The sequence below is a fragment of the Aphelocoma coerulescens genome, chromosome 4 (genome assembly GCF_041296385.1).
Source record: "Aphelocoma coerulescens isolate FSJ_1873_10779 chromosome 4, UR_Acoe_1.0, whole genome shotgun sequence".
In the NCBI taxonomy this organism is placed as follows: Eukaryota; Metazoa; Chordata; class Aves; order Passeriformes; family Corvidae; genus Aphelocoma; species Aphelocoma coerulescens.
The window spans coordinates 373,328-443,156 of record NC_091017.1 but is presented as its reverse complement, the minus strand read 5'-3'; the positions used below and the strand labels follow the sequence as shown (position 1 = coordinate 443,156).

General features: G+C 49.1%; 1 protein-coding gene and 1 long non-coding RNA gene across 7 annotated transcripts; both read left to right on the top strand.

Annotated features, from left to right (window-relative positions):
• The first annotated feature begins 42,457 nt into the window (after positions 1 to 42,457).
• Positions 42,458 to 58,859, top strand: BMP3 (bone morphogenetic protein 3). Its single transcript, XM_069012312.1, has 3 exons — positions 42,458 to 42,906; positions 52,545 to 53,455; positions 57,056 to 58,859. The coding sequence occupies exons 1-3, from the start codon at positions 42,579 to 42,581 to the stop codon at positions 57,245 to 57,247; spliced, it is 1,431 nt and encodes a 476-aa protein (XP_068868413.1). The 5' UTR covers positions 42,458 to 42,578; the 3' UTR covers positions 57,248 to 58,859.
• Positions 58,860 to 59,562: 703 nt separating this feature from the next.
• On the top strand, positions 59,563 to 65,642 carry LOC138109233 (uncharacterized). 6 transcript variants are annotated; one of them, XR_011150364.1, is made up of 8 exons: positions 59,563 to 59,736; positions 60,214 to 60,291; positions 60,660 to 60,877; positions 62,440 to 62,545; positions 62,944 to 63,128; positions 63,699 to 63,809; positions 64,101 to 64,319; positions 64,424 to 65,642. It is a non-coding gene; the product is annotated as an uncharacterized lncRNA (long non-coding RNA). The 6 variants fall into 6 exon arrangements; XR_011150360.1 differs by having other exon boundaries at positions 59,563 to 59,647; positions 64,101 to 65,642; XR_011150359.1 differs by having other exon boundaries at positions 64,101 to 65,642.
• Positions 65,643 to 69,829: the final 4,187 nt, after the last annotated feature.

The following is a 69,829-nucleotide window of genomic DNA, read 5'->3' as shown; positions in this document are numbered from 1 at the left end:
TGTGATTATCAAGAATTTAGAAGAGTTTGACATCCCCAAAGATTTCATACTCTTTCAAAATTCCGTATTTGCAAGTACACAAAAGACCTTTCCAGTTGTTTGCTGTTCTCTTTACATTTAATTTTGAAGAAGTATTTTTACCTACCACAAATAATTGGCATACATGAATTATACGCCTAAAATCCTTTGCCCGAGGCCGAAGTGCAGGTTTATTGCATCGTGCCCCCTGTGTCACTGTGTATGTGGCAGTGCAGCAGGGGTAGATACATTGGCAGAGTTTTGAGGAGAGGGCTCCCTCCATGTTAACCCACAGGTGAACTGCAGGGGGGAATTTCAGCAAGTGAACATCACTCAAACTGCAGTTCGTATTCTGGAGATGGACAAGTACTCTGCATCTGGAATTAATTTTCCATGTGTAAAATTGCACCTGCAGAAGGGGAATCCAGCTCTCCTGACAGCTCTGCTGTGAGCTTGAAGAGTTTCACAGAATGAATGTCAAGTCTTTGAAAAAAAGTTGGGGCCGTGCTAGAAATTTCACTCATCCAGAGCTCTGAGGCTTTTTACCAGCCCTCTCCAGTGAGAGCTCTGGTGGGATAAGCTTTGTTTTGGGCTGTGATGCATTTTTGGGGGGGGGGTTTCCTCTGCCCTCATTCTGGCTGACAAGTTAACGTGCTTTCCTGTTGTGTAATTTATGGCTGAGGAAGCATGGCCTGTTTGTTTGCTGATTTCTACAGCTCAAAATGTCAGGTTTGCTTTGCCCCTTCCCCTCCCACCCCAGAAGGTTTCTGTGAATCACTGTTCACCTGGAAAAATGGAATGGTCAAGGAGTTTTTTCACTTAACACTTCGATGCAGGCTCAAATAACTTGAAAACAAGCAGTTTAAAATTATTTCCAGAAATGCACCTGGAATTCTCTGCTGCATTTTATTCAGTGCCTGGTGTTTAGGGATGCCCTGTTTGAGGTGGTTCCTGCAGAGCTTGGCTCTGCACCGCCCGTCTCCCCAGCTCGCCCTGGCTAGGAGCAGCGAGCGTTTTCTTGATGCTCCAGTGTTAGTTGAGCCAGGTAACAAACAGCTCCAAAAGGAGGGTGCTGCCAAAAGGAGGTTCTTGTTCCTCCAGAAGTTCCTCCTTCTCTGAAAGAGCTGCTGGGCTTTGGTATTTTGGGTTTGTTACCCCAGGAGAACATTACTGGAGGGCTACAGTAAAGTTTGTGAAAGAAATTCTGAACTTCCCAAGAAAAGCAGGATTTGGAGACAGCATCTCTGTCTCTCTTCAATCCTGCTTGTCACTGGTTTCTTTCTTTTTGGTTATTCATGAATACTCCCGTCTCCTCCCACGGTGAGAGCACTCGGGACCGGTGCAGCCACTGGTTCTGTAACTCAGCACTACAGCTGGACACAGGTCAAACATCCCTGAAAGGGAAAGCAGCCTGCCTCGTCCCAAGCCCCTAATTATGAGGGAAGAATAAGTGTCAGATTCTAAAGAATTACAGTGGCCGGCTAGCTCTTGGTGTATCATGTATGCACTGTTGGCTGAACCTGGCTGGAGACTTTATCTTGGGCTACTGCCATTGTGGCAGGGTGTGTTTGTCACTTCCCCATGGGAATCGAGGTCGAAGGTTTTTTCTGCAGAACAGTTGTTCTGCACTAACCATTGGTGACAGGCAGTACATGTTAGACTTCTCTATATAATTAACCAGTTGCCATTTTCTGATTTCTTAAATCTAGAGACTCAGAACACAGAAGTGTTAGAAATTCCTGCCTGGCTTGACGGCCAGTCTCAGGACAGCATCTGACGTTCTGTGCAAGGAGGGCTGTGCTGCTGTCTCTGTTTCCAGTTCTAGGGAAAGCATCGTAGGTAAAACTGTGGGGTTCCTTCCCACTGGAGTCCAGAGGCCAAGTCAGATCTGATGTGTCAGTTCCTGAAGCACTCAAGGGGAAACTGACTTTTATAGCTCAGAGGGAGAAACTTGGGGGTTCCATCCTTCGTAAGTTTCCATGGCGAACTTACTGAAGTAAATTGTAAATAGTGTTTCTTTTTAATCCTCCAAAGGCATTCTGTGAAAAAATGGTTAGAAAAATGTTCCCCATCTTGGATCAGTAGCTGAACTGTGAGCAGAATTCCACTTCTCCTCTTTATCCCAGTCATCCCTTCAGAATGGTTGACATTGCGCAGAGCCTAATTTGTTGCTTTATTTTTGTCACTGATGATCAGTGAAATAGGCCCAGTTTGATTTTCAGATTGCACAAGACACACACAGGTTTGGCAGTGAGGCAAAGTGTTTCATGAGTGCCCATTACAAAATAGTTACTGAGGGGCTCGGTGTGACGACAGCCCTGATAGCACACGGGGGGCATGGCTAACAGGGTGCTTGGCATCCTGCTGGCCCTTCATGTCCTCAGCAAGGACGAGGGCTCAGAGATCACGCGGCAGTTTCTGAATTGTGTAAGGGCATCGAGCTGTGTAATCCCAGGCTGACGGATGCTCTGACAGAGCACGGCAGCATTTGGGTGGCATGGATGGGGCAGGGCCAATGGCAGCCCTGAGCACCGCAGCGGGGCGCAGGTCGGGTTCTCTCCACCCTACCGCGACCTCCAGTGTGCTCTGCTGCGAGCCCGAGTAGATCCGTGTCCTCTGGAGCAGCACGGAGCCATGGTGCTGGCAGCACACGGAGCACCGTGTTCCTGCACGGCCTCTGTGCTGGCCGGGAGGGCTCCTGCCCCCGCGGCAGGCAGTGAGCCCGCGGGGGGAAGCACATTCCTGCACACAGCACACTGGGGAGCGAGCTCGGAGCAGTCGAAGCACGTGCTCCCAGGCGCCAGATGTGGAGATGGAGCACCTACTGTGCTTCAGCAGTCAATTACTCAAACCCGTAATACTTTTGCTTCTGAAATTAACCACTTTATGAATTATACAAAAGGAAATGATCAGTGTTGACAGCTGATTCTTTTAAATGGAGTGTAACCAAAAACATCATTAAAGTATGTCTGGACTTCACCATTCCACAGTGCTGACTCTCATCAAGTTTTGAACTGCTGTTAGCAGTGGCATGTCTTGCCTAAGATTCTTAATTTTCCAGGTATTGCCCTGTCTTAATAAATCTGCATTTCTCCTCCTCAGAAGTAATTATGATTCCTAGGCACTGCACCAAAACTTGCAGATGTTTTGAAGATGTCCTGATCAGCCGAGATTAGGATATGGGTTTTAAACTTTATTCTACAGGCAGGGCATCCTTGAAACCTGACTCCATGAACTGGTTCAACAGCCCAGAACAAGGAAGCGTGAATGGTTGCCTGCTCATAAACAACTGGGTTTCAGCGCTGACTGTTAGAACAACCCCACACAAATGAGTGTTAATCTCTTAAGAGAAATCTCTGCATTTCTGCTGACAACTGACCGCATCGGAGGTATTGCTCACCTCTGGTTTTTGTCATGTCTGGTTTTGGCGTTGTGGTGATGAGACCTTATTCCCTGTGGACGTGAAAAGAACTTTTTTTGTGCTGCAGTCAAGGTGGCCCAGCTCTGTTGGGTAACCTCTCTCTTTGTGTTTCCTTGGAAGCTCCTTGAGAGTACTGCAGGGGCCGAGGTACCTGCTTTTGAGCCTGTGGTTAAGGCAATCCCTTGCCATGTTTTTCGTTTGTAAGATGTGCTGCACATGCTCCCCTTAGCTGTGGCTTTTTAGAGCATTCTCCCACCTTTCATTTTCCTTCAAGATTCTGTGGGTGTTGTTGAAGTAAGTGTCGGCTTCATGTTCAGGAGTCTTTGGAAATGAACTTTTCATGATCTTTCTGAGGGTTCCTTCCCCTCTCCCCATCTCTAGATGTTTACTCTCAGCATTTAAGTTGGTGGTTTTTTTTGTTTTTGTGGTGTTTTTTCTTTTTTTGCTTTTCCATAAAGCCAGCTAATGATACAGAGCCAGCTTTGATCGAGAATACAGAAAAAGCAGTCCTGCTTTCAAAACCCGGTGGGCATAGCAAAGGCATATCAACCACAGCTGCAAGGTGGGAAGTGCCTGGAAACCTGGAAGCTTCACCCACCTCCACATTAGTGGCAGGAGTGATCCAAGTGGCAGAGAGCAACTCCCTGGATATGGGCCAGAATGGTTTTCTGGACTCAGCCGGGTATGGCTCCCAGTCCCGTGATGGCAGCGATGTGATCAGTGATGCTGTGCGTGAGGAATGCCTTCCCTTGCCTGGAGCATCCTGCACCAGCTTTGCCCGGAAAGGTTCACTGCAGCCTGCACAACGGTTTTGCAGCTTCATCATTTCTTTCTCTCTTTATCTTAGTTTGCTCTGATTTTGACTTTACCATCTGCCAGCCTTTCCCCAGGACTGTTTGGTCTTTGAGGAGATGCACCTGTTTTTATATGTGTGGAAAAATACTTGAATTGCTTTCCTAACGGGAATCAGTGTTTTGTTTTCACCCCACATTTAATAAGTAAGCTCCAGTTACTGTTCAGTGCTCTTAAATAATATTTACTAGTTCTGGTTGTTAAAACCTGTGTCACACAGTGAGATGCAGTTCAGGCAGCTGATTAAATGAAGATGACTAATACAAATTTTTAAAAATGTAAACAAGAGAAAAGGAAACGTAAACTGAATGTTCACTGGCACTTGGATACGTCCCAGCGCATAGAGACATGCGTATCCGACTTACACGACAGTGGCTTATGAGAAATGGCTTTTCAGATTCCAGTGATGCCAGCTGAGTAGCCTGTGTCCCGTTGTAAGGTCAAAGGCCTTTAGGCTCAAGGGTTTTTTTGGCTAGTTGTTTTGGTTTGACTGGAAACATTCAGTACTGGCTTTTCCAGTTGCCAGCTCCTTTCCTGTGTTTGCATCATCCTTCTGTTCTTTCTGCGGAGCTGGGGTAAAACCAACTCTTCTGGATCCATAGTAAGGAAACAGCGGCAGGTTGTTATGCTGGAATTTTAGGTTTGTGTGCCTGGTGATTCAAAAGACCCAACTAAGAATAAGCTTTTGCATTTTCCATGTAGCATTTCTGTTTAGAGTTTTCTTTTTTTCCTTTTTTTTTTTAGTGCTGTCAACCATATTTTTGTATGTGAGGCAGGATCCTTCTGGGTTCTGTGTGTGCTGGTGCAATCGATAGCATCTGTTTGATCTACCTTCATTACTACGCTTTAAATCTTCCATTCAGAAGCATATTCCCATATTTATCGTGAAGAGTGTCCACACTGAGTTTACTTCTTGCCCACTCCTCATTCAAACCACCTTGATTCTTCAGGTCTGCCTGGCATTGCCCGTCAGAGTTCCATGCATGGTGCACAGACACATGGGGCAGGAAGTTGGGAAGGAGGCTCCTCTGGTTGGAAAAGGGCCAGAAAAAGGCAGAAGACTTGAAGGAAAGGGTTGGATTTCAGTGTTTTTCCTTATGAATCTTTGTGCTGCTTTGGAAAACTGCCATAGGCACTCGGAGGGCTTGTTCTTCGATGGAGACACCCTGGCTGCACCATTCCATCCACCCTTAAGAGGTGCAGGGCGGCTCCTGCCATTTATCCCAAATGGTCCTTCCCCCCAAATTCAGAGGGATGACGACTGCCAGGCATTCTGCTGGCAGTTCAGTGGTGTTGAGGCTGAGTTCACTCCAGCATTCAGAGCTGAGCTGCTTGCACCTGGTCCCTGGGATGTTCTGTGGACATTCTAAAAGGATTTACTATTGCAGTTGGGAGTGACTTTATCTGTGTAGCTCTGCTGTAATCCTTCATAAGAAAAGTCTTAATTTCTTTCATGCCATTTTTTTGCTGACTTGTCTTTACACTTTTTAAAGTTCAGATCCTCGTGGGGAAATACACTGAGTGTAAAGGTATCAGAAGGGAAGGTGGGAAGGAGAGGTGGCAGGACAGGAAAAGCAAATTGCCTGTTTCTCCAGACCTCCAGCACTGCTTAGGTAAGGTCTACCGTGTCTGAGTATCCCCGTGTTTCCTGGGAAATATCACCAGCCTCACACCCCTGGCTCACTAACATCATGGACAAGGAGGATTGTGACACACTCAGATGATAAAAAGCGGAGATAAAATCTGTGGGTCTGTCTTAGGTGAATAATTGGGACACATTTGAAAGAGACTTTGAGACTCTTGAATTCTCCGTAGTTGATCAGAAGGGCAAAGAGATTATAATAATGATTGTTATTCAGTGTGTGTGCGACGGTATTTGGCATTTGCCTCTTTTTTCTTCTTTTTCCCCATTTATCCCCTTGTGGCTGATGCAGGCATCCTCAGCGCTGGCACTTGTCAGGGCACAGCAAGGGCCGGTGGCTGGGCTGTAACAGGGAGATGCTGCGAAGCCTGCCTGGCTCTGGGGGGCTCCTCTCCCTGTCCTTGCCCAGACAACATCTGTGCCGAGCTGCTGCTGCAGCTGGAGTGCTGGGATGGTCCCCACACAGCCAGTGCCAGCCTCCTGGTACCCGGAGCCTGGGCCTTGGCACCCTCAGTGTGCTCTGGATCAGTCCTATGCTGTGCGTCACTGGGGACACAGGCTTGCCAGGGGGAAATAGGGCACAAGCATTCCTGCTGGAAAGGTGGCAAAGCAGACACTTTTTAATCAAGTTTTTATTGTCTGTATAAGTTTGATATGATCAATTAGTGTATTAAATCCTGCAACAGTAAACAAGAAGGTGCTTGGAGGAAAGGGTTTACCGCCTTCTGTGTTGTATTGTAGCAACTGATTTGCTGCTATAATGATAACTAAGAAGGACTCTGTCTCCCACAAAGTTTATGGCTTGATATGAATGTTTGTTTTAGATATTGCATCTCAAAATTATTGAAAAGTGCTTCTGGGAGAGTTTCTTTTCCAGAGCTTTTTTTTTTTTTTTGAGTGGAGGTTGCCAAGGCTTTTTAGGGAATTTGCTTTAATGGGAAGTTTTATCCTCATGAAATTCTAATGATAGAAACAATTCCCAAAATGAGCATCCCGCTCCACGTGGCGAAGGTGGCAAGGGATGTAAGGAAGAGAGTTTGCTTCTCCACCAACCCTGGGGTCTCATGCAGGGCTCAGCACAAAGCTTGGCTTCCTTGGCTCTCATGGATACATAACTAAATTCAAAGCAGAGAACAGCTCAGGAGACAGCAATGCCTGGTAAGGCTGTGGAAGAGAAGTGTCAGACCGTGTGCTATGAGAACCTCAGGCATTTCTTGCCAGTGGATAAGGTGCAAGGATAGGGAATGGCCCGCAGCATCTGTTTTATGGCTGGCTGATCACTAGGTAGATGGCTTTTGATGATATAACAAAGACTATTTTGTATCAATCAAAGAGCTGCTCGGTGAGGTGGTGAAATATTTACTTAGCTGCAAGCTGTGGACTTCCGTGTGAATTGTCGGGTCCTTCCTACCTGAGCGTGGGACTTGGCTGGAACGGTGCAGCAGGTGATACTGTGCGATTCCGTAACAGGACAGTAAGCAGGTGGTTGTTTTGTCACACAAAGGAAAGCCCTAACCTTGCCATTAATCTTCCCATAAGCCCCATTATTTTGAGTGAGGGTATTATTTTTGCTGCCTAGGTGACTAAAGGAGCACGGCTTGTCTCGGAGGCTGAGCTCTGTCTGTGCCTGGCGTGGCAGGTTTGCACAGGGATATGCTTTGAGAATGCAGGCAGACCTCGGCTATATTAAACACCTTTTCAAATATACATGCACAGGATTGCCCTAGTTGGGATCAACTTCTGCAAGACAAGGCTTTGAGGCCATGGTTTCTTTGAGAAAATAATCACTAGCACTCTGTTCCTACAAAGGACACACACCATTAACCAGCGACATTTCATGGCATCCCAGAAAAACAGCTGATGTGCACTTGACCTAGTTTCATTACATTCTGTATCTGCTATTCCAGGTGTTCTGTGATATACTATGATTACCATTCTCATTGTTGGTGCCTTGGTGACTGTATGGGTTTTAGAGGTCTGAGGTAGAAAGTTTGTGCTGTAAAATATTCAGAACATACTTGTTTTCTTAATGAAGGCTTTGGGACCAGGTGCTTCGCTTCCTGGCATAACCCCTTTAATGCCACTTTATCCCTTACTTATTCTTGCATTTCCTTACCCTACTATACAGGGAGGGTAAAAAAATAAAGACTTTGTGTTATTCTTATACCTCCTTTATATTCAAAAGAAAATCTGTACTAACTTGTTATTTACCTCAGTCATGGTTTGCCCAGTGTCTGTTTAACCAGCTCTGAAAAGTTGTCTGGACTGCAGGAATATCCATCAGTGATCTCTCCAGTACAGCTGTGCCGTCTCAGATGCTGACAATGTACTAAACTGTGGTGTGAAGCCAGGGAGTTCCAAAGTCATCACACAGTTCTTACAAGAAGTAAAAGGAAAGATCAAAGCATTTGCTGACGATTCATTTCCAGCTGTATAAAGAGCACCCCTGCAGTGGCAGAATAACTTCTCTCCATGAAGGTGGCTTCTTGGACAGGGCGCCTGGAATGGCGTCTCAAGAGCAGCTTTTCATGCTGCTCTTGAAATGGACTTCAACTTATGCTAGATATTGGTTTCATGGGGCACATTCCCTCTGATTTCACATTAAATGAAGTTTAAAATATTTTCTTTGCTTTATCTTTGTGGGTGGAAGGGGAACCCTAGGGAAATGTCTCAAAAGTGTTTTATTTTGCGTCATATTAATTGATCCTTTTGCGCAAGAAGTTGAACATAGTGAAAACATAGGAAAGCAGGAAAGAAAGGAGCTGGAAGCAGGGGGGGGAGAGGAGGAGGCTCTAAAACTTCTGCGAAAGGCTTAGTATTGAAGTTACTTCAGCCTTTCACTCTGCATGGCGATAAGTGAATTACTTCAAATGCCAATTGATCTGGGTGGGAAGTGGAAAGCCACTCTAATCCGATTAATCCCAGAGCATGGGATGCCTCACTGGCAGTGTCAAAGCAGCCCCAGCACATGCTCAGCTGTTGCTCTTTCACAATGCGTGGTGCAGTTGTCACTCTCAGACTCCTGCCAGCAAAAACATCCGCTGGGTTCATTTTACCACCAAATATTTTTACACTTCTGCGCCAATAAATATAAGCTACCCTGGCTGCAACGGCCGTGCCCCATCCTACCATTCCTTGCGTTGCACAAGAGATGCGAGTTGAGCTACGCTGCCGTCCCGTTCATCCTCCCAGCAGCGCGATCCCTCCTGTCACGGAGGAGCTACCCTCTGGTGCTGATTCTAGCCCCTGAATGTAGGAATGAGCAGAAGGGAAAAACTTCAAATGAGCCCTTACGGCTGTACCCTGTTGACAGTCTGTCCTGCCTGCTCCTAGGGGGAGCCTGGAAGGATTTTCCTCTAGCTGGCTGCCGTTACAGACATGCCCACGCGTGTGCGGAGCTTGGGAGGTGGCAGAGGTGCAGGCACTGATTGCGTTACAGCGCTTTTTCCCTGGCTTAAAATTCTGCCGTGTTCTGTGGCTGGGGAATGATGGCATGGCCAGAGCAGGGTACCTCGGCCTGATGCTCTGGTGCCGCAGCGTAGGGAGGAACGTGGTTCCGCATGAAGGTGGGGACCAGCAGCAAGTTCTCCTTAGGAAGAACCTGTCTTTAAGGCTCCAGCTGAACTCTCTTTAAGAATATGCCAAGCATTTAAGTACTGAAAATATACTTGTTTTCCCCACTGCAGCGGCTTACATAGCTGAACTCTCCAATATTTATGTTTGACGTCAATGGGAACATTGCCTGAACGTAGGATTAGAAGCACTGAGCTGTTCCCTGCTCCGTGTGTCAGGCAGCAGCGTAAGCACACCAGCCGGCCCCGTGCCACGGCTGCGGCGCTGCTGTCACAGCAGTGTTTGGTGAACCTTGCCAAACAATGAGCTCCCTGTGCACCCCGGGACAGTGCCCATGTCTAGGTACAGGCTGTGGCTGCTGCTGCGGGACGGGCACGTGACTGTCAGTGTAGGGTTCTGTGTAGGGTCAGTCTTACTGGTGTCTTACTCCTCTTAGGTGTTTCTGCGGCACCCCGTGGAGGGCCTGGGTTCTGGAGAACTATGTGATGTGAAAACACGGCTTTGCATGGCTGAGGGGAAGAGACAGTGCTCAAACCCAGCAGAGCCTTAGCACACTTGGCTGGATTGACTGCTCGGTAGGCTTAGGGTAGAAATGTCTGAGTGGCTAATGAGTGGAGAGGAGGTGAGTGGAAGGGGAAGGATGCTGAGGCCAAGGTGAGTGTCCACAGGTAATTATAGATAAACATCTGAACAGCGACTGACTTTTAGTTCTAGTCATCTGGTGTTCAGGAGATTGCTGACCCACTTCAGCAGTGGTGACTCCATCGCCATAACTCTGGGGGGTACTGACAAGAGGATGTAGGCTTTAACCAAATAACATGTGACTGGAACTTGTGTGTTCCTTGTGGATGCACCAGTCCAGCCGTTTGCTCGTTCTCTCTGCATTTCCAGCTCGGAAAAGCACTGAGCTCCCTCTCCAGTGGTCCGGGTCAGATAATGACAGGCTGGGTAAAAGGATTAGGATATTAATCCGGGCTGTATTCTCTGCTAGTAATCTGTAAAGTGAGACATTAATAACCTATCTCTGCCTTAGCTGAGTTTTTACCAGGGTGATTTTGACAATAAAGATGCTAATGATTAAAATATTCTCGGCTTCTCTGAGTGGGGGGTAAACTAAGGTACCTCACTTATTTCCAGAGAGGTGCAGAGAGTTCAAGGAGGATGGAATTCAGATGCAGGATTTTTCCTGTTGTTCTTTGACTAAATGACAGATAAAAGCACAGGTGTCTTCTTATTTTATGCAATTAGGAAGTGTACTGGACCAAACTGGAAATAAAAATGTGGTCTCGGTGTCCAGTTCCCTCCTCTTGCCACAGCATAGCTGGGTTCCCCTGTTAGTATCTAAGGGCAGATTCCGGGTTTGTGTTGCTGTCACAGCCAGGTGATGAAGGTGACTTTCTCAGGTGGAAATGTGCATGCGCTGCACCTAGGCCAGTGGATTTCTGTACGTTTCTAGCAATTTCAGTTTAGCAGATGTTGGTGCGGACCTGTTTTTCTCCCTGGATGGGCTGAGAAGTGTTTGTCAGTTGCATCCATGAGACTCCCAAACCAGTTGTGTGCGAGTCTGCTCAGCACAGCCCTGTGCCGCAAACATCAGGGAGCAACTGTTCCCTCTCAGAGCAGAGGAAGTTGCTCTCCTTAGTGGAGGGGTGGCAGTGTACTTGGGGGTCAGAATAATAAGGTCAGACTGAGCTACTCTGCAGCATTGGTTCGTATAGAAGCAGAACCTTTTGCTTTTGTAGTTCATCACAGAGCACCTTCTGCTTTGGGTGGAAAAAAAATCTCCTTTCTGTTTAAATCTTACTGCTGTAATTGTAGCCAATCCACTGCTCTGACTAGGATGAATGTATTTCTCCAACAGAGACATTCTAGACATTTGCATTCTGTTGACATCAATATTTAATTTTATGTTTTTAAAGCTCAGTGTAATTTTGCTAAAGAATTACATAAATAAGAACACGTGTATAACTGAGTTGCATCCCTCCCCACAACCTCTTGGAATCCAGTCCTTCACTTCTGGGTGGTCACTGTACTCACAGGGTGTTTTTATAGCGGGTATATAGTGGGAGCTGTGTGGTATAAATGAGAATACAACGGAATCCTGTTTACAATTAGGACGGTTGAACCAGCTTGCCTCAGTTGTCCATCTCTTCCTGTGGTCAGTGCAAGGAAATTGGTTTGTTGTTACAGGGACAGCTCAGGATGCATTTCAAAACAGCAAGAAAAGCTTTACTTTGAGGAAGGGAAAACATTCATCCTGTGAGGGCTGAGGATGCTTTCTTTGAGCACGGATGGCCAATATGATGCATTAAATCCTTTAATACTGAAAGGAAACCCCTAAAAAGCTGCATTATGCCTTTTACTTCTTACCAGTCCCTGCCTGTCATAGCCGATTTCTGCCAAGATAGGCAGAATTGAAGTTTGTTTCAGGGTGAAACAGCAGGGCTGTTCCTCATTCTGTCAGCATTACTGTCCTAAAAGGTGCTGCTGCCACATTCCTCTGTACTTGCTCCGCCTCTGGCATCCCAGTGGATGGAGAGATGCTGCTGTACAGAATTCAATGTGAGGAAAACTGATGCGTTCAAAAATGAGAGAGGTTACTGGACAGCTCGTTCTTGTAAAAATCATGACCGTTTTATGAGAGAATCTGCAAGGACAGTGGCCCCAAACTCAGACACTGCTTTGGGTCAGTGCCATGTGAATGGCTCTGATAAAAACCCAACCTGCCCGAATATTGGTGCTCGAAGTTTGCCAAGCCACGTTACAAAATGGCATTTGCTGTTTGGGTTTGAAGTGGTGGAAGTGTTCATGAGTCCTTCCAGGTCCACTCTTGCTGGGCCCCCTGAGCGCTGTGGCATGAATCCCTCCTTGTCCCCAGTTTGCTTTAGGGGTTCTGAATCTCAGAGCTGGACCTGGTGAGATCAAATTCATTTCTGGAGAGGCTTTGAGAGGCAGTTGATCCTGGCAGTGTGCTGGGATAGAGGAATGGCATACATCTCAGTTTAAGAGATGGAGAAGGATTTGGTCTCATACCTAGTTTGTAGCATGCGATGTACCTAATGGCTTGGGGCCATCTTGTTTCAGGGCATAATTTTAGTCCATTCTTTTAATGTCTTCAAAGGTTAAAACTTTAACTAACTGCAGATATTAACAGCTCTATTTTGTACTGCATGGTTGTAATCTCTACTGCTGCTGTAGACTTGAATGATACAATGTCTGTGGGCAAAGACTGGGCTGTGGCTGACACAGCACTCCATCCTGAACGAGTCAGGCTGGGGAAGCTGAGCAAGGAATGGGTTAGGATTAAACCTCTGCCCTAGACAGACAATGTGCGTTACCGCTTTTGATGTGCATTCACAATCTGAGCTCTCGCTTGGCACCAAGAGGGTTATGAAAGGGCTCTGCCAAAGCACTTCTGTCCATCTGCTCTTAGACAGAAGACTCATTTCTTTTGTGATCCTTAGCAGTTACTCATTCACTCCTCCAGAGGAGGTGACTTTAATGTCCTGTGCACATGCAGTAAGTGCAGGCATTGTCAGTATTTAACTGCATGCCATGCAGTTAGGCATTTAGAAACAGAAATTACCACCGAGTGGAGCTGCTCAGATGTGTAACACCCAGCCTCTCTGAGAGCATGTCCCAGTTCCCCGTGGCAGATGCTCCCACCGAGCAGCTGTGCTCTGAGCTGTACACAGGGCATCTCTGAGGTTGGCATGGGCACTAACCTGAACCTTTAGGCTCGTGTAACCACTTCTGCCTTTCCTGCACTCACTTCCTGGGACGCTGCTGTAGTGCTTGGAAGAGCCCAAGTGTGAAGATGCGATTTCATGCTCAGTAATTGTGAATTCTCGAGTCATTTAAATCCTACACATCTTTGAAAACAACAGCTGATCCTGCTGTGAGAGGGCTCTCCTAACCCCCAGGAGACTTGTGCCAGCTCCTCCAAATGCCTGTGCTGTTGGCTGCAACCACATTGGCCCTGTTCTGAGTCACCCCCAAGTCGTGGAACCAAAGGACTGGCTGCAATGGCTGCGTCCTGTGAGGTGGGGACACCAGTCTGAGCTTCAGGAAAGCCAGGCTTGGTCCAGGGAAAGGCGTGGCCTAGGTTGTGTTTTCTCTCCGCCTGGAAACGAGGCCATAGTCAGTGCTCTGTTGCTCTGATCCAGGCGTCCTGGCTGTGCAGGGGGTGCGCGGTTTGCCCGGGGGATACGGCCCCAATGCTGTCGGGGAAATGCCTGTAGCTGCAGGTGTACGTGGTCATCCGTATGCCTCAAGGCAGCTTGTGATGTCACAGCCCTGAGCTTCTACAAACTGAGAAAGCACACCAGAGATGTGCAAGGCTTCTGTAGGGATGCTGATATCACTGCCTCACGTGAACATTCTGTATCTTTCTACTAAAATATTTTATAACCCTACGTTTGTATGTTCATGTACCGGAGCAAGGCATAGAGGTTCCTGCATATCCTTGCTGTTGAGGACTTCTGCATTACTTTGGAAGCCACCTGACTGAAAACTGTATCAGAGTCCGAAATAGAAGTATTGAGGATATGGAATCTGACAGATTGCAGTGACTAAGGATGTGATAAATCCAAGTAAAGATCAAGGGCACATCTACCTCACAGCATAGCCGTGGTAAATAGAACTGCATTTCCAGTGGGTGGTATTGGGCAATAAGGGAAGAGGGGTACTGGAGCTCTTGGCTTAGGAGGGGTTCACACTCACTCCCAGGAAGAAGGCACTGGACCAGAACATGCTCTTGCTCAATGTGTTGCTGATTTTCTGTTTGGCTTAGTGAAAGGGTAGGGATAGTTCAGAGGAGCTGAAGCATGAAAAGAAAGGATTTTTTTTTTTTTTAATGCCAAACAAAAAATAAGCTGAAGAAATGGGGGGAAAATTATCTTGTGGAATATGAAGGAAACATAATTAGAGGGCAAGTTGTCAGCATAAAAATAAAACCCTAGAACCCTGGTGCTGATGTTTTAGGTAGGAGCAGGCTGAGGTTCAAAGTGGCTTCAAAGACTGCTTCAAGATGTTTGTGCACCAGTTTGGGAAAGACTCCTGTGTATATTTCCAGGGTTGCTCATTGTTTCAGACAACTTGTTGAAATAAATTAGGCAGGGAAGAAAGTAAGCAGTGCTGGTCACTTAGTGCTGGCCTTTCTGAGTCGTAGGTAGGGTTCACTGACTACTGCTTTTTCTTTCTGTGTTTAGATTCTTGCCCAGTTAAGACAGCCAGGAGATGATATTCAGGAATCAAATTCTTTGCTATTGGCCATCACTGGTTTTGTCAGAATAATAAGATAGAGCATCCTGGGAGACAGAGGGGACTCGGCAACTTCTTATGGCTCTATTTTCCCCCTCTTTGTCCAGGCAGCACTTGAATATAATCAGCCTTCTGGTTTGCATACATAGAACTGTCAGATATGTGCCTGTGTATGTTTTTGGAGCCAGGCTCCCTGTTAACTGCTGCCTGTTTTGCATGGGTGGGTTGACACAGAGTGTCTGTAAAGGCAGTTAAGCCTTATTTATCAGTGTTTTGTGTCACACAAGCACCACAACCAGCGAGACCCTGACAGGAGCTGTGTCATGTTGTCTGTAATTGGTCACGGCCCTCGAGGTGGGGACTTGAATTCTCAAAGTCAATGAAGCCAAGGAAGCGTCGGAAGAGAACTGGAGGGTAAAAGCTTCCGAGCGTCTCCTATATGGTGCCCCACTGAAAGGGACTTGTGGACGCCGTGCTCACTTCAGATGGAGTTTTTCAGTTTCTGTGTTCTTTGTGAACTGCATTTACTCTGAGGCTTTGGCTTTCAGAAATCTCAGAAATTTCAGAAGCTTTGAAAGGTAAATTAAATTACCACCAACTACGCTGCTTGCTTTCTTTTAAACCGAACACATTCTTCTCAAATTGAAATATAATTATGGACCCGATGTACTCTGAACATTTCATTTATTCAAACTGAAAATTATATTCTCTGCAAGCTGCTTTAAAGCCAAAATAAAAAACCCAACCTAATTATAGCAGCAGTGTGGAGGAGGTCTGCTAGGATATTGTATGATACATTTTGACAGCTGCTTTTTACTGGAAGGTTGTCAAGACCCTCACAGAAATGTTTTGAAGTGCTTAAAATGGGTGAACCCAGAATCTGTAGCTGTTGCCAGCAGAGTCAAGGACTGGTGCATTGCATTGGGCTGGGGCTAGAGCAGTGGGCAAAGGCACGTTCTCATCTTTGTTGGACTTCTCAGCTGCATTCAGGAGCTTTTGCTGAAGTTGTAAAGGGTAAAACTGAAGCTTTATTTGGCACATAGAAGTTGCCGCCACATATGTTAATTGGAGAAGAGGCATTTCAGATATTTTTAATTTTAAAGCTTTGGCTTGGCGATTCACTGTTACAGTTGTGGTCCATAGGTCAGTGGCAGATGAGGCGGTTAGAACAGTGACCAAATGCATCCTTAAGCCCTTCTTTTCTTCCATAGCTGTTGCCATGGTTATGTGCAGTCCTTAGACTTGCTGAATGCTGGCAGTTTTGGCCCCATGGTAACTGGATCTCTGTACGTGCCAAGCGTGTGGAGGAGAGCCTGGTCCACCTTTCCCTCAGCCCTGCTGTTGGCAGCACGTTGTCCAGCACTGCCATGGTATCTGGTAGCTGGTGCCCCTCGCTCCGCTGGCCGCGCAGCTGGGAGCAGCCACGCTGCTGCCCCTGGCCGGGAGGGCCGTGCTGGCTGCGGACTGCAGGGCACAGGCTGCCAGCGGGGCTGGACACGGCCTCCCTCCAGCTCGGGCAGCCGCACAGCAAAGGGGATGCCTGAGTCTCCTGCCTTGTCTTTTGGGTGGGGCATCGTGGCATGGTCGAGCACCCCTGACTGCCGGTTCCCGTATGTTCTCTGTGGCTGAGCAGTGGGAACACAGGGCTGTAGCAGGCGGCACATCAGCCGCCCGATCAGACGGTGAGTCACGCGTGCTCCAGGGAGCAGAGGACCCACCCTTACGGCAGAGGATGACCTGAGGAAGGGCGTGCAAGTGGCTGGCTGGTCAGAAAGGGAGAACCTTTCTGCTTTGGTGCTGCTGCACGTTCAGTCCCCTCCTTGCTGCACACAGGTCCCTGGCACCAGTGCCGGAGAGTCTTATCAATGCATCTGGTGATAATCCTAGGGGTGGTATTGGACAAGTCAAAGGATAAGGAATATTCTAGAACTTTCTGTACATTTGGTGACCGGCACTTTGTTCACGGTGAGGACACTATGTGGCTTTGGCTTCGCGGGGAATCACGGGGAAAATGGTGTTTGATGGCCCTGCTGGAGAGGCGTAGTTTTGACTCTTAAAAACCCCAAAGAACAGACAGAAAGGAAGGAAAAGGCAAAGAAAGAACTTGGGAGTTGTTCTCTTCATCCTGTGGAGATGGCAGTTCATACTGGGCTTTTGGAACATTGGCTTATTCAACATGTTTGAGGGAATACTGAAAAGAAAAAAAAACTTCCCTGAGTTTAAGTATGGGTTCAAGGCAAACTTGTCTACTGAGGTAGCCAAAAATTCCCTTTCTTTAGAGGGCTGCCAAAACAAAAGGTAGAGGCAGTGGAAGGACTGCAGTTCAAAAGGAGGAAAAGATGTTCCTGACAATGGAATTGTGAATGGTGGATGTGATTTTCACTTTAATGACTTGCAGTCTTTCCCAGAGTGTCTTTGGTGCCAGATCTTACATCTAATGGTGGCAAGCATCTGGATAAGGAAAATCGAAATTAATTACATCCTGTAGAGTAGCTGTCGTTGTTGAATAGAGAACTTTTCCTGGGAGATTTGATAACCCATGTTGTTCTTAAAAAGAAGCAGAAAATATTTTCTTGATGCCCCAATAGGCAAATTAATCAACAAGTTACACCATGTGTGATTCTAGCTCTGAGGCTGAATGCATTTAGGGATTCACTCATTCAACAAATGCTCATTTGCATCAACTGACATTGACTCAGACTTCAGGGGAAGCAGATTTGCTTTGATTTAGTTGAACTGTGAAGTACATTTGAGTTGTTTGTTGTTTTTTTTTTTTTTCAAACTGTCTGCTGGTATGAATTCCAGAAGTGTTTACTGAAATTTCAACTGAGACATGACAGAACTATCCCAGGTGGCCTCTCACTTGTTGTTTTTATTAACATCATTTTTCTAAGACTATAATTACTTGGAAAATACTGCTAATTAGGATTACCACATGGTTTAGCAGGAACTGAGGAACCTGCTTCTCCTTTTGCATAAGCAGTTTGGTCATGTCTGTCCTTGGTTTCATGGTCGGGAGTTGCGTTTGCAAGTGGGGCCCGGGGCACGGCATCCGTTCGTTAGCAATGAGCGTGAAGTCTTTGATGTGAGAATGAATCCCACCGCCCAGGGACATCATCGTGAGGGTTTTTGGAGGTTGCTTGTTAATGTTTCTGGCTTCTGTGAAAGAAACGCCTTTTGTGAGGGGATCTGTAACTGACATTCCCAAGTCTTTTGTACAGAGAGTTTTTAGGGTTTCTTTGACATATTTGCATGTACAACATCCAGCCAGTAGTTGAAAGAAAGGGTTGTATTTCAAGGTTCACTTTGTATCCAAATAATGAACACATAAACACAAGCACAGAATTTGGCCTGCTTAGGTCACCTGTTTGGTTTCAGCTGGCTGAAATCAGCTTTCAGTAAGTTATGTGTTCCTACCCTGTCTGCATTGCATTTCTCTTATTAATACGCGATTTAGTTAAATGTCAGTGTTTTTAAATCATAGGCACTAGATTGTGAGGGTCTTGTTCAGTGTTGAAGGGCTGTTTACTGTAGTTCTGCTCTCCGGCACTCCGAGGAACGGTGACCTGCTGGGCATTTTCCTCACAAAGATCCTTTGGAAGCTGTTGTGTTCTTGCAAAGCTTCACCACAACGTCCGCCGGAGCGTTGGAGTGATTTGAGAGTTAGTGATTTAACTCAGTGCAGAGCCTGGCATTTGGCTGGGTTAGGAGTCATAGAAGTTTGCTTGATCAGTGATTTATAGATGTTGAGAAGATGTTGAACAACGATTTTTGAGGAGCACTGTAAACAAAGTATGTTTATATTAGCGATTCTTTGATGTGAAAATCTATTCAGAAGGTGCCAGGGCGCTATCTGAGAACAGCATCAAGACCATCCCGATACATAATTTCACAGCAGGCATTTCCTGCTGTTATTCCGTGGGGTTGCACCTGGTCTGTGGCACAGCTGACAATACCTGTCCAGGTACAGCCGTTAATGAGCTTTTCAACGAGCTAAGAAGGCTCTCACACGACAGCCAAGTGGGATTGGGTCAGCTGCTCCGAGCTGGCTCTGTGAACATCAGCCTTGGGCAAACTTCCTAACGGTCAGGAGTTGTACCCAAGGAAATGGAACTTCTCCCTAACCAAGATGGTTTGGGGAAGTGCTCAAGATTTGCTAGCACTTAAAATTTCAGATGAGAAATAAGAGCGAAGTCACAATTACCCCTCAGGAACAAACGGTGTAAGGTACCTGAGGGGAAGGTGACCAGTGCAAAGTAACCTCTCTAGTTTCAGGTGTGTTTCTCTGGGCTATTGAATGCTTGGAAACATTTCTGAGTAACTTGGCTACTTTTTCAACCAGCTTAGGATATCTTTGCTCTGCTTGTCTTTTCAGATGCATGGCTTATATTTCCAGCTGCATTTCAGACAAACCGGTTGACTGGGGGGTTTTACTGATAAAAGCAAGCAGGGTGTTCTTGGGAATGCTGCTGACAGGGAGACTTGCGTGGAGTTACCAGTTGGATTTCATTAGAAATGCAGAGAGATACTTTTCTCAAGAGGGTTTCTGGTCTACTTAGGCTTTTATGCCGCACAAGGGGCAGGCTGCACAGGACAGCTTAGGGAGCTGTCAAATGTGTGGAGCTCATACAGGCTGAAGTTCTGTCATCTGTGCAAACAGTACAGGGATGAGGCATACTGATGGAGCGTGGTCAGGACAGGTCTGTAATCATGATATAGCTGCTGATTGCTGAGCCCCACACGAGGTCAGGTTTCCAAGCTGTCCTTTCCAGGGCTGAAGGTTATTGGCTGCTTTGCTTGAAACCCAAGAGTTTCATTAATCGGTGCTGTGGATGCCAGCGCAACGTGACGTACCGCAGACCTCTCCACAAAACTCTGATTCCACATGGTGGTATCTCCTTTGGCATCTGCAGTGGGCTGTGAAAAGAGCCTGGAAATTCATCAACTTAAAGAAGTAAGAAAATGGGAGCAATGCTATGCAAGTGTCACTGTTGGGCCAGGATTCAATTTCCTGTACTCTAGATGAAGTAGATGACCGGGATATGCAAAGGAAAGCTACCAACAGCAAAAGGGAGGGAGTGCTCAGCAGAGGAGCGCGTGGCAAGTGGGGGAGTTATGGTAGAGAGGGCCAGAGCTGTGAACTCGCTCCGATGAGATCACAGGAGGGCAGCGGTGGCTGCTGCTGAGCGCACACATCCAGGGCCCCAGAGGAGCGCGGCCGTGTGCGGGCTGGCTGTTAACTGAGTCTGAGATGCCAGCGCATGTTTGACCGATCACAGCAGTGATCACAACAGAAGGCTGTGGTGTGACTGGGGAGACAGAGATGCTGGGCTCTGTTTTCGTACTTGAAAGCCTGTTTCCCCCCTAAGAAGTCTGTCCCTTCACAGCCAACAGAGGCAGGCTGGGCGCTTGGGGAAAGACTGCAAAGGACTGATACAGGGCAGCGTCTCCCTTTTCTCCTTTCTTTCGTTCTTCCCTCTCCAGTCATCTGTCTCCTCTGTGAAGAAGCAACAGCAGTTCCATAAATGGAGTCTTGGGTAATGCCTTCTGTCCCAGTGTCACTGGGGTTTAATTAGTGCAAGGCTCCGCATGCTCCACAGCTTCTCGGTGCTGGCGAAGGAGCCAAGCAGCAGCACAGCAGCACTTTTCCTCTGTCTTTGATGTTGGAGTAGTGGTGACTTTGGAAGAGCCTCTGAGGAAATCTCTGAGATGAGAAGGAGAAGCCGTCAGAACTAGGTTCTCCGGAGAGTACTTCCTCAGTCCCTTCCAGTGAGGACATGGCTTTCCACACTTGCAGTAAAACCTGTTGGCAGCACAGCACACGCTGCCAGTTTTGGTCGCAGCTTGCCTGGAGATGGATGTTCTGGGGAGGTTGAGTGCTGAAATTTGGCTGGGGACAGGAAATAGTTGTGAAAGACACCAGAAAGTAAATAACTTTGACCAGGGTGAGGCAGCTGTGACAGTGGTTCCTGGTGCACTTCAGCTCAGGTTGCTTGGCTAGGATGAGCACGGTACGGTCTGGAGGTGCCAGCAGCACAGCCTCTGCTGAGCTGTAGAGTGCAGCCAGAGCCAGTGGTGGTGCGCATGTTTCCTAGGAAAAACCTCTCCTCTCCCCTTCCCGGGGCAGCACGGCGCGATTCCGTTTGGCTCTGCGTCGTTCCCCGCTTTCCTGTGCCAGCAGCAGGAAGGGTGGGAGGGTCAGCCACCAGGGCTGGGGAGGGAAGGAGCACCTCTGCCCAAGCTGCAGCCGTGACAAAAGTCCCTCTACCTCTTCAGCACCCTTGGCAATGCCACTGCTCATTTTTCTCTCTTTTTTTTTCATGTCAAGAGAACTGTTGAGGGAAGAAAAGCCTTCAGTCTGTCAGCCTCATGAGCTGCACGTGTAAGTCATTAAAGATGTGGCTGTTGAGCATCTCCTTTGTGTGACAGATTTGGAACCAAATGCATGTGAGTCCACGGAACGGACTTGATTCAGTGAACCAAAATTATAGGGTAGCTCTAGTTTTCCCTTTCTTAATTGATGGCAGAGTTTTAATGTGGTTGTGGTACAAAGTCACATGATTTATAATCAGATGGATTACCCGCTGACTTACACCTTATAAATCCACACGCCTACCTTCCAGATGCAAGGCAGAGAGCAGCAAGACATCTTTAGGATGTACTGGTGAGGCTATTTTCTGATAGAAAATATGCACCTGGCCCTAAATCCCACTGACATGGTATTTTAGGAGAAATCATCAAGTAAAGATGTGCTTGACAAGCCCCTATGTCTATTTATAGGCAGTTCTGTCAAATTCAGAGCAAACATGTCTCTTTTTTTTTCCCCTTCCAACTACGTTTGCTGCCAGATTCTTCTGGCTAGTTGTGGGCTGCTGGAGCTTCACATGAAGCCATCTGCACAGAGGCACCACCCTGTAATTACACAGAAAGGGATCTCCGACCTCAGATTGTGCTGGTAGATTTGTTCGCAGGGCGTTCCACGTGTGGCACTTGCACCCACCTGGGCCAGGGCGGCAGTTTGGTGAAACAAATCCACCTTGGGCTGCTTTCACCATGTGAGGAATTGTTCCTGCAGTAATTAAAATCGTCCTTCCAAAACCCCCAAAGGTCCAACACACAAGGGCATCATGTGCCATACAGCAAAGGTCATCCACAGGCTTTAACTCCAGCAGATTCCACTAAGAAGTCAGACTGCCATCTTCCAAAGTCAAGAGATTTTTCCTTGGCTTTTGGTTGGTTGGTTTGTTTGTTTTCTACATGAGCTTTTGGGGTGTTTGGTCAGTGTAGGCTGCTTTTTCCAATCTGTGTTCTGTGTTCCCTTTTTGTTAATTATTGGTACTGCAGTTATGCCCTCTGTAGGGGATTCTCACTTCTGATCCACTCCCAGTGCTTGATTGGACTGATGGGTGGATTTTTCTCCTGCCATGACAGAGGCTGAGGCATTTCAGTGGTGCTGAAAGTAATTGCAGTCTATTTTATAATTACAGGTTTTACAAAATTAAGAATCTTAGGAGCTGGAATGCTAAGAGAGAAAATGACTTCCCGAAAAGCTGCTTTGCTTGCAGGCGCCTTCCTCAAGGCAGAGTTTAATTGGGGCACTCTGCCCAAGGAAAATGGCAGGAAAAATATGCTGGATGCTCAGTGTGCTGTTTCTGTGTGTGTTAAATTTGGTATTTATTAATGAAAATCTGCAAGCAGCTTCTGCAACTTGCCAGGAGGTGTTAGTGAAAGCTCTCTGCCCTGAAGAGTTTGCAAACTTCCTTTCCAAGCCTACCCCTGCTCCGTATCTGTGCAGAGCCATGAACTCGTGCTCCCTTACCTATCCCCCTCCCCTGAATTGGGCAACAAAACTGTAACTGGCCTGATCTGCAGCAGTGAGAACTTCTTCATGGTCTCTTCCAGCAGTACCAGCACTGAGTGCACACAGGGAATACAGCTGAGGCTCATGCCCTGAGGCTGCCAAGCAGATTTTACGAATATTTCAATAAACAGCATTTTTAAAAAGGAAAAAAAAACAGGGAAGTCTGGGAACGACTCATTCATTTCAGTGGTTGGAGGCATGACATTCATTACAGTCAAATCTGTTCAAATATCCTTGACAAATACTAGGAAAGAGTGTTCTGTAGAGAGGTGGATTGTTTTTAAAAGGTCATTCCTTAAACAAAAAAAAAAAAAAAAGAAAAGAAAGGAAAGGAAGAGACAGGCTGTGAGGATTGGAATCCCTTCTGTCCTCTGGGAGAAGCCGCAGGGAAGTGCTGTAGGTGCAGGACAGGAGCTGCAGTGTGGCTCGGGCTTGACCTAACCTCTGGGCAGGGAAAACTCTGTGGCATCGACAAGGTGTGGCCTTTGAGAAGTCTTACCTCCTGAGCAAGTCATGCACAGTTAGGCAGATGCACGTCAAATCCTGTTTTTAATTAGCATTTCCAAATCAACAGCTCAACTGACTTCTGTGCCTGGTGACAGGAGAAATGAGTATGCTGTTATACGATCAAAAGCATCTAAACATTCGTTATGTTAAAAGCAAGACACTTTTGCTTTGCTTTGATTTTGCTTCCTTTCCTGTCTTTCTCCTTTTAGTTCATTTTGGATTTCTTTCCCCCTTTTGTGGAAATTTGAGAACTGTGGTGGAGATCTGAGCTGCTTTTTGTGTTTTGCGAGTGTGTATCTAAGGCCAGGGATTTTAGTTATGTTTTGACTGACCTGAGTAAAGCTGGTTTTTAAGTGTATCTATAAACCTTCGGCCGTCAGTCAGTGCCTGCTCTGTCTGGCATGGATTTTTGCCATGGTCCTTGAGGTCTCATAACTTGAGGAGAGTTCAAGTGTGATCACATAGCAAATGTTTCTGGAGCTACTAGCAGCTGTCATCATACCTGGAGTTAGCTCTCCTGGGTTTTGTGTCCGAGTATGTTCTGCTGTGTGGTTTGATTCCTGCGTACTCTCCTAGGGTCCATCAGAACTGGCATTAGAAAAGGAGAAAGAGACGTTGAGCAAACTATGCCTAATTATGCCTTATTGTGACTAAATTTGGGAAAGAGCTTGCTCTTCTGCTTTTTGAGAAGAACATGGCTGTGGCTGCTAGCACCAGTCGGCCCCTCTGCACCTGCCAGGCACAGGCAGCTTTCCAGCTGCCCCGGAGGCCAGGGAGGGGTATGGGGAGGGAGACTTCGGAAAAGCAAACACTTGTATCGGCAGGATTGCTGCCTTGAAGTTGTTATTGTGGAAGCGCAGGCAACCAGGGGGTGACGTGCTCCTTTCAGTCCCCACTGTTCCAGAGGAAGGCTCCTAAAATCTGAACAAGTTGTTGCTGTTTCAGGATGTTTGTTGGTTCCCACGTAGCCAGGTAGCCTGGCCTGTGGTATCAAGGTGGGCTGCATCTGTCTCCCTAGGGAGGACAGGCTTAGAGTCTCTCAACGGCAGTGACTTTGGGGTGCTGTTGCTGAAGAGTGGGAGCATCAGGCAGAGCCCTGACCTTATGTTTTGCCTCGATGGCTGGAGCTGAGATTGTCAAAACGTCATGTTTGCCAAGGTGGTGGGACATCGTGGGGTGAGCACAGGTTGTGTCTGTTGAGAACAAAATAATGCTGAGGTTTTACAGATTTGCTGGCTGAGATGGACTCCACATCTTGTCTGGGCAGGATGTGCTCCCAAGCAGGGCCAGGCTGGGGACCCTCTGCTTGCCCAGCAGCTCAAGCAGGGGGATCTGCTCCTCTCATGTAACTTCCCCCCTCCTGTTTTTGACTCATTTTGAAAGCGAGAACAAAAAAAGCAAACACTCCCTGCAAGTTCAAAGTTATGCAAATCAATCCTTTAGTATTTTGACAGTAATTTTTTTCCACTGGAAAACAAATTATACAAACGGACTTGTGAAAAGCCAAGCCCTCGGAACTGGGCAGAGGCCGCGATCCTGCAGTGCGAGGTGAAATGGAAACGCCGCACACCTGCCCACAGCTGCCTCGCTGCCACGCGTGTTCTGTGTGGGCCACAGCTGCCAAGCCAAACAAGCAGCAGTGTTTCAGTAGCACCTGCGGAGGAGCGGGGCTGGCCCCTGTCAGCAGACCCCCAGCCCCAGGTTCTGCTGTGCAGGCTTTATTTTTCTTTCCCTGACCCATTTTTGCAGAACTGTCAGTGATGGCCTGGCCGTCCTCCCTGCGCATGCGGACTGGGGATGAATGTTGGCGGCCGGCACCCCGGACACCTGCAGCACCTGCACAATGGGGGACTGTCCGTCCCGCAGGAGCCGGCGCACCGGGGAGCCTGCTCCGGGCTGGGGTCCAGCCAGGTGGCGTGGCCAAACAGGAGTCAAGCGGGGCACGTCTTGGGCCCCAAAGAGTTTCTTGGCCAGTTAATAGAAAATACATCTGATGTTTTCTTTCCATCGGAGGAAGAACAAGGGTGACCAGGATGCAAATACAGGGGCCCTCGGTGCAGCACGGCCCTTGTCACGGGGACAGGCTTGTCTGTGGAAATTGGCATGGTGTTTGGGTGGGCTTCAGCAGTCCCCAACCCTGACTTTGGGCATACCCTTGCTATTCTATTTTCTTATTCCTTACTACTTCCAGATTCATAAATCGGGTGTTTTCTGGGGAATATACTTGGATGCCTGTCTGACAGGGACATTACAGGACAGTGAGCTGGAAAAAACCCCACCCTTAAGAAATATTTGTGGACTTTCGAAAGCTGACAGTCCGGGGAAAAATGCTGCATTTCCTTTCACATACTTTCCAGGCTAAAATCTTTTGCTGGTTTGTCTAATGGTTTACCTGTCTAATAACTGCTCCGCCTGTATACGTGTTAGCAGGATAAATACCAGTGTATGTTTTCAGCGAATCAAGTAGCAAAGTAACAAATGGCCCCACTCCTTTCTGAATGGCCGTTTCCTATGGCCCTGTGGGCCAGCAGCAAACCCACGGTTGCAAGCCCGTGCGAACTGGGAACTGACCGTGCTCAGTCTGGGAACTGAGTATGCTCAGCTACACTTGCAGTAACTTCTGTTCTCTGACCCGCATCCTGGAGCTCACAGGGAAGAGTTAATCCAAAAACTCAGTAGCTGCAATGGCCCTACATCCCCTAAATCCGTCATCCCGCCTCTTGGCTGGGCACCACAGAAAAATGGTACCTGGGACCTGGTAGAAGGATTTGGAGGAAGCACGTGGGCACACGTGGGTTTGTGTAGCAGGCATAAAGGGCCATCCCAACCAGCCAGAAACCCTCAGTTCTATACTTTGCCTCCCATGGGATGTCGGTGGTTAAGCTGGTGGCAGCCGTGTTCAGCCGTGACACGCAGCAAGGCGTTCAGGAGGTTTTGTGCGTTTGGGCGAGCTGAGATGGCAGCTCCGCAGGGTGTTCTGGGCTGTTCTGCCCTTGGTTGTCTCTCTTTGTGTGCTGAGTTTTGCTTTGGTTTTGTGTTTCTCAGTCTGCTAAAAGTCTTGTAGTTCCTCAGTGGCTGTAAGGAAAAGCTTGCTTCCCAGAAAGGTCCCAGGAGGCATCTGCAGGTCCCTGTTTTTGATAGGTCTTGATTGCAAAGCAGCTCCCCTCTCCCAGTCCTGTATTTAAATTCATGTGGGATGGGGAGTCCTCCACTGGTTCTTTTTATTTTTTTTTCTTCTCCTTTTGTGTTGATCTCCTTTTCTTCTCCCCACAATGTGTTCCTGATATACAGACGACTGCCTTCATGCTTCTGCTTCTTTCCTCGTCATGTCTCTTCCCTGTACTCAGAATGTTGCCTGCAGCAGCTCCTTCTCATTGACCTGGAGAGCACATGACCCTCTGTCCCCCTGCTCCCCGTTACCTGGACCCAAAGGCTGGGGCTGCCTTCTCACTGCTGATGCCGACTTCTTGTCTTACTAAGTAGATTCTGCGTTCTGTGTGCATCTCTGTTTTTAATAGGCTTCGTTATTTTAATCCTTACAGAATTAATCTAAACTTGTTCTCTCAGTGAGCTGTTCTCAGCCAGAAGATTGTTTTCAAACTGAGGCAACACCCTGTTTACATACATAGGCAAATTCACTGTCCACAGAGCTGTTTGCAGTCAGAGCAGCTGTCGAACGCTTCATGTAAGGGCAGCACACGGTTCACATGCACAGCAAACAGTTCTTCTGAAGGGCAACCCTTTTTTTTAGTTATTTTTCTTTTTTGTATTTTTCTGTCCCTGAAGAGTTGAAAGCTAGAACATCTGCTTCTTGGCCAGCCATTCTTTCCCACAAATGTTGCTTCCCAAGTTCAAAAAGCTGGGTTGGGTTATTGTGTGTGGACACGTCTCAGTGCCCATGTTTCTGGAATCTGCCTAGGAGCACACCAGGGAGCACAGGGATCTGGGAAGCCAGGCAGGCTCCGCTGAGGCCCTGTGTCTCGTGCCGCGGGGTCACTGCTCAAGGGACAGTGTATTTGTGCCATGCCCCCGCCTGCCTCACCCAACCTAAACTGAGCAGGAGGTAAATGCCGAGCCATATGTCTGTGCATGGTGCTGTTTTGGCTCCAGGGAGCTGAAAGAGCAGCTCAGCACTTCATTCCTGCATGTGCAGTGGACGTGGTCAGAGCACCTGGGTTACAGATAAGAGGCGAGGTCCCGTCTGTGACTACTGGTACGCGCTGGTATTTCGATTAGATGTAACCTGAGCTGCAGGTGGCAAAGAAGGCCAAACACGGCACAACAAAACTAAACTGCTCCTCATTAAAAATGTATTTCCACTGGAAATGTATTTTACACCTGTCCCTTTCAGCCCAGCTGCACTTGTTCTCCTGGACCCCCACCTGAGACATTGTCCCCATGAAAAGAGCTGCCTCTCTGATTTAGTAATTGGCTCCTAAATATTGTCTGTCCCTGCTTTCCTGTTGTCTACCCTTGGTGTGGTGTGCTGTTAAAGGACATGTTCCGAGGTAGTTCCAGCAGACAGCAAGGCCGGTTTCTTTGTATTTGCCTATGTTTTCTGTCCCCAGCTGCACCACACTTGAGCACCTGTACACTGCAGTGATCTCAAAGCAAGTGGAATCACTGTGCTTGGAATCACTGTGCTCTCCAGTTAGCTTGCCATCTCGTAGGTCCCAGCCCAGCAAAGTCTGTGGACACATTTAAAATTCAAAGGTATCTAGTGTGTAGGATATGCCCAAAGCTGCGTTGAGGAGGAGCTGAAAGAAAAGTCTGTATCAAAATGCTTTCTTTCCAAGTAGGAATGTTCTGCTCTAAGGATAGAGGCAAGGGAGGGCTTTGTGTAGTAGAGCTTTAGATTTTCCTAAGATAATTGACATCCATACCTTTTAATCTTGAAGAGGTCCCTGTGGGTTTTCCCGCCCACGGGGAAGATCACTGGCGTTAGCCCTCCCGCTCGGCCGGCCCAGAGCAAAGGTCTGAGCTCTGGAGAGCTCACCTTCTGCATCACTTTCTGGACAAATGAAGACGGGCACCTGGTATGTGGGAATCAGCACAAGTCGGAGGTCTTTCCTTGAAGGCTGATCTGTATGAACAGCTTCTCTTTCGTAAGTGGAATTGCTCAGCAGCAGAGTGGTGCCACAGATGGGACTGGTCGTGTCAGGGCCACGCAGAGCAGGTACTGCCCATGCCAGGAGATGGACGGGGCATGGAGGAGCTATGTGCTTGGCGGGTCTCTCCGTTGTTTCTTACTGATAGCGCAGAACTTGATTTTGTGGCTGTGCAAGTCGTGCTTGATTTTGAGGACCGCTGGGTGGAAAAACACACTTGGCGGCATGGTCTGGTAGGGCTGTGTGCTGCAAGGCAATAGAACTGTTCAAATAATCCATGTGGTTAAGGAGATGGGTAAATGCCTGGATGAATTGGTTACTCACAGCGGTTGGCTGGTTTTCTTGAATACGGTTTGCGTATGACAGGTTTATGTTAGGCTTTTCCAAGGATCACAGGCATACGCTCCTGAAGAAATGCCCTCCTGTTTAGCACAGCCAAGTGTAGCTCCTTTTAAGTACTCTGCTTTTGTCTATAGGAAGTGGCAGCTGCAAATGGTTTCGGAATATCAGAGCATTTGCATCCAACAGTATTTGTCTACTGTAAAACCGTATTACTGGAGATGGAGGTGAGGAAGGCAGGGAAATGTAGGATCTGGTTCTGTTCCAAATGACAGTTTGCCAGTCTTGAATTTCATCTACTGCCTGAGCCTCTTCCCCATGGAGAGATTTATATTTATAGGAACTTACCATAAATAATTGAATGAAAATACATGGTACTGACTCCACTGAAATTCCAGGAACTTCCGCAGCCCTTGGTGAAAAATCACTTCTGTTTGCCTCTAACATCTGAGTAGGGAAGAGGGCAAGGAAACTCTGTGCTCCGTGGTGGTGGTCATAGCTCCCGCCCAACCCAACGCTTCTCTTCTACTCTCTTTTGCTCAAAATTACAGTAAGTATAAGTCACTTTATTCCAGTGGTAAATAGGTTCAGTCGTTAGGCCTAAAAGCTCTGTGTACTCGTGCCTTTCCAACCCCTTCACAAACAAAAGCTTTTTCACCTTTTGCCATATAAATTCCTGAAAACTTAGGGATGGACATGAAGCACAATGTTTGCACTTAGTAGAATTTGTTGTATGAGAAACAAATCAGAAGAATAATGAGACATCTGGGAGATGATTTTCCTCTTCATGAGTTTTGTGATATTTTTATTCTCTCTTTTGGTTACTTCTCTGTCAACAGCTTTCTCATTTTGGCAGGAAAAAGTGCAAATTTGTACACATCTTCTCAGGGCAAAAAGGTGCAACACAATTAAAGTTTGAAAGAACTAAAGAAAATTCAACTGCTTCATAGTTGAATAAGTGAGGGCTTCTGGGTGATTAGAAATGAATCACAGGGGAGGAAAGAAGTGATGTTGGCAGATGAGAAGGATCAAAGACCTGTAGTTTTGAGGAGCAGACCTCCAAAATGTACCTGTAACGTGTGGCACTTCTGATATTCTGCTTGCTCTCATAGAGGCTGTAAAGCAATGCTATGGTAGTCTGCACGTTTGCCTGAGCTTTGGGATGATTTTAGCTAACAATACCTGAACAGTATATAGAAGGTTGGTTTTGTAAGCAGAAGGTCCTCGCGAGGTAGCTTTCTGCTGGACGTTGCGGGTGGCACTGTAACCTCTGCCGCTTTACTCGGCGCTCGGGTCGCGCTGCACGACTCAGGGCGCTGGTTTAAAGCTGTGCCTCCCTCTCAGATGCCTGGCGTACGGCCGCGGTTGCGCGTGCCTGTGGCCACAGTGTGCGGTGCCCTTGCTCCATGCTGGGGACAGTCTTGTTTTTCCTCTGGGCTCGTACCTGGCTCTGCAGAGGCATAAACCAATTGTTCCAAACAGGGGGGTGCTGAGGATAGGGAGGAGACTTGTGTTTCAAGATGGTCAGAAGTACTGCAGGAGGTTCTTCTGGCTCTTCTCATCAACAGCATTGAGGGTACAAGACTGCAAAATGAGTAACACATGTTTTGATGGAATTAAATGTGAAATTGGAAAAGGAAACGTGTCTCAAGTATAACAAAGGCTTGCCAGATAAACCATTACATTCTAGAAAGCTGCTGCTGTTAAAATAAAAAAAAGTTTTTTGAAAGAGTTCCATGTGGTATTGTTTCCATTTTCCCATGTTCAAAAAAGGAGTATCACTTGATTTCAGTTGAGTGAAAACAAACACGTGTGCAGCTAACAGATACTCTTATACCTCACCTGCGTAGTGACCTCTGCTTTCCACCCGTAGGGTTTTTTCTGTGGATTCCTGGATGCAATAACCCTTCTGTCTACTGGTTCTTTTTGGTTCTTGAGTGGGGTAGCGTGAGATAAAGAATTGTCTTCTGCCAGCCTATCTCTGTTCAGCCGCCCTGCCCTAATGAGCATTGCTTCTGGGCACAGATTTTGCTCTGCTGTTTGTTTGTATTTAAATTATCAGATTTTTGCTCTGAAACTCCTTGGCTGGTAGGACTGAAACAGTACAAGGGTTGTCTTGCAAGAGAGAGAGCTGGTGAAGCCTGCTGTGTTCTCCGGTCAGGATATGGAGCAGAGGTGTACAGTAACCAGCTCCCAGCCCAATGCCTCTCTGAAAAAAGTCTGTTGTGAATATTAGGTTGAGTCAGTTTAGCTTTGGCTGCAGAGGTGCATTCCAAATAAAACCGTGTTCTCACTCTTCCTACCTTTGTTGGTGATCATTGCATGGACAGTAGCATTGCAGGTGGCCAAGCAAACTGCCCTTGCTTAAAAATAGGTGTCCATGGGCATTAGAGTGTTGGAGGACGGTGTACGTGGCAGACACAGCCTGGGACCTGTGCAAAAGGCATTCCCAAGCGCATCCTCATGGGAGTCTCCTCTTCCCACGGGTTAGAAAGTAAGAACCATCAACAGCTATGTGCAGCGCCATGCACAGTCAGGCTCCTGGTGACGAGGTGGAGGGTATGGAGGATTTAACGTGCTTTCTTCATTTTCTGAGAGGGGTTTCTGTAAATCAAATCACTGCCAAGCCTCTTCCATCAAACCCTCGTGTGTGTTACAGAGCCCAAAAGCAGGACGGGAGGGTTGAAGGGGCCAGGGTGACTGGTGAGGGGTCTGGGTGGTTTGTTCAGGGGTTAGCCAGCAGGGAGAGACACAGAAATGTCTCAACACACGTGAGGTGGGAAAGCAAAAATCCAGATTTTGTGCTTTTAAATCTCAGGGCTGGACAGACAGTTGTTGTTGATGACTGAAATGAGAACAGGCATGGACATAACATTGTGTCTGCTTTGCATAACTAGTCCTGCCTACGTATTAGGATTTAATTAGTTACTCACAAAGAAGCCTTTTAAAATCCTTGTTGTCACATCCATCAAAGGGGGAATGTCCCCTTTGTATTCAGTAGGTATGCTTAGTCCTGGTTGCTCTGAGTGGAAGAAGTCTCATTTCATGTATGTTTCAACCACTTTCATCGTTCCTTGGGTAAAAACTAGGGCACACTGCAAACTCGATGGACAGGTCAGCACACCGATCCCTTCTAGAGGGAGACTGTAGCTTCAGGCGATGTTCCATTTAACTTCTTTCGTAAAAAAAAACCAAAACAAAACGGAGCAATGTGGGGGTAGAGCACCTCCCGTATCTGGGGCTTTATAGGTGGAATGTAGCACATTTGAGCCTTCCCACTGAACATAAAGGAACGTTCAGACAAAGTGCCAGGCTTGTTTGCTTTATTTATGTGTCTATGTGTGCACAGGAGTAACTGAGGTCCCTACAGTACTGAGAAAGCTTTTGGACAGATGGAGGGACAGGTATGAAGAAGTCCAGGAAGAAATACTGTACTGATTTAAGGATTCATGTTGGCAGAGAACTTACCGTGTCCCCTGAAAACCTTTTTACCGAGTGGGTAAAAAACATCCTGTTTCTTGCATCGAGTCTTAGATATGAAGCTTACCTGCTGGATCCAGGATTTGTAGTTGCATGCCAGGTTAAATACAGCTGGAGGATTAGACAAGGTGTAATTGCATGGGCTGACATCAAAACTGTCTTCAGCCATTTTTTAGTAATCTAAAAAGCATTTGCTCACAGGTGATTGTACAGTGTTGTTCTCTGCCTCTGTTTTCTAACCAGCTCCTTCACAACGTGTCCAGAATGCTGTTTGCTAATGGGATAATTGACTGTTTGTATAACTTTGTGCCTTCAGCCGTGAGTCCTTTATTGAGCTCCGGATCGAAGTCTTGTCCATGCAGCTTTCTTCTCTGGATACTTATGCATTTAGGCAGGTATAAAAAAAACCTGACTAGAGATGGCTTGTCTACTTCTCAAGCTGAAAGGCTGGGCGAGTATTTCTGTCAGGACAGGTTGTTCCTAAGAGCTGCCGTAGCAGTTTCAGTTGTTCCACAATGCTGCCTTCCTAAAGAACGAGTCTGTCTGGGAAACTGCCTTGCTCAGAGCGGTGCGAAGCCCTTACTCTTGCTCATGCTTACTCTGAGTCACTTGGGAGACTGTAAATCTTGGGTTTTTCAGGAGAGGTTTGTATGGTGTGCAGAGATATCAAATTATCTTTTCAATGTGGAAAGGCGTACTTTGCCGAAACACGTTTTTTTCCTTGGCTGTCTGAGGCTGTCAGAAGATAGGAAATTTGGTTTTAAGTCTTTGAATCCAATTCTCATTCACAATACAAAGTAAAAATACTGAACAATCAAGTTTATGTTATGTTGATACTTTAAATCCAGAGGGTAATATCAGAGGCTCTTGTATTTGATCTACGTGGATCCTCTGAGTATTTTTGCCATTTTATTGTATCGCCCTATCGAGGGAGTGTTATTTATATGATATAATCCTCATTTGGTTCCAGTTTATTAAATGAAAGGAATGTGTTAGGCAGTCAGTTTTTAAGAGGTCTGGAATCTGGACTGTAATTGAATCCATTCCCTCTCAGCTAATTTATGTAATCTGATGAGAAACAAGTGTAGTACAATTTGTTCAAAGAAAATGGAGAATGTTCACTTTATCGAACCATACCAAAAAAAGTTCTCTGAACGAAGCAGTGCAGCAAAAGGCAGAGCTTGGGTTCCCTTGTCTGACCAGCCGTACTTGGGGCGTCTCTTCTCATGAAGGAAGATGGAGGGAATGTCTTGTGCTGGAATCGTACTCTTTCAGTTTTGTGTGAACCGCCTGGTTTACAGGTTTTCTGTGGCAGTGTGCTAGATATGCTATTTGTGATCCTGTGAGCGTTTTGTCCTCCCGCTTAGCTTGTGGCTGCAGCGCTTTCATTTATTCTTACTGTGTGCACGTTGTTTTCTAAAACAGAGCCAGCTAAGGAGTCATTTTGCTGCAGCACCTGGCTCCTAGATTTTCCCCTGGACTAATGATGTGAAATCCCTCCTTTATCTCATCAACAGTGAAACTCGTTTACTTTGGGCACAGCACGCATCGGGCTGAGCACGGGCGGTCCGGTGGGCAGGGCTGCGCCCCGTCTGGGATAGGAGTGCATCGGGACACGTGGGCACTCGGGAGCGGTGCGTTGGGCATTGTTATCTCCAGAACCATCCCATCTGCTTCTGCCCTTCTCCTCTCACACTTCTGCTGCGGTCTGTTCACTGCAAGTGGGCGAGCCCTTGGCAGGCAGTCACTGACTGGCATTGGAATTCCCTCCAATTCCGTTGTGTTCTTGGCTATATTCAGAGATACAATCTGGTAATCTGTAAGGACCTGTAGGCCAAGTCATGGCCAGCAACCTGTTCCCAAGCGTGGGGCATAAGGCAACTCTTCCCTTCCCTGCTCTACCCCCCAGATTTAAGAGCGGTTTAGAGAGGAGATCTGTCGCTGCCCCGCACATCCAGGCCAGAGCAGAGAAGGAAGGAGGTGTGGGCAGTGGGAGTGCCTCTGGAGCACAAAGGCAGCAGTAACCCCATGCAGGGGAGAAGGGTGGTAACGCCAGTGCCCAGCCCAAAGCCTCTGGAAAGAGTGGGATGCTCAGTTGTTGCCTGTCAGTCAGCTGGTGACAGCAGGTAGAGGTCGGAGCAGGTCACATGCGACAGACAGCGCGTGCCTGGTGTCTGTCACTGTGATCTGCCAGCTTCCAGGGCACAGGATCTGCAGGGGGTTTAGACGGGAAAAGACTGTTGGTTATGGAGTCTTCTCTTTAGTTATCAGCAGAGGTTTCTTTGCAACTGTAACAGGAGTTCGTGGTTATGTTGGATGATCCACAGTTGGCCCTTCCTCCAGTGGCCCTGCTGGTGTGTTAGCTGCAGTTGGCTCTGGAAGGGAACACCCCACGGTAGCTCGCTCTTGGCTGTGTCCATGGGTCGCATCCTTTACACCAGTTTGGTGTTCCGCTGTCCAGCTGTCCGGCTGCTTCAAGGGAAGCCAGTAGTGTTGAATGTGTGCAAGTCATTGGCTCAGTGGTGCTCATCAGATGCTGTGGATATAGACTATGACTTAAGTCTGAACTTCACTTCCGGAAAAGGTTAAAACATCCTGAGTTTCCAAAATATGAGCTCTCCAGTCCTGGAGAGGATTACCCAGACTCCAGCCCCTAATTTGCAGGGATTACCATGTTGCTCGTAATATTGCACTGTGAAAGAATTCAGGGTTGAGAAAAAAACGCCTGTCTTCAACATCCCAGTTTTTTATGGACCTTACTGTGGCTGATAAATTGCACAGGATCTCTTAGACAAGAGCTACAACAGTGTGAGGAGGACAGCGCTTTGTTTTATAGCTCATAAAAAGTAGATGTGTTTTTTTCCTGTTGTTTGGCATCATACTTAATGTTTATAAAACCACTTGGCCCTTTGGTTGCACCCGAGTTCTGGATCGGTTGACCAAGATACTGACGGTACCAGGCCAGTTGCTGTCGAGAGTTTGGGGAAATGGGTGGCCAAGGGGTGAAACTGGGGAGCTTGATGAGAACGTAACCAGGGAAGGCTGCTGTTGCTCCAGACCTGCGGCTGGAGCCATATGGGGAAAAATATCTTCTCAACATTTATCTGTGACTCAGAGTCTTTTCCTTGCATAATGGTGTTCCCCATATATGAGACTTGATGTCTGCACTCACAGATAGCGTGCCCTGATTTTTGAAGATTTTCAGTACCTGCACTATAGTTCCTTTCAGTATTTGTGGCTCTGTCAGTCATCCATTAAATCTCCTGATAGTGCATGTTGCTGTCTCTCATTCAGCATTCAGATTTTTGTCATAGTCCTCACATCTTTTGGAGGTGAAGTGAGGCCACCATGCTGATGTGAGGAGTTGCCATGTAGGAATCCAGGGGATAATCCCTAGGAATGCAAGGTGACGGGGAACAAGTGTTGGATAGATGCATAAGTAAGAAGCAGAGTACATTCAGACTCAACGTTCGCATGTGTGAGAAGTAAAATCCATTGATGCCAACTCTGTAAATGTTTAATTTGGAGATATATGGTTCCACATCTGGCTTGTCTTTAAGTACAGCAAATACTACATTTCGCTTTTAATTTCTCTCTTTTACAATTTCCACTTCAATCTAGTAAGAAAGATCAAATCTCATCTGAGAAAAGTTGGTCTTTTTACAGCTTTGGAGAAAACTAACCATAGATATGTACAATACGGAAATGGAAACTACAGATGACTAAAATCTTAGGGGAGAAAGAGTTGTGACTTAGGGAAAATGCTATCCTGCTCTCCCTATATTGTCTCTAGAGAGAATAGAACAGAAGGGAAAAATGTCTCGGAAAGCAGAAATTGGCCAAGTGCTTGTCTGGAATGTGATTTGGGTTGAAGCTTCTGTGTGCAGTTTGGAAATCAGAAATGATTCACTGCTCCTTACGTGTGAAGACAGCGTCATGATGCGCAGACAGATGCAGAAGGCAGTGAGATCTAAACATGGTAGCTCCTTCTCCTCTTGCTGATTTCCTGAAAACAAAGGCAGCCCATTTGCAGGACTTCCCGGTGGGTTTGCTCATTCCAAGGGAGCTCTACAAGCCACGGGGTCACATCCTGGGATTAGTTGCGCTGTCTATTTAAAATTTACATTAGCTGACTGAGTGTGTGGGGTGTGGAGGGAGAGGGGCTGTGGCACGGTGGAGCCCAGCACGGCACGTTGCCCACCGAGGGCAGCGACCGGCCAGCGCCGCATACTCGGACACATCTGCTCTGGCTCTGCGTGCGTGTAGTGGTGACCGGTCTGGGCATTGCCTGTTAATCGTGGGCACAACAGGGGTGTTTTCAGTGAGGCTGCAGCGTCCCATAGTTCTGCGAGTACAGTCGGGACAGTCTGTGCTGTGGGTTTGCTGTCTGGGCGTACAGATGTCAGCCAGAGTCCTGTGTGTTGCTCCCGGGGCTGCTCCTGTGATTGCTGCCACACGCAGGTGTCTGAGGACCCACTTTCCCTCTGAGTTCCACCAGGAAATAGCTGTGGCTGAAGGTGGGATGCCAAGATTTTTTTAGTGGATGGTTGAATGGCAAAACTAGTACTTTCTTCGGCTGCCAGCTGTATCCTAGCAAAAAGATGGCAAGCTTCTCGTGCATGGTGCCGGTCAGTGCTGGTGTTACTCATGGTGCCAGCTGCTGCAGGTACAGGTGGTGGTGTGGCAGAGAAGGTGAGGGTTTCTCTGGAGAGCCACCTCTTGCCGTAAAGCAGAGTTTGTGCCTAACGCTTGGCAGGGCGCAGCGCCAACCTCTGCAAGAGAGAGCCGGTGCCCATGCCTGCACTCCAGAGGCCAGAGGCTGTTTCTTGGTGATTAGCTTGCAGGAAACAGAATTAATAGGAAGGGGCGGGGGGGGGGGAATCTGCTTTAACTCTTTGTAGAAGCTTCCCGTAAAGCTTCCAAAACTATTATTTGGAAAAGACCTGGTATCTTTAAAACTTCAAGGGACGGCGGAGCGGGAAGAGGCGGAGAATGGCCCCTGATGAGCTCAGGGTGGGTCTGCGATTACTGTGATTTTGTGGCTGCATTTTTCAAGCTCTGCTGTCTAAGCTATGTCAGTAATTAAAGATCCAGGGAAAGATGGATATGCAACTGCATTTCCCACATCCTTGGTGAGGTCTGAGCAATCAGGGTCTTGGAATAAACATTTGGTTGAAAAATTCCACCGTACCCTGAGCTGAATCTACTCATCTCCTGTGCTGCAGCAGAGGCCTGCAAGTAATTTGCATATAAAACAGTATTTCAGTAAAAAGTTCTTGTTCAATATTGCTGTGTTTTCCCTTATTTTGGATTATTGATCTTTTCTCCTGTGTGATGCCAGTTAATTTTCCTTTGTATGGAAATGTCTTGTGATTAATCATTTCACTGCTCATCCTTAGAATCTCATTAGTAAAAAGGAAGTATTTTTATAAAAATCGTCTGGGTCTTACAGGACGTTCTTTTCTGGCTGCACTGGTCATGTCAAAGATGCTTCATCGACACCAGTTAGTGTAGTGGCAGTCACGCTCAGTTTGCTTACACACAGCCTCGGAAGGACACCACGCTTTATAAAAGTTACAAAATTGTGGCATTTACTGCAGGTACAGGGTTTGCACACTGCAGTAAGGGAACTGATTTTGGGCGCTGATGGGCAAGTGCATCCCTGGAAATCTAGATTTTGTACCGGTGGGGAGAGCTGTGGGTGTTTTTCCAGCACATCTGAACTGTGTGCATCAGTTAGGGTCTGCAAGCTGTATTAGCCTGTATATGTTTTCAATTCTTTTCTATTTCTTCAGCACCCCACCAAAATCATAATTTTGTTCTTTTTATATGGAGTCTGGATCTTTGGTCTTACAACAACATTGGGATCTGTTGTTGTGGTTCTTTTGGATCATAGGGTGAAACCAGAAAGTAGCAGGAGATTGGTGCTGAGGAGCTTCATTCTGCTTGAGCTACCAGCACATTCACAGAAGAATGAATGTTATTTAGTACAAAATGTTTGGTCATTAGATGTTCTCCTTTCGCCTGTTTGTGAAAGTGGCAGTTGGGGAAACTGTACCCCTAACTCCATTTCCCCACGTACAGAAATCAGATTACAGATGGCTAAAACCTTTGGGCAGTTCTCTGCGAGGCAGGCAAGGACAAGCAGTGCAGGCCAAGCCACAGTTCCCACCGCAAAGAAAACAAAAACACAGGTGCTGAACGGACTGCGGCCACGCAGATGAGCTGTGTGTACAGAACACGGCCTTGCACGGAAGGGGAACATCGTTCTCATTGTTTGGCTGTTGTTCGCTCAAGGCGTGTTTTATTTCAGCTCAGCTCCAGGCAGAGTTGTTACAGGTCCTGCAGCAGAAGTTCTCTGTGATGAGAGAAACATGTGATCCTGAGGCCCGAGAGAAGAAATTCTGCTGGAAGGCCCCTCCAAGGGGAAGGCTGCTGCTGCTGGCCACCTGAGCAAACACCCAGCCCGGCTGGCGAGCCTCAAAAAGCCAGCACAGGGGATACAGGGAATGGCTGCACACAAGGGGGTTTGCTCTGGGCTTCCCACCTTGGCCTGCCTTGTGAAAGGCTGTACTCTTGTGTACATCTCTGGAGCCATGAGCGGGAACACTCCAAGGAGCACGTGCCGCCTTGTTTCCAGTAACGGGAGAGGCAGCTCAGCACTTTGCGGTCCACGGAGCGTGGTTCCAAGCATTGCTGGATGACGTGCTGCTTGGCATTCCCATTTGTACCTGGCGTACCTGGAGCACGTGCGTGTCAGGGATGCAGGGAAGTGATATGGGCCAGGGTACGGTGTGGTCCTGCAGAGCAAACCAACCCCAGGGAGAAGAGACAAGGTCTGGATGAGGGACAGCGCACCTTAACCATGGGTTCGGGGTCTGGTAAGAGTGGGGATGACCTTGTGGGGCTGGGGACACACTGCTGGGGCAAAGCTGGCGTCACTGACCCAAAGACTCGGTGTCAGGAGCCCTGCTGTAGCAGAGCATACAGAAGCCCATCTGAGACAGCCAAGCAGGTGTGCAGAGGGCTGGTGCGAGGCAGCCGAGGCGGAGCTGCAGCGGGGAATTCTCCAGATGACAGCCAGGAGAGCTGGATGTGGGAGCCGCAGCAGCAGCTTTGCTAAGTGAACTGCGCAACGGCTGAGAGCCAGGCAAATAACAGCACAAGTATGGGGTTAGCCTTCACATGCTGAACAGATTTTGCTAATATCACTTTGTTATGCAAATATGTAATTATTTCATTTCCCCCAGAAGGAGTATTTGTGGTTTCCTCTTCCCTGGGACTTCCGAGTGCTTGTGTGAAGGGAACAAATAACTGGAAATTTACTGGGTTGTCCACTCTGTGGCAAGCTCTGAAAAAGTGAAAACCTTGAAGTTTTTGGTGGAGGTTTTAAACAGCACTTTAGAAGGGGCTGCCGGAGGGTGGTGAGGCTGGCCCTGACAGTGGCACAGGACTTGCTCACCATTTAAATAAACTTAATTTGTACTGAAGCCTGCTGTGTGCTGGAGGCTAAGGAATTAAAAGGCCAGGTTGCTTCACAGATTGGAGACTCTGGTGATCAGGATGGAGCTGCTCAGGCCAGATAGGGCCTGGAGTTGTGCTGGCTGTAGCTGGAGGGGAGGACATGTGTGGATAACTGTTTTGCAGCACTTCTGTGGAAGTGACAGCAAAGGAATAGCAGAGAAGTGCTGTTCCCTTAGAGGTCAGGTGTGAGAGTTTGTCGGCTGTGGAGAGGAGCTCCCTACGTGCTTTGCTTTGCTTTGCTTTGCTTTGGTTGGTGTGCTCACAAGGCTCTGGCATTTAAAAATCTCATGGAATGAGGGATATTTTTAAACTTTGGAAGCTGCAGAACTCCGTGTAATGAGTGTCCTGATATGTCACAGAGACAATCCATAAAGTGAGGGATTTTTGAAACCCATTGTGTGTGCCTGCGTAGCATGCTCAGAAAACTGCAGTGGCTGTTTGAAAAGGGGGATTCAGAGAAGGCTCCTAATGCCCTGAGAAATCACTTTTTCCTTTGTGTTTCACACCCAGTGTCCTCTTCCTTTCTCCTTGCTGGCTGTAACAGGATTGTATAGGGCTAGCTTTCTATTTTAGACACTTAGCTGCAATCAAGTGGTGGGGCGAGGCTCTGGGAGCTGAATTTGGATTTAATTTTGCATAAACAGGGCTTTCCACTAACACTGAAACGATTTTAAATAAAAGCTCAGCCACAGGGTGCTTGAGCTTCCATGTTGAATTTAAAGTAGTTTTTGTCTAATCCCCCTTTGCTTGAGAATGGTGTTACAGATACACACTGTCTCTGAGGGTTTGTTTGATTTTTTTAAACTCAGGTAATTCTCAATTTACAGTGGTCTGATCTCAAGAGTCAGGAAGCTGCTCAGAGGATGTGTTGGAGATACCCAAAAGATCACATTCTTTCAGCAAATCACTTGGCACTGTAGGTATAGGACAGGATTCAGTTAAGCCAGTTTTTATTTGAAGACTTGTGGTGTGTTGTTGCTTGGGGTTTTGGGTTTTTTTTATGTTGCTTCTTTCAACAGTAGGAAATAACATGACTGAAAATGAAATGGTAATTTCCAGTTGCACAACGATTTTTCCTTGGGATTGACAGTTCTGCCATGGATGTAAGCCAGGGACCACTGAATTTTGTAGCTATCAGTTTAAATAATTTTGTTTTCTTTCTGCGTGGATCCGCATTGGTTTTATTACTTGTGTCCAAAACAGCAACCACACCTTAATGTTTTAATTATGAACTTATTAATTATGTTCACTTGTATTGTTAGCTTTAATATTGCACTAATGTGTATTTCTTACCTAGAGAAGTGAGAATTAGAGGTAATGGTACTACTAGCATCGATACTGACACTGTGTGTGCTTTCACATCTACGGATAGTATTTTGAGATGCATATGGCAGCTTCGGTGCCTCAGAACTGTTTGAAGATGAGTCACTGCCATGGGTTGCATCTGAGTCCTCAAATGTAGGAGCATATAAAAGTCATTACTCTGCTCTTGAGAATTTTCACTTTCCTCCCTACCTGCTGGGTGGGCACTTGCCTCTTGTAGTTACAGATGGGCTTATTACAACTGCATAACAGTACTTGCCACCGATCCTAATTTCAGTGTAATTTGAGAGGCAATACACAATGTGTCGTAGTGTTTTATACAGGGCTGGATAATGATACACTTGCTGTAGCCCGTGGAAAATCCGAATGCCCTGTGCTGAAAATGCTGTGCTAAGCTCTGTGTACTGATCTTCAGGCCAATCTTACTATCTCCCTTCTTCAGTTTAGAAACCAAGCAGATCTTGGGAACCAGCACATTTATAAAGGTGACACTGCAGCGAGGCTTCTCGTCCACCTCCCGTGTGTTCCGTGCCTGATACCCTTTGTGTTGCAAAGCAGATTTTGTAAGGGACAAGGGACGGTGTCATATATGCTGGGCTATTGTGTGATGCTGTGGCACTGGCTAGAGGGGCTGAGACGCTTCTGTCCTGTTGGTGCTGAAAGGCAGCAAATGCGCGAGGCACATGGAATTGTCTCAGCCGAGCAAGGAACACCTTGCTGTGCGCTGCTGTGGTGGAGGAGTCTTCACGTGCACGGTTTCTCTGGGTGCACGTCTCTTCCCAGGGGCTCCTGGCTGCTGAGGGCACCTGTGCCCCTCCCGGCCAGGTTGGAGGAAGCCGAGGGTCACCGAGCGTGGTTGGTACTTAGGAGAGGCAGGCAGAACCCCAGCACAAGCCGGTGAGCATCCCTTCCACCTGCCCGCAGTGGACTGTGCTCTGCTCCCAGCCAAGCCTTGAGACGTTCCAGGGGAGAAGGGTGAGTGCGCTGTGACTCGTGGGGTTTTTGGGTTTGTTTGTTTGTTTGTGGGTTTTTTTTTGGTTTTTTGTTTGTTTTTTTTAATGCGATTACGTACGATTGTACGGCCTTTGGGAGGGGCTGGGTGGAGGCGGGCAGGGGACCGTCCTCCGCCTCAATCGCCGTCCGCCCAGGGGGATGGAGTTTCCAGAGCATCCCCTCCCTCCATCCCGTCGCTGCGCTCCTCTGGGGTGGCGGTTCCCCGCACTTCGCCCCCGCCGGAGCGAGGGCGGGCGGGGCGATCGCCGCGGTCCCACCCGTCTCTGCACGGCGCGGGGCTGCACCGGTGGCGGAGCGGGAGCGGCAAACGAGTACCGGCGGTGCCGGGAGTAGCTCCGCCGCCTCTTTCCACACAACTACCTGCACGGCTGGGAATAAAACCCCTCGCTCCCCGCTGGGAAGGGAGGGCGGTCCAGACCGTGGAGCTTCTTTCCTCCGCCCCGCTTTTTTTCCTTTTTTTTTTTTTTTTTTTTTTTTTTTTTTTTTTTTTTTTTTTTTTTTCCTTTTCCCCGTTTTTTCTTTCCTCCTCTTTTCCTTCTTCAGAAGGAGGACGCCCCGTGCGCGGTTTCCGCGCAGCCCCGGGCTCGCCTGGCTCGAGCGCGCCCGCCCGCGCCGAGGGGCCCCGGGGCGCTGCCGCCAGGACGGAGGGGCGGGATGGCAGCGTCGGCCCGCTGGGTGTTGTGCCTGTGCCTGGGATGGGGCTGCCTGTGCCTGGCTCTGGGGGATGCGCTGCGGCCGCGCCGGGTCGGGCTGCGGCGCCGAGCTGCGCCGGGGGCCGTGCGGGGCGGCCGCACCCGGGCGGCCGCAGGTGATGACGGCCCGGGGCAGCGGCGGCCCGGGCGGCCGCCGGCGGCGGACAGAGTGGCGGAGCACATGCTGCGGCTCTACGAGCAGTACCGCGGGGGCCGGGACCCGCCGACACCACCCGGGCCCTGGCTCCGCCGGGGCAACACGGTGCGCGGCTTCCGCCCGCTGCCGGCAGGTGAGTGCGCACCGCGGCCGAGGGAAGACAGGGCTCGGCTCCCGGCGGAGAGCGCTCGGCCACGGGGCAGCCCCGGATCTCGGCCGTGTTCCCTGAGCCGCGGCGTCAGAGGATTGCTGGGGTAGTGCCCAGAGAGCTCGGTGGAGGGAAAAAATGAGAGAATTAGAGACGTGTCGCTTCCTGCGGGGACTGTCGTGTTTGACGCTATGTCCTGTACTTCAATTATTGCCTTACCGCTTCGGTTCTGCTGCTAGCATCACTGCCATACGATGGCCGAGTACAATGCAAGGGAGGTGGAGTAATTAGCAGATCTTCTGCAGAGTCTCCCATTAGTGGTGTTTTTCACGTGTAACTTCTGTTGGAACTGAGGGCTGATTTGCGCGTGACAGAGCTGTGACATGGTTTGGGGATCCTTCAGGCTGTCTGCAGAATTCTCATACTGACAAGTAGTGATAGTACTGACAGTGAGAGGTAGTGGGAGGTGAATTCAGCTGAAGCATGACTTGAGTGTGGTAAATACTTCATCTTGCCATCTTTGGAAGGGGCACTTACATCTCTCCGTGATTATGGACTGGCGTGCACAGGTAGACGGGTGAAAATGTAAAAACATTTTCCGTAAGGGGGGGAACACATTTAACATGCCAGCATTCCAAAAGAGCCATGTCCTAGCAGAAAGAGAAGAAGTCGCTGTCTTGGTGCTGCATCCCCTCCCTTCCCTCTTCTGGTTTTCGTGCATGTGAGCTCCACAAGGGCTAAATGGAACTGCCAGAACCCAAAGATGACCATCACTAGGATGTCCTTCCCTTATCTATTGCATCCCAAAACCTTGCTGCATGTGGGACAGCTGTCATGCCACACACAGAAGCCCCATTTGGCAGTCTCTTACTTTGCTTTACACCGGTGCACTGAGCCACTGGCTTTTTCTTAGACAGGCATCTATCAGTAAAACTGAGAGTTGTCTGTGAGTTTCAGTGACTTGCCTCAATTCCTTCCTGTCCCAGGAAGGAGAACTGGGTGGCAGGCCTCCTTGCTTCTTCAAAGGCAGCAATGTATTTTATAAGGCAGCTCTGCACAGAGATCAAATGCCACGAGGAATCGAGTGGCTTTAGTGTCTTAGGGTTCAACCCTGCAAATGTTTCTGTCCCCAGGAGAGGCTTTAAAGGAGGAGGTTTGGAGGATTGAGAGCCAGGACTCCCCAGCTGCTGCTCTTACTGAGGAGCTCTCTTGACTTTCTAACATGACTTGTTTGCCGTATGAAGTCTCGTGTCCACGTCTGTCCCTGAATTAAGCCCACCAAAAGAGGGGAGGATATAATATTCACTACAGCCCCCCCCCCGCAAGAGGGGAGGTTCTTAATAATCCCAGCAGAGCAATATTTGCTCTGTTACGTATATCCGATTAAAGCCATTTATTGTTCTAAACCTAGAATGTTGGTTGAAATCCTATCTCTGTGGTCTTTTTGATTATATTTGTACTCTCACTTGATGTTGGGTGGCAGCAGTCCTATAAACACACTGCTTGCTAATCCCTTTCCTCCTCCTCCAGTACGTTCACAGATCCAGTGCCAAAGCACTGGTTTTAAAACTTTTCTGACACTTTAATAAGTATTTATGCAAAAGAGTTAACCAGTTAACTGTTGTCTTTCTCTTGCCATTGGCAGCGGCAGCGGCAGCAGCTTATTTTGTGTGGTGATTGATGGCAGAGAAGTCTGTTTCCAGAAAGCCCATATAGCAGATGTTCCTCAGGGTGGTGGGTGCAATGGAAAGGCTTTTTCTGACTTCCTCCTTGGGCCCAGCTGCCTGACAAGCCCTGCAATGAAAATGGCACATCCAGCAGTATTCCCCTTTCAAGGTACTTTGTCCCTAGATCCTCTTCTTTGACTGTTGCGCTCCTTGGCTCCAAATTTCAGTCTCCCATGGGCTTCCCCTTGTCCCTAATGGGACTGCATCAGTTAATTTAATACATGATGTTGCTGTTACTCCTTCACCTTTTACCATTCCCTCTGCCAGCCCCTTCAGGACTCACGTTTTTGTCTGCTAGGAGCTGAAGTTCCACAACAACCCTCCTGTGTCTCCTCCATCTACAGCGAGAGGTCTTGAAGCAAATCTTTGGTGGTTTCATTTGCAGCTTAACTTTGCAATTTAGTCTGACATTTTCAGGAGAGAAACTCTTCCTTCTCTGAATCACAGCTCTCAAATGTAGTTGTGAAACCTTTCTGTCCTTGCTTTTTCTCTGCAGCGGCTTCTGCTTCTTCTGTACCACACGGGAAAGGCCTTTCCCAAATCTCCCAGGTAACCCAGTAGACAAATTTTTTAGACCCTGGAGTGTTGTGCGATGAGACCAAAAGCTCGTAGGATTTGTTGAAACTCATCCCCGTTTCTAGTCAAAGAACAGTGGTGTCTCATGTGGCAGCTGCAGCCTTGTAACCAACAGCCAACAAAACCCAGCTAAGAGTGATTAATCGGAACAAGCGTCCTCATACCTGTTAAAAGCAAGTTTCTCTTTCTGCGGCTCAGTTCTCTGAGGGGATGGGACCAGAGCCTCAGCCCCATATGGCACCTCTTTTAACCCTCCATCCCATGCTGCCCTGAATTCTCTCATGCACCAGACTTCACAACTAGGCTGGATGGTTGCTTGTTTGGGTTGGGGGTTTTGGCCATTGATTTTGATGAATGCTCATGCGATCATCTATTCAGGCAAATTTGTTTCCTGTTAACCTTGCTAAGTTGTCTGCGGGCATAATTGTTCAGTTTGAACCACTCAGAGAAAGGAACCTTTGATGCCTGTGACAAAACCAAAAAGAAACCCCAGGCCTGAAATCCATGAAGGGTGCAGTAAGGATGCACGCCTTTCACAGAGCGTTTAGTTACGTTTCAGCACCGTTCTCTTTCATGGACTTAATTGCTCCAATTTGTTTCTGTGCATTTGAGTCAAGGGATGTTCAGCCTGTGATTTCTGTGGCAGCTCTTCTCACTGTGTTGGGATATTTCTGGGATGATGCTGGTAGTCCTTGTGTTGCTTTGGACAGGCCTTTTCAGTTCTTTACCTGTGGGTGCCACATGTGTGAGTGCTTTTCCATCCGTTGTGGTTTTAAAAGACACATAGGAAGAAGGTCGGGTGATATGTGAGCCAGAAGGGAATGCTCAGGCAGTTCTGCCAAGGGATCTCTGAAGCTGCGGTCCTGTCCGTGCAGCAGGGACTGTTCTTTCCTCCTGAAAGAGACCTGACCTCCGGCTGGCAGAAATCTGCTTGCCTTTAGCACTGCCTTTGGAGGTGTGCTGGTCGCTGCCCAGGCTCAGGATCTGGACGTCAGATACAGCACGAAAAAATAAAAGAGAGCGGAAAGATAAAAGCCTCAAATGCAGATTAGGTATGCTTCTGAAAGCATTTTTAATGCTAGCATCACTTAAGGAACATGGCTGGCAGATGAGTCTTGACTTTAATTGGAAGGTCCTCTGAATGGTGTTATAGTAAAGCTATACAGGGAGAAATTACTTTAAACTCTTTTTTATTGACTGAAGTTCAAGTAATTTCAGGTATTACACCTGCCCCTAGGCCAATTCTTGTGGTTTTAGAACTATGTTCTCCTCCCTTTCAAAGGCCTTTCTTTCCTTTGTTATGGTGCGAAGTGCCCACGCAAACAGGGGAACGGAGCGGAGCGCGCATGGGGAAAGCAGCGCCTCACTGGCTGCCATCAGCCTGCAGAAACCAGTCTGGGCCAAGTGCTGGTCCCTCTGAGCACCAGCAGTATCAGGGGTTCTTTGCAACAAGAGCTTTAAACATATTCAGTTGGGAGACTTCTTTTTTTTTTTCCCTTCTGTATGTTTCTTTGGTTTGGGTTTTTTTTTGCTGCACCCCTATAAATACAATGCAGACAGCAGCATCCTGGTAGTTTTTAGGAACTTGAAAAACATTAAGCTGTGATTTGGGCCGATGGGCCCAAATCTGCAAGCCTCTGAGGCAAATGGGTAGGATCTGTAGGTTCGGCCTCTCAGGACCAGACCCAGAATTTGAATTTTCTGGCTTCTGTCATTGTGTGTCTGCAGCGGTGCCATGCATGCGAGTGACCTGTGTTCGCAGTTGCCTGCTGGTCCCTGTTTCTAGAACACATTGCTTCAGCATGAAGAGCTCTGGCGTCCAAGGGCAGGCTGTGCACAATTTGCTTTTCGGCCAAAGAGCAATGAATTGTGGCTGTGAGGAAGAGTGAGATTGGCTCTTTTCCTGCCCAGATTTGTGTCCACTGTGGATGTACCCCCTTAGCTTGCTTGGCTTGTGCTAGCTTCGAGCTAGATGTTGTGTTTAGTTCTTGCACCTGCTGTGCTCTTCCTGCTTAAAAAATACAGAAAAGAGATCAAGTGGCCACTGTGCAGCACAGTTACGATGTGCAGTCTGCAGATTGGTGGGTTTCATGTCATGAGACCCTCATGTAAGTTAGGTCCTGAGTATGCAGCACTGCTGTTTCTGCAGAAGTTCTTGATTTGAGCAGCTGATAGCTTTGATCAGTGGTGAACTTGCTGCTGTTTTATATCAAGTTGCTAGCTGCTGTGACCTTACCTGCTTTGCTAAAAGAATTAGTAAAACCAGTTTGGCCCCGGGTCCTATGCTCTTTGAAAATGGAGAACCACATCCTATCTTTTCCTTTTGCACAGTACACAAATTGGTAACTAGGAAGCAGCAGCCAAGTGAAAGGGAAGGTGGGAGAAGAGAGAAAATCTGGTTTCCAAAGCTGTTTCTGATGAGGAACTTGTTCCCGTTTCCAGCTCCAAGTGAACTTTTGTAGCTGGGCCGTGAACCGATAGGAACAATGTTTACACCGGAAACACCGCTACGTTCTTAACTGGGCCTTGTCACAAGGGCACCTCTTTAATATCTCCTTTAAATGATGGCTAATGGTGATTGTATAACTAAATAGTCCTTGTTATTGCATCCTTTTTCACCCGTGGGATAGATTTGGCAGTCCATAAAAATGTCTGGGCATCCTCTATAAAGGTAAACGCACCACATGTTAGCAGACTCGTTCCAGCTTATTGATGCCTGAAATCCCCCTTGTGACAGCAGTCTATTCGTGCCAGCGATGTCCCTCTTCACAGACCTACAGCGCTTCCTTAGAAATACTTTTTTAATGCCAGTCACAGGCTGTGCTTGCAGCTGTGGGTTGGTGCAGGGAGGCGAGCTAGCGTGGTCCGTGCCCCTAAGATCCAGCAGGTACAAGTAAGTAGTGCCACGAGCCAGGTTTGAGCTGTCAGTAAATAGTCTGGCATCCCTGGTACCTTGAAGAGGGAGTGCCAATACGTGTGTAGAGTAAGGCATTTCTGCTTTAGGTCTGAAGAGACTGTACCCTTCTTCTCACCCTGTCCCGGAGACCCCTGTTGTCATTTGCACACGAGACTAGGAAGCGGGGCTGTCCCAGCGCAGGCTTTTCCACAGTGCAGCTGGACTGAGGGTTTTATTCGGGTAAGGGGCGAGTGCACAGGTGACCACAGACTTGCCTGTGGGCCAAGGAGGCTGATAAACCCGTTGCCTGTCCATGTAACTCTACGTACCTTCCAAACGATACTCGACGTGAATACAAACAATGCCATGTCCTACTTGTCGAGTATCTTTCTGCCCAGCTCGTGGCTGCTGCTTCAGTGCTCGATGCTGTAGGGGTGAGCAGTGCTAATGGTGCAGTGGTGCTGTGTCTTACCTACTGCAGTTCAAAAGAGCTCTGTCATGCAGAGCTTGGTCTTAAAAACTCCTCATCAGACCGGCATTAACATCTGGTGGAGAGGAGCAGAGGTTGCTGTTAAAATCTGGCCTCCCGATGTCTGGAAGGCAGCAGCGTGTAGCTCGGTTCCTCATATTTTTTCTTTCCTTTTTTCTTCCTAAAACTTATCCTCTGGAATGATTTCCAGCAGAGTGTGTCCTAGGAGCCAGAAGACAAAGCAATGAAATGAAATTTTCCTGAGCAAAAGGTGGGTTGGTAGATATTTTAAAGCTGCATCTTCCTTGGCATGTCTGTCACTTTTAAGGGTAATTTCTAGCCCACGGAGCACTTATTTCAGTGCAGTGCTGACACCTGGGAGTCAGGTATCGGTGTTGCACAAGGGATGTACTGGACCCAGTACTCCCAAACTTTGATGGAACCTCAGGTCACGCAGTTGGGTTTCTTGAGGCGGAATCTGGTCAATCCACTGATGCCTGTGCTAGCCACTAATAGCTGTTTCCGAGATGATTTTGCAGATGAAAGATCTGAGAACTCAGAGCTGCTGAAGCTTGGAGGTGGTTGTGTAGGAAAACAGCACCATCTACCGTAAGTGCTTCATCTGGGCATAGAGTTCCAGGCCAGAAGTGGCTGCTGGAGTTTAGCTTTTAACCGAAACGAGAGACTCCTCCTGTGTCTGCCCCATGCTGTCTAGAATTTCTTCATAAACAAAAAGTAGCTTCTTTTGTCTTCCAATACAATATGGTAATGTAGGACAGGCAGGCTTTTTTAAGTGGCATTCGTAATAAAAATTAAGATCAAAACTTACCATACAGCGATGATTTAAATAATATGTTCTTGAACAGGTGCTCGTGAGACACCATGAATTCGTGCTCCTAAGACTGATCTACTCAGTGCTCTGCCAAATACGTATTAACCTCATTACCTTAGTGGTTATAAACCAAGCAGAGATCAGGTCCTCGTGTATGCTTAGTACAAGTGTAATCAAGAGCTGGTTTTGGCTTGAGGAATAAAAAGCGGGATGGAATTCCAATTAAATCTAGTTCCCTAGGCATCTGTAGCAGCTAGAATTTGGATGGGTTTGGTACATGAGCTTTCAGTGCTTGGAAACTTACCTACGTGCTCTTGTGTCAGATTGGGCTGAATGTGTAAACAAAGGTGTCTTCCTTAAATGATTTGGCCTTTTCACTGTTTTGGCCCTGTTTTCACTGAGGAAAATGTGTATTTTTTTTTCCACAGTTCTGTGAAGCAGTGCATCTGATGGGCTGGGGAGAAGGGTTCTCTCTTCCTAGTGGGACCAGTTCCTGCTTTTTTAATGTCTTGACTGGAATATTATGACAAAAATGTTCAGAAGAGGAGGAAGCTGCTTGGATTGTTGGGGTAGGGATGGGGCAGCACAGGGAGAGTACAAGCTTTTGCCAGACTTACCTGAATGGCACTGGCTATTGGGATATTTGCAGGCTGGAGGCACAGAATGTCACACAGAACATGAAATTATCAAAGTCTGAGAAAGATCAGTACGCTTGTGTCATCGTTTGACACTGGTTAAAACGCTAAGTATCCAAGAAAAATGTTCACTCACTCCTTTCTGCTATAGCTGAGCAGAGGAGGGGAAAAAAACCAAAGGGCTCATGAGTTAAGGACTGGGAGCAAATACTCTAAGGGCAAAACCAGGCTCAAATTTAAAGGTATAAAGTAAATTTATTATTAACAGAGTCCGAGGAAGATAATGAGGAGTAAAATAAGCCTTGAAAACACCTTTTTCCCCCCCAGCCCCTCCCTCCTTCCCACTGACAGTGCAGGGAGACAGGGCGTAGGAGTGTTTGGTCAGTTTCTCACTCAGGATCTTTTTTTAGTTCGCTTGGGGAGAGGAGTGTCTCTTCTGTTGTGCTGTGGGGTCCTTCCCACAGGAGATGGTTCTCCGTGAACTTCTCTGGTGGGGTTCTAATTTCACAGGTAACAGTCTCGCCCGACCTGCTGTAACCTGAGTCCTTCCCACCGGCAAAACAGTCTTCCCAAAACTGCCATAGCATAGGTCATGTAGTCCATGGGGTGTAGTCTTTCAAGGATAAGCTGCTCTAGTTTGGAAGCAAGGGCCCTCTTGTTTTTTATTTCTGAAAGCAGGGGCCTTGTCTTTCTCTTCAGGTCTCCCCCTGGATTACAGCTTTTTTTAGCATCTGCCCACTCCGGCATGAGCACCTTTTCCCACGGGCTGTGAGAGAATCGCTCCATTTCCCCATGGACTTCATGGGTTACGGGGAGACAGTTTGTTTTATCATAGTCTTCACCATAGCTTGCAGAGAAATCTCGACTCCGACGTTTGGAACACCTCCTCCCCTTCTTTCTTTCCACTGACCTTGGTGCAGCCATGTGATCTTTTTCCACATGTCCTCACTTCCTCCTCTTTCTTCGACTAGGCGGAAAAAAACCTGCTGCTCTTTAAGTGCCATTGCCACCAAATTCCACCAGTTCAAAGACTTCTGCAGGATTTTGCAGTGCTGAGAAGTTGATTTTGTCTAAGTTCTGCATCAGGGAATCGCTTGCCATGTTTCTGCCGCCGGCCACGTGGCCTGGCCTCCATTGTGCGGGCACTGCCGGCCGTCATGGCACCGGCGCCATTCGGCACCTCTCTTCATGCGGGGCGCCGAAAAGGGGAAGCCGCCGCCACTGCCCTTCTGCCCGCGGCGCGGCTGGCTAGAGGTGGCCAGACAGGCAAAATTCGCCGTGGGCCGTGCCGAGATGGTGCTGCCCGTGTGGCTGCTGCGGCCGCGTGGCCACATGGCCGCACCCGGCGCCGGGATGGTCCCGGCTGCAGCGCCTCACCACCCCTGGGAAAAAGTGCGCCTGTGCGGTTTTGATTTTCTTCTTAAATATGTAATGACAGAGGTGTTGCCAACCTCTCTACTCGGGCCAGCAGCGTGTCCGTCTTGAGAGCCATCAATGATTGGCTCTGTCAGATATAGTAGAAGCTTCTAGCAGCTTCTCACGGAAGCCACCTCTGTGGCTTCCCCCCCCACCACCACAAAACCAGGCTGTGTTAAACCAACACAACTTGCTTGGGCAAGGGACTTCTCACATTGTTTGGAGGGTGGGAGAGGTGTGGCGGGTCATCCCGCCACGGACTTAACTAGTCCGTGGCCATCTCTTGTGCTTGTTGTTGCTTGGAATAACCCTTTGGGGAGAGGGTTTTGCCATGCCGTGGTGTCCAAAAAGCATTTAATTCTGCATGCCCTCATTTCCCTAATGCGTCGGGATGTTTCCAGCCCTTTGAGGGGCTGCAGACCATACCTTCCATACAGCCTGGTTTTACAGCTTAACATTTGGATCTATATTTCTCGTGCTCTGAAGGATGGACGTAACCGCAGCCCAACCAGGGAATTTTAAAAGAAAAATTAAACCTTCCTTTCAAGCCTTCCTATTGCAGTTCTGGGGGTTAGAGCCCCCCATGTGTTTCCCAGACCAGCATCCCTGGGTTTGGGCACAGTACCCACGGTTAGGTCCACCTCCTGAATTTCGCAGTTGTGGAAAGCGTGCCGTCCCCCGTGTCGCTCCTAATTGGCACAGGCACATCCCAGGCATAAGAAGGGTTGCCCTTGGATTGTTTATCCCTGCACAGACACAAGGCGGGGTGTGCAACCCCGCTACCCCTCAAATCTGGTTTCTGGATTGGCTTTCCTTGGGCTACTGAGGATGCTCTAGTACCGTCTGCCTGCCTTCAGCTGTATTAGTAAATACCTTCTAACTCTGGCATGAAAATTGATGAAGTGTCCTAGATGGAATGAGTAAATGTACCTAGTGTAACTGATTGTTCTAGAGGGAAACTTCAGGCACAATTAGTATCTGACTTAGCCAAAAGGCTGTCAGAGCAGCCTGCGCGTCCTCTGGATGACGTTTTTAGATGCCGATATTCTTATCTAAGTATTTCTTTTTCTAGGGAGCCCCGAAGGGCAGGAGATGTATGTTTTTAACTTGACATCACTCACAGAGTCTGAAAACGTCTTGTCAGCTTCGGTGTATTATTATATCGGTGATCGGCTGCATGCAGAGTGGAACTGTTCCCAGTCCAGTGGCTGTTCTCATCACAGGCATGGGAAACCGGAAATTCAGATACGTCTTTCAGTTGGGACCTTTCCTTCAGTTGGGAACCTAACTCGGAGCCTGGGACATTTCCTCATCAATGTCTCTTCTGCTTACCAGGACATCCTTTCCTGGCAGTGGAAGGATATCACTCGGCTCCTGCATGAAGCAAAGCAAAACAACGAACTGCTGATCAGTGTTAAAATGGATCTGAGCAGCCATCACCCCTGGGAAAGGGCATCTTCTTCTTATGAACCCTACATCTTAATTTACGCCAACGATTCTGCTATCTCAGAGCCAGAGAGTGTTGTCTCTACTTTGCAAGGACATCGTTATCCTCTGGCGAGGGTGTTTTCCAAGCCAGAAAGCCACATGAGGAGCAGTGTCAGGAATCGCCGGAGAAAGCGCTCTGCAAACATCCTGTTGCCGTTGCAGAATAACGAGCTTCCGGGAGCCAAGTACCAGTACGGTGAGGACGAGAGATGGGAAGACAGAAAACCCTACAAGACCTTCCAGCCACAGTTAGCAGACAGGGCCAGGAGTAAGAAAAAGCAGAGGAAGAATCATCTCCAGAAGACCCAGACTCTCCAGTTCAATGAGCAAACACTGAAGAAGGCGAGGAGGAAGCAGTGGAACGAGCCGAGGTATTGCGCCCGGCGCTATCTCAAGGTGGATTTTGCAGACATCGGCTGGAGCGAGTGGATTATTTCCCCTAAGTCCTTCGACGCCTATTACTGCTCAGGAGAATGCCAATTCCCAATTCCAAAGGTATGGTCTTTATTGATTCTTTTTCACTGTTTGTTACCATGAACTGGGCATTTTTTTTCCCACATCAGTGAAAGGCGGCCGGTGCCGGTATGCGTTTGGATCGAGGACCTACGTGGTACCTTTGCCCCGTGCAGCAGTGGGCGGTGGTTAGAACAGCTAGTATAAAGATCAGCTTGCAAGGGTAATTAAAAAAACTTAACTTGCTGTTAGTTTTTCATCCGGTATCCTAATTGCCATAAAACATTTCCTGAATAGTGCTTATGATGTGTGAACTTGTTATTAGCCTGTTTAACAAATAAAATACAAGCCAGATCTGGAAAATTGTTTCGTAAGCGGCACTTGTGCCCAAAAGGAGCTCAGAGCCCCACCACAGGCAGTGGGCACAACGCGCTCCAGGAAAGCCATGTACCATGGGAGGCAAAGCTGCCCCAAGGGCAGAGAGCTCCGGGCAGTAGCGGGAGCGGTCGGGGCGCCTGTCCAGTGAAGGAGTCGAGTGAGTTACTTGTGTGACGGACCAAGGGGATCCAACAGCAGTGGATCTAGGCCCACTGACTTTCAAAATATCCTCTGGTTTGTATGAGTTGGTTGCACGCGAGTAGCAGGCGAGGCAGATGTGCTCCTAGCTCTGTGACCTAAATAGATGAACTCTGCTCCAAACGTCCAGTGATGTTCTTAGCGACATGTAGCCCCTGGAGGCTGCTGAAACCTGAGAGCAGGACGTGGGATTTGAGGCTGGCCTAAAAGGAGAGGTTATGCACAAGTAACATCTGCAGGAAACATCAGTAAAGGCAGGGCTCTTGGACTCGCTGCAGTGTTTCATTCCGGAGTTTTTATTCCTGCCACAGTGAAGCCAGAGCAGTTGGTTCCAGAATGTATCTGGCATTTCAGCGGCTTAAGGAACCAAGGGAGTTGCCCTTTGAAAGTGATTTGGAGAGGAATTGTACCAAAGGGGATGGCGCCCAGACAAAGCAAGCTGAGGAAGGTGGGGTCCTCTCCTTGAAGGAGGAGATGACTTGCCTACCTCCAGCTGCAAAGGCAGGCTTTAAAGCTGAGGATCACAGGATCTGCCGCTACTAAGACTGTGTTCGCAGAAGGGTACTCTGACCCTCAGGCAAGAACAGACTAGTCTGTGCCTGTGGGTATATAATGTTCCCTTGCTGAGGGCAAGCTCCTAGAGTTAACAACCTGTTGGGTAATTAAGAACAGATGTGCCCCCCACCCTCCAGATTTTCAGGCCTTACCCGTGCCCTGGTTCTAGTTAGCTGGTTTGACTCCTGTCAAACCCACGTGTGCTGGGAGTGTGACATGGCGCAGAGCTTGCGGGCTGGGCAGACGCCCTCGGGAATGAGAGCTCCTAACTGCCACTGTGTGCCATTGTGACATTCCGCAGGGCAGCCAGGCTCCTGAGGGCCGTGCAGCTTGGCAGGTGTAGCCTGACTGCAGCTGGGCTCACTCACAGGCTGGGCGGTTTGGAGGCAGCTCGGCATTTTTATCTCCTGCTGGGCCCTCTCGGCCTCCCCTGCTTCAGCCCTTCTCTGAGCAAACTTCCGCCCACTTTCCACGACCGCGGGCTGGACGGAGCACAGGCAGCCTGCAGGCAGCGGCCTGACTCACCCCCCTCGTGCAGGGCATTATGCAAGGGGATTCGAGTTTCCTGAGGACCACAGGACTTGGGTTTTTGCTCTGCTCATGGTTAAATTCTCACTGGCTGAAGCAGAGTTCTGCCAAAGCTGGTTATCCTCCAGGGCGCACCTGAAGGACCAGCGCAGCGTGCTCAGCACGGGCTGGGGTCAGGGAGGAGGATGTTCTCTGTTGTATGCTACCCACGTCAAACAAGGATACTTCTTTTAGGACAGCACGTGTCCAGGCTGTTCCCACTGAAAGCTGAGACCAGGCTTGAAATCCATTCGGTGCTGCTCAGTTTGAACTCAGTTTGGTGCAATTTAGCATTTTGGGGCTATGGATTCCATGTCTGAAGGAGAAGATTTATGATGAGATGTGACATGGCATATTTGGAGACCTGATTTTAGTTTCAGTACTACTGGCTACAGGAAATAGGATCTCAGTAGGTGTGTTCTACCTTTGACCTGTGATCAGCAGGCTCAGGACAGCTGTTGAGCTCCCAATTATTTTTGGGGAGAATGCTGCCCGGCAGCTGAGTAAGGAAACATGGCTGTGCTACCACAGCTTTCACTTCTTTCTGGAGGCAGAAATGATACAGAAATCTGAATTTTACAATAATCTAAGATGTGTTTTTAAATCCCTGGCTGCTACTGCTGAGGAGTATAGGTACTCCTGAATTCAAAACAAATCAACAGAAATGTCTTTCTTGAGATCAGCTTAGATGGAGACTTACAACTTTGTGGACTAATGTGCTGTGCAAACGATAAGAAAAGCTGGAATTTCACAGTTATTCCTGTGCTTTTTGCAGGTCCATATCTAACCCTTAAGCCAGACTTTTTTCCCAGAAACAAAACATGCCTCATCGCAGCAAAACTGCAAATCCACCACTTGGCCAAAATGACCTTGTTCTGTATATTCCTCAGTGACATGTGATGGGGTACGCACTGAACTGTGTTGATTCCCAGATTCTGTGTGTAAGAACAACTCTAAAAAGCAAACCAAAAATCCTTGGCTAAAAGCTGTACCTTGTGCATTTTTCATGCCCACCTGTCTTCTGTACAGATACTTGGATCTGGAAGTGTTTCAGGGTTCAGAGGTAAAACTCTGTATTTTTCATTTCTCTGTGTTGGTGTTTTATTTTTATGAGCACCATAATGGTTTCTGGTTTTGTGGCCAAGCAGTTATCTCACCAGGCAGATCTGCTTTCTGTTCAGAGCACACCCAAGCGTGTCCCTTTTTATAAATTAAGGGAACTTTGTCCTTTGGAGTTTCTTCTCTGGAGGAAAGTGTCATTGTAGTATGAGGTACAGCTGTCTTGGAGGCTCAGTTCCTCAGCAGTGCAACTGGCTACAGATGTACACTACAGATGAGAAGCAATCGACACGGAAGGAGGAACAAAACAGCAGAGCCTTGCACAAGCACTGGGAAGAGCAGTCGGCATCGTGGCCTGAGGCGCTCCCGTTCTCTCCTTCGCACGCGTTTTATCTGCTTTGGGTTTTTTCCTGATGCGCTCATATTCCGCTGCTCAAGCTTCCCAGCCCACGAGTTATGTTTCTTTGGCTCCCCTAGCAACACAGCCTGTCAACACGTGAACTGCCTCCCTCCCAGCCAGGTGAGCTGTAAGACTGAATTGCAGCCCGTGTGTAACTTAAATCAGTCAGGAGAGACCACCTTGACCTGTAGGTTCCCCTTGGGCAGGCAGATCCCACAGGGAGCCCAAGGTTCTATCCCCAGCAGGGAGCTGATTGCAGTGGATGGACTCTGGCATCTGGGGGCCAAACGAGCCAGCCCAGATTCATATTCCCTGCTGCTGGCTCGGGGTAGCTACAATGGCAAATGGAGAGAGTGGAGGGCAAACAGATGTTCCAGCTGAGGGGTCTCCGCAGGGCCCTTCAACAGAGCAATTTTATTGCAGAGTGCATGAGTCCATTGCAGTGCAGGTGCAGTAACATGGTCTGCCATATCTTTATCTTGCAGGCCATGAAGCCATCCAACCATGCCACCATCCAGAGCATTGTGAGAGCTGTCGGAGTCATCCCTGGCATTCCTGAGCCTTGCTGTGTTCCTGACAAAATGTCTTCTCTTAGTATCTTATTCTTTGACGAAAACAAAAACGTGGTTCTGAAGGTGTACCCCAACATGACAGTGGAGTCCTGTGCATGCAGATAACACCTTGTGAGGCCTTTTGGCAGTGCCAAAAACTTGCTGTTTGGGGAAGGGGGGTGGACGGGGGTCTCATCATACCTACTTTATGTTTGCACTGCCAATGCATTTCTTTTGGACGAAAAAGAAAATGTAAAGAAATCCAGACAATGAGAATGAAAATGGAATGGATTCCAAATAGCAATTCCAAGGCTTGTGAATGTGAACTTCATTCGTCTGTACACAAGCCTTGGGAATGGCATCTGACCGTACCTGCTGAAATCGAGAGGTGAAAGAAGAATCTGCAGATTTTTGAGACTGCCCGAAGGACAGTGATCTATTTTTGTACAAGATTCTGGAAGCAGCACAAGCTGTTAATTCTTATCTCTGTTCTTATGGTGACTAATGGCGGGGGGAGGTTAGAAATGTAAGAGTCTTCATTTTAAAGCTAAGTTTCTTGCCTTAGGTTTTAGAGTAGTACAGCAAGGCGGCAAAACAAATCTGACATCCTAAAAGCGTAGATAACCCTACTTGAACATGCATCTCCTTGGTACAACGTTACCCACCTTGTGAGCGAGTTCCTTTTCATCGACATGTTCTTTGTAAGTCCGGTTTTTGGAGCTCGGCACCCCTGGGCAGAAGAGCTCAAAACAGGACTGCTGAGTACATAACTCTGATTTCTTAAAGGCTCAGTCCTTTCTTTCATGGAAAACTTTTCCTGTTATGGAAGATCAGCAGGCCCGGGGTGTGAAAATACCACACTCAGTGAGTGAGTCTGAGTGACTTATTCACAACATTTTCTAGAACACGCTTGCAAATGATCTGTGGGTTGTCTGCCTGCAAGGATGTTGTAGCCAGGTTGTGGAGTAGCCTCTTCTCCCAGGTAACAAGCGACAGGACCAGAGGTCATAGCCTCAAGCTGTACCAGGGAAGGTTCAGGCTGGACATTAGGAAGAATTTCTTCATGGAAAGGATGGTCAGGCAGTGGAAGGGACCAGGGAGGTGGTGGAGTCACCCTCCGTGGAGCTGTTGAGAAAAGGACTGGACAGGGCACTCAGTGCTCTGATTTAGTTGGCAAGGTGGTGATCGGTTCTTCCATACTCTGGGGGCCCTGAACTCATCAGCAGCAGAGTGTCACTCCTGGGGCAGGGCTGGTCCCAAAGACTGGCACCCTTGACTGAGGAGAGGCTTGTGAGTTTGCAGGAGACTGATGGGTTGTTTAGTGGCTCCCTTTTCCTTGTAAAACCAGCGTTTTTAAATGATTTCTGGTGAAAGATTTATCTGTGTACAGACTGTCAATTAAGAAAAATGAAAATCACCTCCAAAAAAGAAAAGTTATTTTGTATATGGAAAGAAACTTTTACAGATGCTTCTAATTTATTTTATATCTGTGGCCCTCCTAATGTATCTTTCTTTATCTCAGCAGTCTTTATACCATGCAGTTTTCTCTGTCAGTGCAAAGATGAAGCACCAGGACTGTGGTGGAGCTCCAAAGGACAGGTGCGACCGCAGTGTGAAGGGCATGTTTCACTACTGCTGGATAAGCTTGTCTGATCTGTATGGTTTTCCTTCAGTAATATGGGCATTCTGCTAGGAACTCTGGAGAAATATAAAATAAAATCACTTTTTTAAATGAAAATCCATGTTTTCTTGTGTGGCATTCAGATGTTTCCAAGAACATTAAAGTTTTCCCCGTGTTCATCACTCTGGAACCAGTCCAGGGCTCGTTCCTGAGGCCACTTTGCAAAGGTTGTTGGAAAGGATGAAAGTGCGTGCGTGGTCCTGGGGCCCGGGTGCTGTGGATTCGGTTCGAGGTGGGCAGGTACAGCAGGAGGAAGGTACCGCGGTTACAGGACGGGTCCAAGGCCCGAGGGGGTCAGTGGACAGGGACACATCCTCTGGGAATAGCGTTATGTGCCACAGCAGGAACCCTCCTGCTTAAAGGTGTCTCCAGGGGAGCAGCAGCTGCGGGAGTGGAGGGGCCGCAATGGGGACTGGGGCTGGGGGGTAGAGGCAGCTGCTGCGGTGGGTCTGTGAGTCTCATCGCGGTACAGCCGTGCCTGCAGCCCCCCGGGCCGATCTCCCCGCAGCCCCCCGGGCCGATCTCCCCGCAGCCCCCCGGGCCCATCTCCCCGCAGCCCCCCGGGCCCATCTCCCCGCCGCGGGGTCCCGGGGGAGGGAGGAGCCCCTGCCCAGCCGCCGCCCTGCGTCACGCGGCGGTGACACCGGTGAGCATGCGCAGTGTTGTGCAAAGGGCAGCGCATGCGCAGTGACGCACTGACGCATCCTGTGGGCTGTAAGGGCGGGGCGGAGCCGGGCAGCGCTGCGCATGCGCACTGGCGTTACGCGCGCGGTGCGGTGCTCTGCCGGCGCCGTTCCGGCCGTGCGGGGCCGCCGCGGTGCCCGGGAGCGGCTTGGAAGCGCCAGGTTCGGTTCCCGGCTGCGGCAGCGGCAGGCGAGGGTTGTGGTGACAATGGAGGAGGGCGGCTGTTGCTGTGGCTGCAGCGAGGTGGAAAGTGAGCGGAGAACGGCGACGCGGCGTGTGCCGGGAAAAGACCCGACGGGGGGCGGCCCCGGAGCAGAGCCGGGCGGGAGCGGGCGGCGGGGGCTGCGCGGGGTGAAGGCGGTCCCGGCGCGGGCACGGAGCCGGGGAGGAGCTGCGGGGCTGGGGCCGAGGCTTGCGGGCGGCACGGCGGGACCTCCCTGCAGAGCCTTTCCTGGGAAACAAAAGCGGGAGTTTGTCCCAGCTCGGCCCCGTGGCAAAGGGGCAGCGCAACCGAGGGGAGCAGCGCCTGAGCAGTGCGGCAGTTTAGGGGCGCAGGGAAGAGGCGGCTGGTGCTGGAGCGAGAACTTGCAGGTTTCTTACACTTAAATGAACGTGGAAAGCAGGGAGAGAGGTGGTATAAAAGCACTGGGTGCTCGGGCAGGTGAGACAGGACTCAGGGGAGGGAGTCGCTTTCCTGAGCTCCTGAAGTTCCACTTGCCTCTCTCAGGAGAACTCGTGAGAAGTTTCCCATTTGGAGTTGGGCTCCAAAAGGAAGGAACCTGAAATTGCTGTTTCTGATAAATCTGTAAGTATGGGAGGCCGTTTGAAGCTTGCTGCTGTAAGCAGCCAATAACTCCCACAGATACTCTAACTATTAAAAATTAAAACTTTTGTTTTCTCTGCACACAAACGACTTGGCTGTCCTGTGCAGGGCTCACTGATGCTGTGAATTGCAATCCAGAGCATCTTCAGGCTCCTGGTGCTCAGAGCTATGGCGTTTGGTGTGCAGAAAATATCCCAGGCTGCCTGACTTGGATTTGGATATGCATTTCTGCAGATCCTCAGAGTGGGAGAAGGCCAAGAGGGTGGTGGGAAGGGTTTTCTCCCAGGCCTGGGCATCCTCAAGACACCTCAAGGCTGGTTTTTAAATGTTGGTTTTCTTTTGTTTCCCAGCTCAGGGAAAAGCTGGAGAAAAGGTGGAGAGAGTGGCAAGCGGGAATCCCATGTTTAGATCTGCCTTTGGATTCCAGTTCCCCTGTTGAGCTTGGAAGAGATGCTGAGGGTGAAATTCCAGGGAAGCTGGGCTTGCAGAGCGACTGGAGTGCGAAGCAGTGGCGGCTGTTTGCTGTGGGCCGGTTTCCCCCCTTCACTTCGGTTCCCTGCTGCTCCTGGTAATCACTCACCACCTTTGCTTTTGCACGTGCTTTGCTGAAGGGTTTCTGAATGTGGCAGTGAGCTTTTCTGTTCATGTTTATATGGAGGACCTGTTTCAGGAAATGTCTCCTTATCTGGATGGATTCAGAAGTCCCTGTTACAGGTTAATTGCAGTGAAGAAAAGGAAAAGAAGCCAATAGCCTGGACTGGGATGCCCCAGGCCCCTGCCAAGCACAGGGGTGGTTGCTGGGTGTTTATTCTCCAGTCCTGCGTGCTCAGGCCTTGTTCTGAACTGCTCAGCCATAAATGCCGCTGCAGGAAGAACAGGAAATCCCACGGCTCCTGTGAAGCGTTTGTCTGCACTGACTTTGTGCTGCAGCCTGAGCTCTGTCCTAAATGTTAGGTTTGAATTAATGCAGATGGTCCAAGATTGTGTGTTCAGACTTGCTGGTTTAGGCATGGCCAGGTCTGGATTTGCATTTGTGGGCACTGAGTGTTCCTTGTGTCAGCTTTAGGTCTGGATTGGTGGGAATTGTCGGAGAAAAGAGAAGGGAATTGAAATGCACAGCTCTGTTCTTGGAGAAAGGATCAGGATGGGAGAAAAGAGGGTGTGGAACTGCCAGGAGCTCGTGGAGTGAGGGAAAGGATCCAAGGATTGGAAGCAAAAGCTGTGGAACAAAGCCTGAAAAGGGGGCAGGGCAGGGGGGACACCATGGGGAAAGAGGGAAAGAATCCCTGCTCCAGGGATCCAGCAGGGGCCAGGAGAGGATCATTTTCCAAACTGTGGCTCTTGGTGGAATCCTAATAATGAAGGTCAAAAGAAATCATTCCTGTGTTATTAGGTTTGGAACGAAACCAGGTGGGTGAGAGCTGCGCCCGCGCTGCTGCTGGCACAGGAGGCAGAGCTGGGCCGGGGCAGCTCCTCCGTTGCGCGGGTGCAAAACTCGCGTGTTTCTCTTCCCAGGCTGTTCCAGGCTGCTGCAACTCTTTGGCTCAAGCCCCTGAGAGGCGCTGGACTATTGCTGAGGGATGGCTCTGAGAGTTGCCCACTTGTGGAGGGCCAGGGTGCTGGGCGGGGTCCAGGGAAGGTTTTGGGTGTGGAGTGGCCTGTGGGCATGAGACGGGAGGGGGGGTGGGGGTGTGAACTCTCGCTGCCGGGAGGCTGCAAATGGGGCTTTGAAGGGGGTAGGAGGCAAATGCTGCAAGGAGAGATGGTTCCTCTTCTCCTGCTAATGGCCCTCCCTGGCACAACTTGCACAAGTTGTAAAACTTTCTCTTCTATGTTTCTTTAAGTGATCATTTCATACTTTCTTGTTGCTGTATTGCGGTAGGTAGCAAGGACCAAAGGGCTGCATGGCTGCTTTCCGTCACAGCCCCACGGTTCTGAAATAAACCCTGCGTACGCACGTAGGGGTGCACGTGTTTGCAAACAGGGTTTGTGCAGTCTTTCCCTGCAGTCCACCCTGATGGGATCTGGGAAGTGGTCTGGGAAGGCCCCTGGAAAACTTGGGCCTTCCTGGGGGTGGAATACCCACCTGTAAAATAACAAGCTTCTGCTTCTATTTTCTTGTTCCTCCAGGTCCCCTGGAGTGCATGCTGTGACCCCCCCAAGCTTGCAGAAGCTGTTTGGATGAGGGGAGGGGACTTGGAAAATCCATTTTCCAAGGTCACACTTCAGTTGCAAGGTTTGTCTAAAAATTGTGTTCTTGTCCCTCTCATGTGTGCGTCCTGTTTTTCATGGATGTTTTGAGTTCTCGGGCATTATGTTCAAAGACCAACAAGTATTTTTCTAGCACTTGGTTTGATTTCTTGTGACTTCTTGATTTGATTCTCTGAAGCCAAGTTACTTTTTCTTTTCAAGCTCTGTACTTAACTCCGTAGAAACTGCGTTGACCCTCCCACTGCAAGCAGTGCTAGAGCACAGTAGTTCATTGGATTAGTTGTTTGTCTGAGGAAAAGAGTGTGCAGAGGAAAATGTCCACTGAATTAGTTAGAACCTCAGATTTCGATAAATCTTTTTTCTAGAGTTAATAACTTAATAAAAGTAAAATGAGTAATTGAATCACTTTGGTATAAATTTCAGGAGCAGTTCAGGATGTGCAACTGCACCTGATTCTGTCGGGGAGATGTTGGCAATGAGTTTGTTGCTTCCAATCAGATCTCTTCTTGAGAGACATCGTGTGCTTATGGCCAGGCTTTCACTGTGAAAGGGCCTGCGAGTTTCTGATCTGCTGAGCTCTGCTGTGAGACTTTGTGCCTCAAACCACGGTGAGCAGCACTGGACTGCTGGTGATTACTGAGTCCAAACAGTGGCGTGCTTGTGGGGGGTGCTTTGCTGTGTCCAGGCTGGCATTGGTGGAGGGAGGAGGAAAGGATTTGGGTGTGGAATGTTCAGTCTTCATTGGACAGTGAGGGTGAACTCTGACTGCCTGGAGGCTGCAGATGGGGCTTTGAAGGGATAAGAGGCATGCGGTGCTGCAAGGAGAGATGGTGCCTCTTGTGTTGCGAATGGCCCTCCCTGACACCCCTCGCTCAGTTGTAAAACTTTCTTTTCTTTGACGCGTTTCCAGCGGCATTTTTGTGCTTTCGCATCGCCGCGTTGCCGTGGATAGAACCCAAAGCAGCTGCAGAGCTGCTTTCGATTGCAGCCGAGTTGTGAAAGGAAAAACGATCCACGTACACGTGTGTGCAGAAGCACTGCGTTGTCCAGTGCCTTTGGCTCTAAGGCACCCTAAAGGAATCTCTTAGCAAGGACCCCGAATAACTTTGGCCTTTCTGGGGGTGTGACAAGCGCCTGTAAAATAACAAGCCTCTGTTTCTATGTTCCCTTTCCTGCAGGTACCCTGGAGTGAGTGCTGTGACCCCTGCCTGTGAGGTTGGAGCGGGGCTTGGGATGAGGCGAAGCGCCTCGCAGAAGCCATTTTCCCCAAAGCACCCTTTTGTTGGAAGGTTTGTGCTATGTTTGGTGCTGTTGTCCATCTCGCCTGTGTTTTCTGTTCCCGTGGCTGTTGGAGCCCTTTTAGGTCTCTATGTTCAAAGGCACAGCAGTAGTTTCCAGCTTTTGGTATTGGTTCTTGAGAGTTTTAAACTTTCTTTGGCTTTTTGGAGCACGTTTGGTTTTTGTGCTTTGCAGAAGCTGTATCGACCCTCCCACAGCAAGCGGTGCGAGTGCGCAGTGGTTAATTGGATTAGTTGTTGTCCAAGAAATTGTGAATTAAATCTGTTTGTTTCTGTTGGCAGATGGTGAGAATTTGTTTCTGCTGTGTCTGTGTGGCTCCGGCCACACTTGTGGAGATGAAAAAGAAGCCCTTGGGTCGCTCTGGACTCGTGACAGGAAACGCGTGTTTGGAGAAGCCCCCTGTGGATAAACTGGTGCCGTTCTCTCGTAGCTCTGCGGCAGCGCTGAGTTTGGCATTGAGCGGTTGAAGGGTTTGCGAGAGCAGAGTGAGGAATGGACAAGTGAGGAGTGTCTGCTTGTGTTTAAGGGAGGCTGAACCCAGCAGTGCGCCCAAAGCCCGTGCCCATAATGAGCAGTAGTAATTGTATCTTGTTTTCCTCTCCAGGTCACTGCCCAGTGTGGGACGAGAACTGAAACAAAACTTGTTGGGGCCTCGGCAGAGAGAGAGAAGCAGTAAATGGTGATGGGAGAGTGTATGGGAGTGCTGTGGGTGAGTCTCGTTTGGTGCTGGCCCTTTGTTCCCTGGGGGGCACTCCCGGGGCGCGCTGGAGCCACGCCACATCGGTGCCCAGCTGGGCGCAGACACTCGCCCCTTGCCAGCCCTGGTGGGTGAGAGCTGCGCCCGCGCTGCTGCTGGCACAGGAGGCATCACCCCTGGTGTAGTCCGAGACTCCCGCTCTGGCAAAAGAGAGGTAAGAGAAGGAAGGATGAGAACCTAATTAATGTGGCAGGCGAAGGGATCAAGAACTGATAAGCAACCAAACAGTAAGGAGTGCATAACTTGGGACGAAGGAACATTGAAGCAATGAATTTCTCTGGATTTTGACTGCATGAGTCTGTGAAAAAGCCAGTAAACATCATGTGGGATGGAAGGATTTTCTCTGCACAACGTGGGCAACGTGTGAATGAAATGATTTCTGTTGCGCATCTTGGCCAGAATAAAGTAGTGCCTTGACTCTCTAACAATAAAAAACTGCTGTTGGAGAGTTTTTGTTTTTCCCGTGGGTCAGTGACGCAAACTGCATTGTATCTTAGAGGCAGCTTTTTTGCACTCTTTACTGTTCAAAAGTTCAAATCCAATTTTCCAGAGGTATAAATCAGCACAAGTCCCAGTAGCCAATGGTGACATAAAGCAGATAGCAGGGAGGAGAGGAGGGAGAAATGTTCCCCGACAGCTGTGAAGTTGAAGCAGACAGCAGAGTTCCGTGATAGGGATGTCCTGGTGTTCTTTTAAGAAATCCATACTGACCTTTATTGAATAAATTCTGCTCAATCCCTCTCCCTGTTCTGTCTCTGTCTCCCTCGCCGCCCGCATCTTTCTCTTTCCTTCTTTCTTGCTCTCCTTTTTCCTTTGTGCTGCAGTGTGACTGTATTTCTTTGTCCCTCTCACTGTCCTTTTGCCTGTCCCTGTCTGCATCGGCTGCTCGGTCCCTCTCCCTCATGGTGCCCTTCTCTTGAGAGCCCCCTGTCCTGCTGCCCATCCCTCTCTTTCCCCATCCCTCTGCTGCACCTTCCCCGTGTTTCCAGCCAAGAAACACCCCCTTTTTGGGGGATGTATGCATGGAAATGGCTTTATTAAAGTGCTGTTCTGCTTTTTTATGAAAGTTTGTCCCGTTTTGTGCCTTCTTTGGGGGTGAGGAAAAAAGGCTGGGGGCGGGGGTGGAGACTCGGGGGCTCTGAATGTCACTTGGGGCACCCCAATGTCCCTGGGAGAGCCACGATGCAGTGGAGGAGCAGGTGAGTGGGGAATGAGGGGGGCCATTGCTGGGTGCCCTCCCCCAGAGGGGCCCAAAACTGCCAGAAAATCCACCGGGAGGGATGTGTGTATGACAGTGTGGAATCCCCAAACCTGTCAAGTTCTTTGTTTTTACATCTATAGACAAATGCTACTGATTTAGATGTAGATTCATTTTGAAATAAGCCAGCCCTCTCTCTCTCTACTCTGTTGCATATAGGAATATAAGAAACTGGGACTAGAGATGAGCAAGTTTTGAGCATAACGAGGCGGCGTTTTTCTGTAGGAAGGGAAGAAGCGAGTGCCTGGCGCCAGGAGCCGAGAGGCTCGGGCTGCAGGAGCTGCAGAGCGCCCTGAGCCGGCTTTTGCCTCTGCTCTGTCCGTGCCCCGCAGCGCGGCCCGGCCCCGGGCTGAGCTGGGCGGCGCTGCTGCCGCCTGGTGGCGAGAGCGCGGTACTGCCGGCCCCGGCACGGCGCCCCGGCGCTGCTGCCGCCCGGGGCCGGGGGAGCCGAGAGGGCGGCGGCCTCGGTGGCTGCCGAGCGTGGCAAGGAGCGAGCGGGGCCGCGTCTGGCAGCGGAGGGGAGGGGCGAAGGACGGTTCGGAGCGCCAAGGGACACGGGCGTGCATGAGCGGGGCCAGAGCGCTGCAAAGGAGCAGGCGCCGTGCGGGGCGGTGACCGCGACGAATGACAGCGCGGGGGGCGGCCCGGCGGGGCCGGTTTTGCCGGGCAGCAGAGGCGCGGTCGCAGCTCGAGCCGGGGCGGGGAGCACCGGGGGAGCACGGTCGGAATAGAGCCGCCCGCGTGCCGCTCTCAAGGGGGCGGCTCGGAAAGGAAGGCGCAGTTTGGCGCTTTCGGGACGGCGTAAGTGGCGTTTTTATTCGAACCTGCCAGGACCTTGCAGAGGGTGGATGACACTTCCGCCACACTCAAGATGGCGGACGCAATAGACCCCTAAGAGAGGTGTCCCTGCCGATGCCTGCCGCCGGTCGCGGGACCGTCGCCCGCCTCCGGCGCCGGTGACCCCACCACCCGTGTCCTCGCACCGGGGACCACCGCGGAAAATCGCGCGGAAAGCGCGGGGCCGGCGTCGGAGTCCGGGCTGGATTCAGGCAGCTGAATAGACAGAAGCCCTTGTGAGGGGCGGGGGCCTTGTGCGTACCACACTAAAGATGGCGGCTCGACCGGAAGTGGCTTCTGCCAGCACCCAAGATGGCGGCAAAGCCGGAAATTAGGTCATCGCCACACTAAAGATGGCGGTCGTTTACGCTATTTTCTGACCTTCTCAAGATGGTGGCAGGGAAGGCCCCCTCTAGCTGCGTCTATTCGGCTGCCTGAACGCGACGCCGACACCAACGCCAGCCCAGCGCTTGCACGCAATTTTCTGAGGCGTTTCCCGCTATGCGGACACCGACTGTGGGGTCAGCGGCGCCTGGGGTAGGCGGGAGCATTCAGGCAGCCGAATAGACGGAGCGGGGGGGGTCCTCCACCGCCGCCATCTTGAGAAGGTCGCATCGCCACATTGGTGTGGTACCGGTAATTTCCGCCCTTCTTCGCCCGACGCGGCAATGGCGGGGAGTCCGGGGAGCAGCGCTGCCGGGCCGGGGGCACCGGGGCGGGTGCTGCGGGCTCGGAGGTGAGCGGGGAACGGGGACAGTCCCGAGCGGACGGTGGGGGCCGCGGGGGATCGGTATTCCGGCCCAGGGATGGGTGTCCCGGGACAGGGGTGGGGGTCCCGGCCCAGGGATGGGTTGCTGGACTATCTAATAAGATTATATAACGATCGTACGAGGAGAACTATGTAAAAAATCCTCCCTTGTTACCCTTCTCCCAGCCCCGCTGTGTTTTCAGGATCCTGGGGGCAGAGTTTGGGTCTGGACAAGGCTCTCGGGCACAGGGTGGGATTCTTGGGGTGCAGGACCAGGATTTGGACTCGATGCTCCCTGCGGGTCCCTTCCAGCCCAGGGAATGCTGCGGTCCTGTGCCTCTGGAGGTGAAATAAAGGGGATCGGTGGGGTTTTTGCCCGCTGTGTTCACGGCCCCGCCGGCTCCGGGCGGGTTAAAGGCGCAGCTGCCCCGAGACAGCGGGACCGGCCGGGGCTGCTCGCTCCCGGTGCTGCCGCCTTGTGGGGAGAGCCCGGCACTGCAGCCCGGAACGGCGCTGGACACGGGATCGGCGTGGAACAGCAGCCCAGGGAATGCTGAGGCACCCCCAGGGAATGCTGAGGCGTCCCCTGCCCGGGGCACTCGGCAGCAAATCCCTGATGTTGAGCGGAAAAAGGAAAGTTCTGGGTTAGTGGGAGGAGGTTTCTGGAATGGAGTTGGGACAGGTGCTGATCCACGCAAGGAATCACGGGGTGGTTTGGCTTGGAAGAGCCACCAAGATCATTTACGCTCTGTTTGTTGTCCGATTCCGCAGCAAAGAACATCCAGAACTGGCACCTCACCCTCACGGACAGCAGGAATGTCTTGCATAGCTGTTGTTTTGGAATGGGAAGGGCCGTTGGGAGCTCTGGCAGGAGCAGGTAAGAACAGAAATGGGATCATTCCGGCTGCTGCTGGAGGTGGTTTTCTGCTTTCAGGCTGTTCTTCTGACTGATCCTTTCACAGCACTGTTCTAGGGCACATTTGAGGGTCATTCCAGGAATTTCAAAGCAGATGAAAACTGGTGGGGAAAAAATGTGAACCCGATCCATTTCTGGTAATTCCAAGCTTCTCGCACAACACCGTTCCAGGGGAAAGCTGATGAAAGGGTGAAGATGCAGAGGAGCAAGTGCTGTAAACCCCCCTGGCACTCTGACAGAGCAGACCTTGCAGTACTCGCAGCAGATCTCTTGGAGAAAGTGTGGGATGGCAAGGTTTTCCAGGAAAGCAAAAGGAGGGCAGAGATGAGGGAATAGGCTTCCAGTTATTCCTTTAGCTGAAAGCCTGGGGGAATTGAGAGGGGCCACAAGAACTGTTTGTGTAGGAAAATGGGAGTTTGGGGGCTGAATCGGAGTTTCTCTCTGGGGCATTTTTGAGGGAAAAGCTGAGGTGCTGTTTAAGGGAGGGAATGCACATTTTTGGGGTGGAAAAGGTTTAATCAATATTGTAGAGGAAGTAAAATGTTGGGGGTAAAAGGGGATGCAATCTGGAGGGGACAGAATGAATATTTTGAAGGCAAAATGGGGAACTCAGTAGTGGAGAGAGGGGGAACATTTTGGAGGCAACACTTGACAAACTCTCTGGGGTGGAGAACGAAGACATTGAGGGAAAAATGAGGTGGTGAGCAGTGGGCACGTAGGGAAGGTTGTGGGGGTAAATCTTGAGAAAAGCCCCGTGGTATTCAAGAAATTCTTGGAATCAGGACGGAGGAATTCAGCGGTGGAAAAGCAGGGGAATTTTGCGGGGGTAAAACTTTAAAAGATCTAAGAGTTGAGAGTGAGTGTTTTTAGGTGAAAAGGATGTCTTGTTGAAGTTGGGCATCTGGATTGTGGCATTTATGGATCAGAGGGTGTGTTTCCAGAAAGTAGAAGATAAAGAAGACTCCCAAAGCCTCGGTAGCTGTGTTAAGAAATCCCTGCCAGGGAAGAAAGGTACCTAAACCTCCTAGAAGTAGGGACTAATTAGCATGGGAAGGGAAAAACCCAGCCCAGTGGGAGAGAGCAGGCCGGGTAAGGGAAGAGAAGGATGCCCTTAAGAAGAAGCAGGGAAGGGGAATTTCTCGGTTTGCTCAAATGTATCAAAAAGTTTGGAATCTGGGTCTGTGTGGAGGCCGGGATTTTCTCGGCCATATCCAGAGCCCAGCACTAGGAATAAAGTGATTCCAGGCTTTACAATGCCAAAAATGCAGTAGCAGAGAGTTCTGTTGTCCCGAGGACTTGGGGGATATTTAGCAAAAATTTCTGGGAGCCCAGGCTGGACCGAGCTTTTCACACTCCCCGGATTCACGGGATCGGGGATTCCAGCGTGCCCTGCACAGGTTTTTCAGGGAAGTCCCAAATCCGTGTGAGCACGAAGCAGAATCCCCGGGGAGCTGAAGGCAACGGGATATTTCTTGGGAATTTTGAAGGATTAGG

Coding starts and splice junctions, on each gene's coding strand:
- BMP3 (XM_069012312.1), top strand. CDS start 42,579: ATGGCAGCGTCGGCCCGCTGGGTGTTGTGCCTGTGCCTGGGATGGGGC. Junction 42,907..52,544: donor CTTCCGCCCGCTGCCGGCAG/GTGAGTGCGCAC, acceptor TTCTTTTTCTAG/GGAGCCCCGAAGGGCAGGAG. Junction 53,456..57,055: donor GCCAATTCCCAATTCCAAAG/GTATGGTCTTTA, acceptor TTTATCTTGCAG/GCCATGAAGCCATCCAACCA.